This window comes from Micropterus salmoides, unplaced genomic scaffold (genome assembly GCF_014851395.1).
Source record: "Micropterus salmoides isolate LMB-PRFRI ecotype aquatic unplaced genomic scaffold, ASM1485139v1 Ms_hic_scaffold_11, whole genome shotgun sequence".
Classification (NCBI taxonomy): Eukaryota; Metazoa; Chordata; class Actinopteri; order Centrarchiformes; family Centrarchidae; genus Micropterus; species Micropterus salmoides.
In genome coordinates, this window is record NW_024040152.1 from 31,535,539 (window position 1) to 31,607,627 (window position 72,089).

The window sequence follows — 72,089 nt, forward strand, 5'->3', positions numbered from 1 at the left end:
TTACAGAGGCTGTTTCACAGAAAACTGTCTGCACGGCAGCGTTAATATTGGAGCTGATTTGTCAAAGGGAGATATGTCTCTGAATTTTTACTGAGTTTCTTGAGTTACTTGTTTAATACGTATTGTAGACGTATAAAAATGTTGCGCAAATTATTTTGCTCCCAAAAAATGTTGCCTCAAGTGACAGCCCTCCTATTCCTGCCGTATTTTTAAATGTAAACACAGATAAAATGGTTCACTTGCTTCTCTGTCTTCTGTCACGCGTGAATAATGTAGGTCTAACTTGTGTTTGCATCATGTGTTTAATCTACGATGCAACACTTTCTGCCTTTCCCTCTCTTTTGCTTTTCATTTTAATGGAGCAAGATGAATCAATATTTTTCCTCCAGCTCCCCTTATCATTTCAGAGCTGTCAGCCCTCTGCCAGGGAGAGAAATGATTCCCCTGTGTTTGTGTTTCCCCTCACTGCCACTAGAGAGCACTCATATGCAGATGGGGAGATGAGGAGCTTGTGGAAATGTCTTCCGTCTTTTGCGCTAATATCTCCACTCATTTCCAGGTTTTTATTCAATTTGCAGGGAAAGCAGTCGGAAACTGACATGTGACATGAGAGATGTTTCCACAATGCCAATTACCAAAAAAGGGCGTCTGAGGATAGCGAGGAAGAGCAGTGAATGCAGCTCTGGAACAGGGAGTGTTAGATGAACTGAGGATGGGAGGATGTACTTTGCCCCCCCAAATCACCACCACCACTGTTTCCATCCTTAGATCCGGACTCTACATTAACACGGATATTGATCGTAAAAGACATCCTATCTGTTTTTATTCTCTCTGCTCTTTGATCGATGCAGCCGAAATATGCAAGCTCATGTGAAAGTATTTCCAAGTCATACGGAGCCGGTGGGGGCAGTTTTGTCCCACTCAGCTGTTTGGAGAATGATTGAGGTGGGTGTAATGAAGTCTCCTCTTGGTGGTACAGTAGCTGTTGTATAGCCTTGGAAACAGAATGAATCTCATTTATTTCATTAAGGAACTTCATCAAGACTGCATTTGTAAGAATATTACATCATACAAGGTATTGAGAATTTATTTGGAGCCTCAGCTGACTGCTTATATATAAAAATGCATCCCCACCCACTAAGACTGCAAAACTAGAGCCGCCTTTGGTGGTTTATCAGTGGCATTAGTTGGATATCAAGCTATTAACTTGGATCCCACCTCAGGGTACCCACTATAAAGCTACATTAATGCCACCCTTCCTCTGACATGAGACCATTAAACACAACATGGCAGGGTGGGGCCGCTACAGACCTGTGAGTCACTATCTGATTATATCCCACTGATGAATCACAGGATTGATTACTGGAGCTGGAGTTTTCAAGCAATCATCCAGTAACGGTAAAATCAAATGGGAGGTGAATTATTTTCAGAAAAACTAGTCCAAATGAAGGCCACTGATCCTCTGAGGTAGAGAAGAGAGCAAAGCAAAGCGCTGCACTTTCAGTCATTTAGAAATTGTTCGTTTTGCTGTGTCATGGCTTCAAGCTTCTCCAGCAGACTTCTGTAACCATCAGATCTGAGCCCGTCTTGCCTGTTTGCTTTGCTGTGATGTGCTCACAGTGATCCTCCACATGTGAAGAGAGAGCTGATAGTAGCAGGCATGCAGCTTGACCATTTTCTTTCTCAGCTACTCGCACAGTAGGCCAATGAAAACCTCCACCAGTAACCAGATGGACGGGTCAAGAACAGACGTTTCACCAGGGAGATCACTGTTTGTGGTTCGGTCACACTGGATGTGAAAACAAAAGTCAACATCACGTGAATGACTAACTAAACTTACTCATGATCTTTTCCTAAACCTAACCAAGTGGTTTTGGTGCCTAAATCTAACCAAACAGCGACCGCTTCACAACATTAAGCATGTGTTTATTGTTACCATGATGATGGAGGTCTGGTGTAAGCTGTCTGTATGTTCAAACAAGACAGAATAGGGCAGACTGCTACCGGAAAATGATTCTCGAAAACCCTTGACACAACTTATGTCACCGCACTAAAAAAAGCTGAAAAAAAAATAATACTAGTGACTGGAGTAGTGGTTGATGCAGGAAGATGGAAATGGTGGAAACGTCAGTTGGAGAGAGGAATTTGTTGAGTTGGAATAAAGTTAGGAAATAAAGTCAGTCAACAGTCTGAAGGCAAAAAGAAGCAATTTCTGTGGACGGAATTTTGACGGAATTCGTTGCAGCCACTGCAGCTGGTTTGCGGCTGCTGGCTGAAGTCTGCTCCTGCACGGATTCCTACACGAAAACTTTTTGTTCTAGTCATTTCAATCCCAAAATATGAGAAAATAGGGCCCGGGTTTAAAAATATTGAAATTACCCTTTACTGAATGCAAAATAATAATAATAAAAACCATATATTATCAAGTAGATGTTGATATAGATAGATAGATATAAGTAGATGTTCAAGGCAATGAATTATGTTCCACTGTTATGCTGTACGTTGCATGTGTAAAAGATAAACTTCAATCAGTAATTTGGTTTATCAGCCCTTAGAAATATTATTAAAAATCTCCTTTCTTCATTCAGTCTCCTTAGTAGTCCCTCACAGATTAGACCACGGACCACCATTTGATAAGATTTTGGCCCAGGGTCGCCAATCTGATAGGGTGTTTGCTTTTAGATGTTTTCTAACATAGAGTGGATGAAACCTGGATGACTAACATGTTCATACGTTCTGTCATTGTGTTACTTATGGATGGGATCCAGTGAGACTTTGAGAACCACTGCAGTAAACAACCAGGCCTGTTTCCTGTACGTATCTGAGTTGTAAATCTGTGGCACCATTTTACTTCAGAACATGCATCTGCTTCTAAATATACTCGTCTGTAACAATGACTGGGACAGTGATTGTGTCCAGTGCTGATATGACTGAGCGGAGGAGGAGGAGGAGGAGGGGGAGGAAGAAAGGCAGAGGGAGATGGAAGAAGAGGCGGAGGAGAAAGACCTTTACTCTGGAGCACAGACCAGGCCAGACCAGGCTCGTCTTGTCTGGGTTGCTAGGAAACCGGCAAGGCGCCTGATCTAATTTATTAAATTCAGCCTCTCGCCTCCTCTATATCTCTCTCATTCTCTTCCTGTGTCTGTCTCGCTTGCTCACTTTCGGCCTCCATGCTGCTTTCCCTATCTGTCGTTATCTTTCCCACCCTCTAAGGCGCTTATCTCCCTCCCTTCTCCTCTCCTCACTCTTTCTCTGTTCCCCCTATCTCTATCAGGCGCTTCCCAGCTGCCTGTGTGTATGCGTGGATATATCTTTCTCTCCCTCTCTCTCCCTCTCTCTCTCTCTCTCTCTCTCTCTCTCTCCCACCCATCCTCCCTCCATCTCAGACCTCAGACAGTGTATCCTCTCAGGCTGTGCGGCAGTGCCACCCCCATATCTTTCACACCAAGCCGTGAGTACTGCCCCTCAGGCAGGCCAGACCTTCTGTGACTTACCAAGCACACAAAACACACACACGTGTAAACACACACATAAACTGCATTACCATATAGACTGTGACTTTGTCTCGCTTTCCTCTTGGAGTCTGGATTCATAAATGTTGGTGCATCAGCCTTTCACTACAAAGCACTCTGCTGTACTTTTGCCTGAATTATTCAGCATCACTACTGCTATCTTCAACACGATTAATGATCATTCACATTCAAGATAATCGATAAAGGAGGTGGTATTCGTGCATATTTGAGTGCCTTTGCCAGGGAAGATTACTGAAGCACATTGAGCGCACTTCAGTATGTATGCTAGGTTCACCAGGAGTTGCTGCAAAAACTGCAGTAGACAGACGTAGTGGCGTGCTGCGACAGCTGAGGGGCACTGAAAAAAAACAAATTGTACGTGATGCACTAGTTTTTTGTAAATACAATGCTTGGTTTGTCGCAAAGTCCCTCTTAAGCTTTGAGAAACTGCTAGAAGCTACAGCTGCTCTTGGCTGGCGACGATGGTATAATAACGCTGATATATTGTTTAAGGCCCTCTATGATCAGTGGTACGATCTTAGAGGGCCTCAAGGTGGGGCACACAGCACAGTGCAAAAACAAGTTGTAGCATAAATTTACAGCACCAACACGCCCGAGGTGGCAGGAGGTTGCCGTTATTTACTTCATGACAAGTGATGTTGTGTTTGCTAACGATCTGAATCTTTTCAACAGCTCTTCTGTGCAAATGAAAGGAACTACTTTGGGAGAGTTGCTCTTTTTATCCTTGTGCCCATATTTCACTGCTTGCCCTTAATCCACTCCCCTTTACATGAACAGTGTACCAGTACCCTTACCACTCTAGTCACAAACTATCTGTGACTATCAATACTAGGTCCACTTGATAACTATCCCGGCGTACGCTGGTGTCGTGATAGCGAGGTGTAAAATCTTCGACATGAGGTAGCCATGCTGCCAGGTAGTGTTTGGGTGATATTTAGACAACTCTTGGTACCTGTTAGTTTAAATAATTGTTTTGCATTTTGATTTAATCCCTTCACGCCGATTGTTGCGAATTCGCATCATACCTCTTCCTTGCAGACTGCAAGCCAAGATAGCACATGGATTCCCCCAATGCCTGTTGTTGAATATTCATTATGTACCTAGGAACCTTTTGCATGCCCTGGTTTCCCGTTTATGCCTGTTGTCGCTAATTTGCATCATACCTACCTACCTACCTGAATTTATATCTTTTCTATGTTCTATAGACAAATTAACAATCTTCACTTAATTTAACATCAGCTTGAAAGCAAATAAAAACAAATAATTTTTTTTTTGTAAAAGAATTAGGCGTTAAGGGGTTAAAGGTAATTTCTTACTTCTGCTACTGTCGTGACCAGTGTTGGGTAATGTTACTTTTAAAATTACAGCGTTTCTTACAGAGTAAAGTAACTTGTTAGAGTACTTTTGCGTTACCAAAAATCAAAGCCACTTTGCGAAACCTTGTTGGTTTCTCTATCGTTATGCATAGCCTAGTCTACGGCCCATAATCTGTAACAGGCTAATAACAGGAATGACACATGCAATATCCCCCTTACATGTGATTACAAGTCAACATAAGAGGGTACCAGGCTCAATGCATATAGCCTAACAAGTTCATACACGTCATTTTTATTGCAATTCAACTGCAATGAAAAGTGTTGAATTATTTAAAGTACATTAAAGTACACAAAAACTAAGGTTACCTGGTGGCACCTGCTAACGATCTGACAGTGTACCCGGCTGAGGCTTATTACACACAGCTACCTCTATGAAACAATAAAACCTGAAAGGTTTGCAAAACCCGATGCTCAAAAAGCTTGAAATACTTGATATGTTTACAGGTATGAACCCAGTTACTCTGAAGCAACATAACACTCGAACCTCCCAGCACTACTGCAGGGTTGGCATATTTGCTCTAGGAAAACAATGGCTCATGCAGGTACAGTTCAGCCGCTGACCATGTGTAAAGAGCCTGAAGAGCCTAGACACGTCAGCAAACTGACTCAGTAATGTGCAATATACAGGATGTTTATCGAAAGTTTTCTGTAATTACATAACATTGGCCAAAGTAAGCTAGAGGTCATTCTAGAACAAGCAAGACTGTAGCAGCGAAACAAGCTAATTCAAGGTTTGTCCTGTTTGTGTATTTGCAGTTTTTTTTGCTTATGCTTTTTGCAAATGATCTATAAAATGTAGAGTTGATATTGTGTGAATATGTGTGAACGTCAGCAGTAAATTAATATTCCTTTTTTGTTTATTGCGCTTTTCAAGATGGTGGTCACGCAGCAGCTCCCATCACAGGGCATCTCAGGTCACGAGAAATTAAAGGCTGTGTGATGAGGGAACACTTCGAGCAGAACACAGTGACTCATGATAGTCACACACACACACACACACACATAGTGGGTCTCACACACATACACCAGCCTGCCTCCGCCCGTCACACAGAGCCTGGCATGTACATAATAATTGGAATCTACAGTTATAACATGCAAAAGATGTACAAGGCATCACACTGATGTCAGGGTCACAGTCACCCTCCACATCCCGCTTCCAGGAAAGAAGACCGTTGCCCCCTGGGAAATGTGGTTCTTCTCATCATTAAAGGTGTAGTCGATCGTGACCTCAGCAGATTGAGATCAGTGGCACCACCATATGCACGTAACCCTCAGTCATCATTTTGGCAGCCGCAGTGACACAGCAAAGCGGGAGGTAGCCGGTTGCCCAGAGGTGCCATTCCCCACTCCCAGTCTCAGATGAGATGTGAAGCCTCAAAGCATCAAACAGGAATAAAAGACCATAAAAATGCTTGTTAAACCCGACTTTTTAGCTGTCCCATCACCCATGTCATCCCACCCTGGCTTGGGTCTCTATGAATCATCACCAACCCTAGGTGTTCCTGTGTGTATGACAGAATCAGAGGGTGATGGAAAAGAGATTATACCCACCCACTGATGTAATACCCACAGTGAATTGAAGGCTTGAACTAAATTTGAATAAGAAGATGCAGTAGCTTGTGTGGGTGTGCTTACATCTGTGTGTGTGTGTGTGTTTGCTTATGCTTTTTTGTGTGCGTGCATGTGAGTGTTTGGAGATCTGAAAGCCAAAATGTGGGAACTACTACTGACTAAATAGAGGTGAAACCTTTATTACTAATGTTTTTAATGGAATTCTACAGATGGAGCCTACTCATAAGGTGAACTGTCACATGTTAATTAAAGGTGTTTGCAATCAACAAACGGTGACTAGTTAAACGGATTTTAAGTAGTCACTAGTTTCTAAGGACATTTATTCCTCTATTTGAGCTAGAAATAACAGATAAACAGGAATCTGTGTGGAATGGAATTAAAACAGGCATGACACTGAAAGAGGAAGGAACAGCTGTATCTCACAAAAGTGAGTACACCCCTCACATTTCTGTAAATCTCTGATGATATCTTTTCATGTGACAACATTGAAGAAATGACGCTTTGCGACATCACGGAGCTGCTGGATGTTAGAGACCTTGCGCTCCTCCACTTTCCATTTGAGGATGCCCCACAGATGCTCAGTAGGGTTTAGGTCTGGAGACGTGCTTGGCCAGTCCATCACCTTTACCCTCAGCTTCTTTAGCGAGGCAGCAGTCGTCTTGGAGGTGTGTTTGGGGTCATTGTAACACTAAAAAGTCACATGACACCAAGGAGGGAAAATGGCTAATTGGGCTCTATCTGGACATTTTCACTTAGGGGTGTACTCACTTTTGTTGCCAGCGGTTTAGACATTAACAGCTGTGTGATGTGTCATTTTGAGGGTACAGCAAATTTACACTGTTATACAAGCTGCACACTCACTACTTTATATTGAAGCAAAGTTTTGCTGTTTGCCTTGAAATTGTTAAGTTGTGCTTGTAACAAATTACTTTTACATTTAGTGGAGGAAGTTATTGGCTGGGAATGCAGGCGATACCTTGACATTTTCTGTAGTGCCACCAGCAAGTTGACGCATGGTTTAGAGCAGAGGTTTTGAAAGTGGGAGGCAGGCTTCCCTAGTGGGGCTCCAGACAGTTTCACAGGAGGCTTAGTTACTACATTATTATCAAAAGGGGATATAGAATAGCGTAAATGTGTGTGATTAAAGAGATAAAAGTGAAATTATAGTTATAGGCTGTAAAATCAATGAGCTGAAAGAGGACATATATATATATATAATATTTATTAGTACAGCTTTAAGGTGGAAATTCAGATCAGGTTATATTCCAGGAAGAAGAATTTGTGTAGAAATTTCATTGTAATGTAATTCTATTTTTTGTTTAATTAAGATTTGTACAGTCTTCTCTGGTGTTTTGTCTCCACTGTATTCTTGACTCTTCTTTTAGTTTCTTTTCATGTTTGTCTGTCCTCGCTCCCTCCAAAAACAGTCTTGCCATTTAAAAGCCTTTAATGGTGCCGGGGATGTCAGGGGAGCATCACTGCTCTGCCGAACAACGCCTAGTTTGTCTCATTGTAATTCCTCACCACCGACAATACTGCCGAGTTCACAGAGAACTGTCAACCAGATTAATGAATTAGTTCACTGGCCAGACACACACACACACACACACACACACACAAAAACAGAAACCCGTCTCTTGTCTTTGACTTTGTGGAAAGCTACTTTCAGTTCTGTTTAAAAGCATTTAAATTCACATCCAGGAGTTTCTCGTCTCGTCTCTGCATCGACCTGCAGAGGGAAACAGCAGGATGGCTGGTGAGCGCAGTGTCACTTTGTATCAGGTTTCATCCATTTCATGCAGATGAGCTCAGATTCTGTTTGGCGTGTGTGCTGTCAGGGATACAATGTCACAAACTATTGCTTCTCAAACTGTATGCAACCATTATTGGTAACTTTGCAATACACCGCAACTTGTTGCTGTGACAGGTAATCCTCTATTTTATATGATTAGCTAATATTATTAATTATTTTTGGTTTAGGCTGTTGCTTGATGCATAATAATTATTATTGGTATTGTGATCAGGGATGTGTGTAATGTTTCAATACGACATCAAAGAGATTACTTAAATTCATAAATATGAATTAGAACCACAACAATTAAAGTTAAACTTCTCAGTAGCTTAAGTCTTGTTTCAAGATAAATTGGGGGCACTTACTTTTTAGGATTAATTCATCTTGTCGTGTCTCATCTTGTCTCACAGTGGAACAGAGTGTCTCAAAAATGCTAAACCCATTCCTCTTAAAATCCATTCAGGTTAAAGTTAACACATTTGGTTAACAAAGATTTGATTTAGCAACTGACTTGCCAAACTCTAATATATGAGACCTTGGTGGAGGAGCTAATCTCAAACACTCTTGTTAATGTCTATAAAGTCTGTGGAAGGCTATAGCCAGGCCTTTCTTTTATGGCACTGACCAGTCTTTCTTTGAAAGGTAGGCTCTGAGCGCTTTAACAGCTCACTTGACTTCCTGTTCGTGCTGTCCTTTCCTTTTTAGGAGTGAAGCAGGGCATCACTGAGTATGATCTGCTGCTCCCTGGCTATAAAAGCTGGCGGACTTGTGTTTAGTTTCTTTGTTCACGACACTTCACTGTACACACATGCAGACACTCAACACACTACTGATGTTACTGATTTACCTATTTCATATCCCGATTGGTTAAATTTGTTAAATGCATCTTTAGTTAAAAGTCATGTGCTGATCTCTCCTCTTTGTCCTCCCTTTGAACTGGTTAACTTGCACAACAATAAAAAGGTTGGAGAGGTCACGCATGCTGGTTTGGTAGTCTGTTTTTTTGGGTAAATTGTTTGGTATGTGTTTTCCCAATTATTTTGTGGCTTTGTTTTAATTTCTCCTGGTAGGCTTAGCAATACGTTCTGGTTTACAATGAATAAATACCCCAGTAACTGCACAAAGTCTAAGATTGACTGTACTTAATCAGTTAGGTGCATTAGTTAGTTTAGGGAGGAGAGATTACAGTATATTGTGGGCAATAGGGCTGCACAATTTGGAGAAAAGGTCATTTTGCGTTTATTGTGGACAATATTGCGATATGATGAAACAAATGGTGCTGTGAGTCTACTTGCTTGATTAGCAAGGAAAATACACAAAATACTGACATTTTTGAATGTGTATTTCTCAAAAGAAATACAGAAGAAGAAAAACAAATGTTTTTTGGCCACCAGTCCAAAAATACTGATTTTGCCACATTGTAAGGGAGGATCTAGTATAAATTAGAAGTATAGACGGGTTTCTGTGCAACATCAGAAACGTCTCTGTCTTTGCGACATATTAGTTTATACTGACACTGGGGGTGGCAGTAGCTCAGTTGCGGAGTGTAGACTGGAAGCTGGAGAAGTGCCAGTTCACCTCCTGGGCACTCCTGAAGGTGGCCTTAAGCAAAGCCCTGAACCCTTAACTGCTCAGGGCGCCCCACTGAGTGGCAGCCCCCCACATCTCTCCATGTGTTGTTGATATGGGTCCTGTTTGTGCATGTGTTTCAGACCTGTGTGTGAATAATACTAACAATATTAACAGAGTGAAAAAATGTTGAATTTCCCCTTGCGGGATTAATAAAGTATATCTTCTTCTACTATACGGCATATCTAGCTGCAGTGTTGGGCAAATTTCTCAGAAATTGTCATGAGTTACTTTTTACATTACAATTACTTTCAACCACAGCACCCCGTCCTTAAAAATGACAGGAAACCTGTTTAGCAGCGCATTTTAGAAATAAATCCACTTTACTGGAACAATAATAAACCTGAGTCGTCAACAACCAGCCGAACAGACAACACTCGAGCCTCTCAGACCGGGGGATGCTGTATCATATAGGCTATGGATATAGGCGATTTAAAACTAATAAAAAAAAAAACAAAGCAGGTCCCGTATTCACAACAGCATCAATGAGTTTGATTTTTACGAAGCATTATTTTTTTAACAGCACTGTTTGAGAAAAAAAATAAATAAATAAATAAATCAAGCAAGTGTTTCGACTTCAGAACTAACGTTACTGTTGTGCACATGCATTAATAAGAGAAGTATTCAGTGGTTTTACGAAACACAAAATGTTGATTAACGACACTCTTGCCTGCCAAGTGGATGCATCACTGGCAGTAGCAGCCGGAGTTTCTTGCTACAGTTTCACATTGCAGTGCTGCTTTAGCAGATGCTTCAATACAAAATTGTTCACGGTTGTAAACTTTTTGCTGGTCACACAAAGTTTACAACGGCAGACTATGTTCTTTGCATCTTTGCGTGTGACACAACTAGGCCAAATGGCAGCTCTGGAAAGAACGCCTCTCTCCCTTGTTCTTCCATTAGCCTTTTGGCTAGCAGCTGACTTAAACAACATTACGTCCGGCTTCGCTAACCTGCAGTGCGGTCGCACATGCTATATTAATATTCAAAATGAAACAAACAGATCCAACTCTTTAATAGCAGTTTATTATTAACTCAACAAGATTTTCCAAACAATGCGTAATCTACGTTGATCTCTTTGGTTGACTACAGTGTTCTGACCGGCTACCAAAGCATATTTGCCCCCTGGCTGCGTGCGCATCCAGTATTGTTTGGTTTGTATACAAGAAACCAGTCTATAATATAAATTTTCAGTTGATAGTATACTGTACTATTTTACCACTAGTTGAATATTAAATCCACTTACAGCTGTGTCATTTCTGTGGGTTGTTTTTATTCATTAAATCAAGGATCCCTGTGCTACATTGGTCTCTAATTTGTATCATCTAATTTTTGAGTCTCATTGAGATTTAAACCTCTTTTGCAAGACAGACCTGACCTAACTTGTCAATAATCATCTTGTTCAACATTTGAAAGTTTGCTCTGGCAGTCAAACTTTTTTTAATGTCCCGCCCCATCCAGCCTGTGATTGGTTGGTTGACGAAAAGTGACACTGACAAGCACATCGGCTTCATTAAAAGTTGAACAACAACATCGTATAGCCAGCTAGCCAAACCCATACCTTCCTTATATTCTCCCTGTTTAATTCAGCTGCCGACGACGCATCTCTGTCTCTGTCACAGAGCGACCGGCCCACCAGCATTTCTCCCGGTGCTCCAGTCCAACTAAGTTAACGGCAGGCTGGGGAGGGGGTTTATCATACGTTGTTGTTTTTAACGTTACTCGCACACTGCTCATAAATCAATTTTCTGGCTCGCTTGTATCTGTTTTTTGGGGCACATGCGAGAGCTCGGTGTGGGCGAGGATAACGAGCAGACTGCAGCGCACACAGAGACGAGTGTCTCACACACAGCACACTGTTTTATTTTATTATTTTTTTTAAACCTGTCCTGCCCAGCAGCCTGGTATAGAGTATAATGACCTGGATACCATATTGTGCCAGACAGATTTTACTTTAACAAGAGAGTATTAAAATACTGTACTGTTACTGTTTTTGTTTTTAAATCATAACCTTGCTTCCTAACTTTGCGGTTATGTAATTGCACAGGATGACATTGTTATTGCAGTTGCGATTAGATTAATCGTGCAGCCCTAGTGGGCACATGTGATTAGTTTGGAATGGGGCAAAAACGTTTTTGATAGGCTCTAGGAAATAGATATTTTGGTAAATTCCAAACTAAAGTAGGGTAGCATGGCTTCTGTGATTGATTTTTTCCATTCAGGCTCCCTGTGAAACATTGTTGGAACAGTTGTTAAATATTGCTGACCATTTTAACATCAGAAATGGGGTAAATCGTCTGAAAGAAACGGCGAAGAGCATTCTGAAAGCTAATTATTTGGAAAATGGGATTTTGGTAAGTGAAAAACTGTGCAAATATCTGGTGTATCTATGTCTCCAATGACAAATTTAACATTGGAGCAGAAAAAAAGAGCTATTGATAATGCAGCATGAAAAATGTACACAGCAGAGACTTAGATGTTGAAGTAATGAAACAAAAAAACTGGAGCAAGACAAATTTAAGAGAGCAATGTAAACTTGACCTGTCAAGGAAGGCAAAATGTCAGTTCATCTCTGTGTTTGGGGTCCCCAAAATAATTCGGAGTGATCAGGCTATTTGTTTTATGTCAGAGCTCAACTACCTGGTTACTACGCCTAATAAAAGAAAGGTGACTAAAATCTTTCAGACTAGAGAGGAAAATCTTGTTATGGTCGGTGGTGTGACAGCCCCCTTTGACTCTTGTTTGTGCTGTCCTTTCCTTTTTTAAGAGTGAAGCATCACTGATTCTCACCTGCTGCTTTCTAGCTGTATAAGCTGGTGGATTCAGTCACTCGGTGTCTCTCTGGGCGTATGGCTTGTTGTTTGGGTTAGGTTTTCCCTGTGTTTAGTTTCTTTGTTCACTATGCTTTACTGTACACACATGCAGACACTCAACACACTACTGATGTTACTGATTTACATACTTTATATCTCATCTGTTAAATTTTCTTTTTGTTAAAGTGTCCTGTGTTCTCTCCTCTTTGTCCTCCCTTGGAGCCGGGCAGTGTTCTTAAATGATCAGTCCTGTATTCAAACCCTGTTGACTGATCTTGTAGTGTTGCATGTACAGAATGTAGGTCACAGGCCCCTCGTCCACAGAGGGCTAAACTTGTTACCGGTATGATAACTTATGCTGAACCTGTTCCGAAGCAGTAAATGTTGGAGATAAGAGATCAATGCTGTAAAAGCACTGCCTACCGACCAAGCAGTCCCTAGGACATCCCATTGTTTATAGGCTGCTTTTATGTTTGCTGTGAGGAGAAACTTTTGCATAGCAATATCATTCCATAGAGACTGATTGAGGCACTAAAGCACATTGTACTTTAAACATTTGACAGTAGGAAGAATTCAGCAAAATAAAAAGGAAATAATGCACAACCCAAAACCATGACACTACCCCCTGTTAATGAATGGCTCCCGGCGTTCTAAGTCATCAAAAAGAGTACAGTCCGACAGGCCAAAAGTCCCAAGAAGTCCAAAACGAACCAGGCAGACGTGGAAACCCTCTGGAGGCTGGCGGCAAAGGCAGGACCCTTCTGGAGGTCTGTGACAGGGCAGCTCGACTGGAGATTGGCTGAACTCTCTGGGGACCTGGAAAGCAAAGTCTCTGCAACAATGACCAACAAAGTCTCTGGGTAGCTGGTTAGCAGATTCTCTGTGGAGCCGGTCAGCTACGCCTCTGTGGCGCTGGGCAGTGGGACCTCCGCAGCAGTGAGTAATGGCAAGGAGTTGGGTAGTAGAGTGGAACAATGACGGGGAGAACCACACTTCCTTCTGGAGGATTTCTCTGATGGTGGCTCCAGGGCAAGAACTGGAGGGAAACTTGCTGGTACAGCACTAAATGCTGTTGGTGGATAATTTCTGCTTCTTCTTTGATGGATTTCTCCTTGAATATGTTTTCATCGTCCAAAAAAAGGGTGAACCTTAACCAAAAACAGAAGAAATTATGTAGATAGCTCAAACTTGTCCAGTGGGATAGCCCAAAGTGAAGTCACAGAAATCATAAAAGATGTTAAAGAGTTGCTGAATGGATTTTTCCTTTTAACTCCAGTATGCATGGATATATCATACTAGCAAAGGTGTATTCTTGTTGCAGCAAAGAAACTATCCAGAGGACATCCTGGGTGGGATTTTACAGTTTGAAACACATTACAGATGCCTACAACAACCCAAGCACAGACAGGCGAAACAGATAAATTAAGAGCTGCATAAAAGAATCTGGAACAGAGATGTATTTTTAACACAGTCCAAGGGTCTCTCTCTTCTTTACGTTTTCTTACTTTCCCCCACCCCCTCCACATCCAACCTTTATGTGAATGGTAATGTGTTGTAGCAACAGTGGAAAAATACTGTTTGTTGCCCTGTGGATGTTGTTTGTGCCTCCCACCCCAGAGGACTGCTGGTATTATTGTGCACACACACACACACACATATCCAGGTACCCACAGATTCTGCTCATGGCAGGCCTCAGCAGCTGTGACATGGCACAGGGAATAAGAAAGCAGAGGAAGGAGAGAGACAGGCAGAGATGAATAGAAGAAAAGGAAGAGTGCTGAAAAGAACGCAAAGTGCCAGAAGCGAAGAGAATGAATAGAAAGGATGGGGATGGTGGCCGATGGAAAACAGATGGAGGGAAATCTAAGGAAATGAAATGGTCGGGGAACGCTGAAAAGCGGCGGCAAGGGGGGGTGGGGGGTGTAGAAGACAGAGGGAACAGGAGATATCTTGCATGCCAAAATCAATGCAAAGCTGGCTGTGTCAGGTTATGTGTAAGCGGAGAGAAAACAGAAATACACGCCTAAAAATACCCTGCGACTATGATCGACAGCAGGGGAGCAGCGAACAAAAGGGGTGGGGGATTCATAATACATGATGGCGATGATATTATATAGGTGAGGAGGTGCGTAGTCACCCACTGGCGTCTGCCAGGCGAGATAGCGCTCCCCAATACCCACAGCGACAGGTACATGCAGGTCTCCATGGTAATATCTTTACGGTGGTGATAATGATGATGATGAGGAGGAGGATGATGATGATGATGATACACACCTGCCCACAGCATGTCTGTCTGTGTCTGTCTCTGCTCAGGTGGGGCATACCGAGTGGGGTTACCATAGCAACCAGGGAAGTCCCAGCTGAAAGCAGGGATGTTGGCTGGTGACAGAAAGACAGGCAGTTGTGTAGACAGAGAAGCAGGTAAAAAGAAGATAGGTAGGTAATAGCCACAGAGAAAGGAAGACAGAGGGCAGCCTCAGCTTAGAAAGCCCCCCCCCCCATCTCTAACAACTTTGACCGTGATACTTCCGCTGGCCAGGTGATGAGTAGGAGACCACAGGATCTGAGCAGTCCAACAGTTGCTCAGTTGGGTCTTGCAATCAAACAGGGTTGTAGCTACCATAAAGGACAGGTTGTTGGGCTGGGACATAACACAGTGAGGGATTGTTTTAAACACTAATGGAATCAGTTAATGAGAGAAAAGCCCGTCCCTACATTGCGCTGCTGATAATCTAATTGGCTGTCACTCAGGACAGACTGAGCCTCTTCCACTGGTAAATTGTGTTTGAAATGCCGCCATAGATAATCCCTGAGCTGACAGTATGTTGTGTGTGACGCAGGCGTGTGCAACAATACACTAACCTTACTACATGCGTCTTTGTTTTCCGTGGCCTCCTGATTTTGCCAACAATTTGCTCACATTTGGTGGGTGACCAGTGGCTGGTGCCAATTTCAGACCCTGCTGTGACGTTTTTGGTCAAGTCACAGCAAGAATGTTTGACTCTGACAGCCTAATCTGACAGAGTGACCATTTTAAACAGACAAAAGTATCATGTAGTCTCAACCCTGCAATGAAAATGCATTAGGACCGGACAACTTACATTTTCTCATTAGGTTCTCGTCCACTACCGTTATGCGAATATTAGGTGTTCATTAAGATAAACAGTTGGTGGCACTAATTGGTGTCATTTACACGGTGGACATGTCCCCACCAATTTTTGAAATTGCTGATTTTGTCCTCACTTTTCCATTCTGAAATATAGCTTGCAGTTAAATAACAGATGAAAATACTTTGAGAAAGGTTTATTTGCACATTAAGAACACATGAAATGCAATTAAAATATAGAAGAAACAAATGTGCATAGTTCAAAAAAGTAACTTAAAAAAACCCAAAAAACTACTGATTATGAAATTACCCAAAAACGTGCAATCAGTAACAATTTGACAGTTTTTTGGTCAAGTTTTCCATTCTCTCCTTGTGAGACTTAAATCCTCCCTGCGTGTGTGTTGCTTCAGCAGGGATGATATTAAATGAGAATTTAATCTACAGGAGAAACAGATCTGAAAGCAACACAGAGTGACTGGAGAGCTGCACTGACTTAGATTCTATTATATTTATGTTTTGAAATGTAACGTGCTACATGAATTTGTTTCCTTTTACATAAACACATTTCCACCATAAATTGGTGCAGAAACGTTCACTAGAATGCAGGAAACAAAGTGTTTAAAAGATCTTACGTCTCGGAATTGAGGATCTCTTTAAAACACTGTTTAAGGATCTTCTCATTCTCGTGAAACTAATATCGCATTTCGTGATGTCTCGCGAACTAAGTGTCTGAGCGCCTATGTCCCCACCCCTTTTCAACACAAAGTGACGCCCTTGGCTCCAGAGGCAGCTGCAACAATGTCTAACAGTGGGATGAAAAGCTAGTACTAGTGTTAATTTTGTCAGCCATTTAAAAGATGTAGAGTCAATCTTAGTCCTGTTTCAAAGGACATTTGACACAGGACCTAAGTTTGTCATATTTAGTCTGTATACCTTTTTTTTAACACAAGTTTTAGTTGCCGAAAAAGTCAAAGGAAAATCAAAAGTATTTTAGTCATATTCAGTATAAATTTTCATTAGCATTTTGGTCAATCTACTCTAATCAAAAGAGAGATATTTATCATTTATCACATTTAGATAAAATGTTTTGTAAAATTTGAATGTCATCTTTGTTCTTGTTTTTATTGCAAACGAGACATTAGCTTACCTCAAAACCCCCAGCTGGTTAGCCTTGGTATGCCGCTTCAAGTTCGTATTGTTTTTTCCAGAAATCTTATAACCACATTGCTTACCGTCGGATGTAATCAGGCACTCTGTGTTCGCTTCACTGTCTTTGAAATGGGACCAAATATCTAAGCGCCTCTTTCTCCCTAGCATGTTGCATGCATCACGTTTTCCTTGTGCACCAGGTGTCGCCCTCAGTTGCCCAGCATGGCAAGCACAGGAAGATAAAATACCGCTGAATGAACACCGAGTAAAAATTTAGAGGGAGAGGCCTGTAATGTTGTCTCATACTGACAAGAGTTTTTATTTTATGAATTACATTTTAGTGTCGTCATTTTTTGTTAATAAAGTAAGTGTTTAAAGGACATTGTCGCCGTCTCATCTTGTTTGTCAGGGGGAGAAAAAAATAAATAAAAAAATCCCTAGCTAGTACACCACTGTCCCTCCTCAAGTTATTCCACATCAGACATAATGAGCCCGAAGCTCCATGTGGAGCTGCTACGTATTAGTGTTTTGTACTATACGCTGTTTGCTATGGAGGGATGGGCAGTTCTTTCACTGCAGCTGGTTGTCAAAACATCTGAAGCTGAATACTGAGCTTGAGTGCGAGCCTGCACGAGGAGGTGGGCTGCGCAGCATGTGCACAAGTAGTGATTTACGCTGCGTTAGAGACTTCTCCTGGCTCTGATTAGTTGTTTTGATTCGGCGTGGTGGATTCTTGTAAATGGCATTAGGAGCAGGAGCCAGAGGAACCTTATGTTTTACACAGATTATCTGTCTCATGTACTACTGTCAAGATATAGTAACACTTTCAGCAATTATAACCAAAAGTTGTTTTTATTTCCTGCTTTAAACCACTGCAAAAGAAAAGGTAGATAGCATAATTAAAGCAAAGATAGCATAATAAAAGAATGCCAGTCAAATCTCAAGTGAATAAAACCATGCAGAACACATGTAATTATTGTGGGTGGAAGCTTCAGTGGAAGTCACATGCGTCAAAAACATGGTTTGCTAAGTCTGTTTCCATTGCACACAGTCAACTCAGCCAAGAGTAAAAAATTGCAGTAATTTAGCTTTTATTCTCTCTTTCGACTGACAATCTGCCATTATAACTGAAAACAAATCTGCAACTATTCTCATAATCAGTTAATCATTTGTCCATTTTGAAGCAAAGATGCCAAACATCTGCTTCTATACAGTACAGTATGATACAGACTAAATTAGTAAACTTCTGTGTTAACTGACCTACGTTGTCATTTTAACCCAAACCATAATCTTTTTCCTAACCTTAACCAAGTACATCTTGTGCCTAACCAAATTGCAAAGTTTCATGGTGATGTTTTGAAAGTCTAACTGGACAACAGGGTGTTAAAGAGTGGCGCCAAAGGGTCTTGACCAAGTGTCAATGTGACAAGTCGGGAGTGAGAATATGTTGACATGTTGTCCATCTTGTATTTAATATATCATTGTATCTTACAAGCAAATGTCTAATGCTGTGTTGAAAATAGCAACAGGTGAAACCCTTAAAATGATTCATTTAAAGAATTACACACAGATAAGACTTGAAAGGACAAATCCCAGAGATCTTAACTGAATCCTCAACACTTAAACACAAAAGATTCACCTTCATTGAAGCTCGGGAGAAGCCTTGGTATTTATTAAAAAAAGATTGAAAATTCTATCAAATTCTGCACTACAGTGTATCCTGAAGACAGAAAGCCAGCGGTACATTTCATTCCAAGGGAAATACAATGTGCTTTAAAGAGAGTAGTTTAACTGTAAAAGTATTCATGCATAGAGTACTTCAAACAATTAAAACAATCAAATGAAGTTGAACACAACCACGACAACAAAGCTAATTAAGTGGGGAGAAGAAGAAATGCTTTGTGCTTTTAAATGATGCTGATGCAGTCTGGTGGAGTGTTCCAGCATCCAAGACTATAAAAAGCTAAAAACTGCTTTACCAACTTTGTGTTTAGCTCTCATCAACACTCGTTTGAAATCAGGGCAAAGACTACTCATTCAGGCACCACCTCAGTTTGATCCGCAAGGCCGATAAACAGCTGAAAGATCCAATGCTGTTCAGAATAGTGCAGCAGGTGCAACTTAAAGACCCCCCTTGGGTGTATTTTGACATTTCTGATTTCATGTTTTTCCGAGTCATTTCCTTACAATATTGATCACCCACATAGTTCGCTAAATATTTTGACAAGAAGCTTAATTTTGTGCTCAAAGTTGCTTAGTTGATAAAAGGTCCAGTGTGTAATATTTGAGGATCTATTGACAGAAATGCAATATAAGATCTATAACTGTTTTCAGTGGTGTATAAAGGCCTTACATAATGAAACATTATGTTATTACCTTAGAATGAGACATTTATATCTACATAACTGTGGGCACCTGTTTCTGTATTTTGTCATCATTTTCTACCGTAGCTGACAATGAACAAACAGCGCTACAGAGCGGGTTTCATCATCATCATGGCGTTCTTCTGCTTGTTTAAATTCTTGTACTGCTAATGGTGATATACAACGAGATCATGTGCCTAGCAAGTGACCAATAATACTTTCCGAATTTGCATTAAAAAATGTTATTGGAAATTGCTTCCCACTTTGCACACAAATATGTAATTTGTACTTTCACATGCTAAGTGCCCATTAAAACGTTGCACCGTTTTACCACAAACTGAAATTTTGGCTGTCAGTACTACTTTGTGTTTCTGTTGTCTTTCAAAAAATTAACAAAAACATTTTGGTAATATTTGCAGATTGCTTATCTAATTAAGCAAAGCGAGAGGAGCCTTGATCCTCACCAGCCAATGCCTTCATAAACTTTATGTATTATGTGGTTTATAATGGGCTGTGGTGCAGAAAAAGTGAGGCTTACATTGTCCTGTTATCTGTCAGTGGTCATACTGGATGCACTAGATGTGACAGCGTTTGAGAATTTCTTCATTTACTTTGGTATGTCCAGATGAGCCAAAATAATGTATTACAGGAGTATGAGACATCATGTAGCTCTTAATTTCTTTTCTTCATGTGGCTGTTTATGAAAAAGTAACAATATTCAAAAAAACATTTGTTTACATAATTTGTATAATTTCTTTATATCTAAAAGAAACCTAATTTCTTGACTAGGACTCTTATCTCATAGATGACATCTTTGTCCTGTCTCAGGCACTGTAGCTAAACTGCTCGCTTGGGGAGGGGAGGTGCAATTCGCAACCCTCACCATTAGATGTCGCAAGAACTTACACTGAACCTTTAAAACGGGGTTGTGACGTATGACTATAGTAATTCCATAAGTCATTCTCCAAGCTTGCGCAGGCGCGCTGTCACGCCTCGTTAAGTCAGAGCATCAAACCGATAAACATCGCTAACCAATCTATCATGTCATTTACAGTAGGTATGTCTGTGTCTGATTGTCGGTTTGTCTTTCTAGTTTTGTTAGCTAAGTTAAGTTGTAGTTAGCCAACAGAGGGTCTTAATTTTCATTATGGCATCTGTGCGTGCGGTGTTGGAGGACAGATAACAGAAGACGCGTCGTACTCTCACCTGCCACCGTCTCATGAACAGTAAACATGCATTTTACCAAAGCATCGGCGGAGGAAATGGTATCAGAAGTCTTTGGATACAGTTCAACTAAGTAATAGACCCCCGCGGTAAAGTAAGCGCACCATAAAAAGTTATGGTGTGCAGTGTGTGACAGGACCATCGACTGTATGATTGATAACAGCTGATAGGCGCACATTAGTTTCTATCGTGGGTAAGTAATAGCTACTCCTGCCAGACAGTAAAGTGTACTAAACTTTACAGTGTAGTGATGTTAACACAGCATGTCCTTAGTGACCACTCCAGCTGGTTAGTTTTTGGTCGTCATGGTGATTGATTATGTCCGACTATTCACCACACCCCCATTCTCTGTTTGAGAAAGAACGTTAACCAAAAAAAATAAAAAATAAAAAAGTCAAACACAATTCTGACATGACCAGGCCGGCAGGATGTTACTCAACTGCCGCTAATGTTTCACCCATTTACTGTGGGAATATAATAATCTCTTTTAGTGCCAAAATACTCTTAGACAAAAATGTTGATGAATAATTTTCCTAGCTTTGAGCTGTCCCAGACCTAAACTGTAGGGAAAAGGTCGACAAAATGTAATGAGGGTCATAAATACACATGCAAATTAAGACAAATTGAAAAAGAATCTAAAAGTACAAAGCTCACTGTTGTCAGGGGTCAAAGTGATCTTTGATGTCAGGATAAGACTTTCTCATGATTCTCCTGATGGAAGCAGAGGGGTCTGTGCTGATGACATCCACTGCAACTCCTGCCTGCAGACCAGACCGTCCAGCAGTCTACGACTCCCCGCTGACGCCACAGCAGGTGAACTGGACGGCTTCTGCAGAAAATAAGTATTGTCTACTTTTGCATTAGAATGGACAGTAATGAAACAATGTGGCAGATTGAGACATATGCTATAAAAACACTGAACGATTTGATCTACTTTCAGTTTTAGAGTGCAACAGGTGGTTCGCAACTCCTTCTTGCGCCGTGAGGTCGGTGACTCCGTGGACGCGGTCGTCCGCTCGGCATTCCCGATCAGTGGAAGCCGGTGTGGTGAGCGGCGGGTGACCTCCATGTGTGCTTCCCCAGTGCGGTGGGAGCCGTGGAGACTGTGTGGCCTATTGTGTTGCATCCCATGTTATTTACTTTATATAAAAGTCGCATCATCTCTTGTGTGGGCATGATAGCTTTTCATTGATTAACCACCATTATTTTTGATTAAGAATAAATACACACTAACTTGATGTGTGTTTTGAGTCCTCCCTGGTTTTTCCACCCGGTTATTTATCTTTGTTCGTCCCACACCCCTAGACAAGCCAGGGACGTAACAACTGTCAGTGTTTAAATCATGTCAGCCACAGCTGTTGTGATCAGAAATCAATGGGAAGTATGTGTTGACTGGACACCCAGGAAATACACAAGCCTCAACCATTATTGCTTTGCTTTCAGGCAATGTTTATCTGCATTACTGTTCATCAAAAAGGAGATGATGTCTTAGGTTGTTTACTAGCAACCATACCAACACGTACAGGATAGAAATGTTGACTTAATCACACTGCTCTTTTTCTATATTTAGTTTGGCTCTAACCTATGTGAATTAGCAGGCTGCTAAAACAATGTGCACTAGGGCACAGAAGTTTCCATGGTTATTTTCCAACAGCCTCCTTCTGGTTGCACAAGATTTAATCAAGGTCACCACAGTGGATCTGGCAGGCGTAAATGATTTGACAATGTGTCATTCATTAGAAGCTGCAGATGGAACACGTACCTGCCTCCTTTGGATGGCTGAACAGAGAGTTAATCAGCTGAAAAGGAAAGTCCTTTATATATGGGTGCAACATGCTGGAAAGAGTCAGACATTAATCTTTACTCTGCCTTCGTAGCATCACTGTCAAAATCAGGAAGAATTGCCTGCTGGCTGGGGAGGGTGTACTGAATCTGAAAGAGACAAACAAAACAATCTCACTAAATTGTGGTTCACCACCACATGCATAGGCAAGAGGAAAAAATGGCTAAAAGGTGACCAAGTCAGCTATAAGACACGGATTGTTCCATAGTTCACCCTCAAAGACCTTTAGGTGTAAAGGCAACTACTTTAGCACCAATGAAAAAAAAAAAAAAAATCAATCATCTGATTCACTTGTGACAAGCCTTTTATTTTAGGTACAACAAATCCAGAATTGTCACAATTTGTGGTGTGGAGAGGGTAGGGCAGGTTGGAGGACTCAAACACAGGACGCAAAGCAGAGGAGGTACAGTTCAAAAGTGATTTAGTCCAACAAACAAAAGGCAAGTACACTTACTGGCAGAGCAACTGATTAACAGAGTCCAAAAAACAAGGTAATCCACAGAAGCAGGGGAGACGGGATGCTGCAACATGGGACAGAGCATAAACACACTACAATGACCAGACAAAGACTGCACAGAAACACCAGGTATATATACACACAGGGACTAACGAGCAGGGCGGGAACAACACGGGTGACAGGGATCAAGGTTAACGAGGCAGGCAGAGAGACAGCAGGGAAAACAGAGAGACAGGCAGGCAGGCAGAGACAGCAAAGGGGAACAGAGAGGCAGGCCGGCAGATTACTGAGGGGGGAAAAGACGAAACACAAGACTAAACATCAGAGTAATATAAATAAACTAATACAAGCAGACAGATCACAAATAAACTAACACCAACAAGGAACACCGACTGAAGCTAAGGTTAAACAAAACTCAGAGCAGACATGGGCAAAACAACACAGACAGGACAGATACTAAGTAACTTAAAGATGTGGATGAATAGTAATAATAAAGGCTACACAGAGACTAGAGCAGAATGAACAAAATCAGATTAATTAATGAAACTGGCAGAGAACATAAATAGACAAGCAGACAGAACTCAAGCATGATGGTACAGAAACTAATACATGAGACTGGAACAGAACTGAAAACTCAGGAAAATACCAAAACACCACTAAACACCAGCTGACAGATAATAACCAGGGAAACAGTAACATCAGGATGCACACTAAAGGTAGCAAGCAAACTAAAACTAAGTCTAAACTAACAGCACAGTAAAAGGGATTCTAACTAAGAAGAAGTGGCTAAGGGAGACAAGAAAACAGAACAACACAGATCACGAAGACTGGATACAAGACCACAGACTATATAACAGATACCAAGCTGATAAATGAATAACCTCAGAACTAAACGGAACAGATGACAGATACAAAACCAAACCCTCAGAATCAAAACCCAAAAACACAGCACTCAGGACAGGATCGTGACAAGAATAAAGCGCAGTGGCACTGGGGCTGATAATGTGCAATGAATGAAATTATTTACAGTTAATCTTGCACTGCAGCTAAGGGAGCCGTCTCAAGTAACAAGCTACAGTAATGTCATAATGTCACAAATACCGCATATGAAGATGGATCAAACATAGCTAATCTTAAATGTTTAATGGGGTACAGATGAACCTAGTATTTATTTTCATTCTTTACCCACACTACACAAGACTAAAACACTATGCAGACAGTTCTCCACTTGTTCTCCTGTAAGTACACAGTATTATTAGGGGTGTGGGCTCTATTAAAAGTATCCACTGTTCTCCCATGCTCTATAATCACACAGTAATGATGGGGTATGTGCTGTTCTCTCATTCTTCTTCTGTATCGACACATAAACAACAAGGCATGTAAGGGGAAAAGTAAAAGGTTTATTCTATTGTTTTTGGGTTTATTTTCTGTGTTGCTCTCCTACTTCTCCTTCTTCTTCTTTTTATCCTCCTTTGACCAAGATGCCAGTGATGGTCCCTTCTTACTACCTCCTCTGTCTTCTGTGCTTTCTGGCAATAAAAGAAATAAACAACACATAAAATAATTGTTACTGGTTAAGTGCAGTAAAGTTATCTTTAAATTGACTCCACTACACACATAAAACACGGCTTAATAACAATCACATTTAACATTAGCATAAAATTCAGCTTTTTTCTTTTCTTTATTCGTTATTAGCTTAGCCTATAGCATTTTACACAGCATAAATTAGCCTAGTGGCTAGCAGACTTTTCCTCTCCTTATAGCTTCACAAATGACATGCATTATCTATACAATGTCTTACTCACCACCGGTTAAGTCACTGCATCTCGCAACACAACACCACGGTTGAATGTTCAGCCTGAACGTACGTTTTAAAACCTGAGAGCGATCTGGGCGATTTTCAACCAGACTAAAATCTCCCCACATGGGCGGGACCCCACGGAACACGACTTGACGCTGATTGGAAAACGGCATTCAGAGGCAAACTGTTGGCAAAAAGAGGCAAAAAGTATGGTGCTTCGCCTGATCGTCCAAATGAACAAACTGCCCCTGCTTTATGGGGCCAAATTACCTTAATGTGCAGAGTTTTTATGTGATATATTTTTGAATCGAAAATCGAAAATGTCTAATTTTAAGTGGCTTTAAAACTGTAACTGTACCAATATTTTATTTGAACAACTGACTGTGTGTAATATATAAGTGCATCTTGTAGTGACTCCCCTTGGGTCAGCTTTTTAGCCTCTTTGAGCTCATTGCTTAGGTTTTGCGGCCCTCAATTTGACTTCTTCCAGCTTTTCAAACATTTTGATAAACCCACTGTATGCTAACCCCTCCAAATTAGCAACTAGTGAACATAGTAAAGCCTGGCAGTATTCGGGTGAAACACAATGCTCTTCACTGTCACTTTTTACCCAGCCGTCCAATCCCAGTGCAGGAGGAGCAGAACAAACACCACACCGAGTCTCAATCTCAGTTCTTGAACGAAACGGCCTACCCTACTTTGTGGTGACATTTTTACATTCAGTAAAATTGAGTATCAATTTTGCTTGCAATACATCACCTCCACGGATATTATGTATCATAGAAAACAAAGCCGAGATAACCCCTGCACATCCAAAGCATTTTCAGCAGAGCAGCTGTTTTTTTTCAGCTGCCAAAAACACTGTGGTGGACACAAGCCCTCAGGAGCTAAGAATTTTCCTCAGAAGTTGATGGAGAGCAAAAGGAGAGTGACTATTTGACTTACATTCAACAGGGGTCCTGAAACAGAACTCCTAATTATTGCCGATGTTGCTCAGCTGCATATGTAAGTAGGAAATAGTTTGCTTACACATTTGCCATATCTACTTTTAAAGCCCACATTGTGTCATTATGCTTGTTGTGGAGTTCTCCCCCTAAGATGCCAAAAAACAACTTATAAACGGAGCTTTAAAATATGAACCCTAATCCTTTTGGACTCATGATTTTGAAGTGAACAATCTGAAAATGCATCATAGACATCAAGCAGGATTGTTTGTATGTGCTTAGGCTTTATCTTTATAACGAAGATGTCACTGTCCAGAGCAGCTCTGTCTCTGAGAAACATCTTACTACAATTCCAGACTGCTGGTTGCACTACAGGCAGCGCACGTGACTACTCAAATGTGCAGCAAGGCAATGAGGAGGAAAGTGTGCATGCGCAATTAACCTTACCACAGACAGATACACAGAATGACAGCAGACTTGTTGCCAGAGTTTCTTTAAAGCCAAAACCTGGAAATGCTGTCACTCGAAAAATGTTTCATCAACTGGAAGTGAAATTGCAGCTCTAGACATCAATGCCTGAGCACCCTCAGCTGTGTGTGTGTGTGCTCCAGACTTTATTAATTTGCTGTGCCAGTGAGTCAGTGTCCATATTTAATAGTTGTGTGGTTTTCTATGTCGCAACCCCTGCAACACAGCAAGTACTGAGCTGTGATTCAGACAAGGGGTGACAATCCACCAACAGTGTGAGAGAAAAATACTCACCCACCCACACCAGTACATACACACACACACACACACAAGTTCAGACACTAGGCACATGCGCTAACACACACCAGCACACAGCACAGAAACAGATGATTCATTCCTTAAACTGCAGCAAGGAGTCTGGTATCTGGGGAGGTGCTTACTGGTCTGTGAGAATTTCCAGTCTAAACAAACCATGAGACATGAAGATGCTGCTCAACACTTTGCCTCCCAGCACATTCACACACACTGAGAGACATTTCCATCTAGCGTTTATAATAATATGCATTTAATATGGACCCCAGGAACAGTAGTTGTTGCTATGGTAACTACAAATGAGGATACCCCAATAAACAACAATTTGGGAAAAAAAGGGTTATAGTAACAATGTTTATTGAAATCTATTTAAAGCTGGGAGAGGCATTTGATTTATTGATTGCTATTCAGATGTAAACAGAATTTAAACAAATAAAAAGATGCTACTGAAATCCATGACACAATTTGACATTTTAAGGCATCATTAAATTTATATTGCTAACATGTTAGCAAACAGTTGCCTATTTGCACAACCAGCAGTTTAGCTGCCAAATGTTCCACTGTGTTCACTAGCTAGTTTCCAACCTTGTCATTCTGGAGTTTGGTGCTGAGCTGCTTGCTGCTCTTACTAGTATGTATTGTCAGTTGTAGATCTCGTGCTGTATTTGATGCTTTGTTGATGCTTGTATGTTTTTCCTCAAATGTAAGTCGCTTTGGATAAAAGCGTCTGCAAAATGAGTAAATCTAAACTGATGCTTATTGTTGACCCCTTTCTCTCTGTCTCTCTCGCCTGCCATTCACTTGTGCAGAGTTTTGCGTGCATGCCGTGCTGCCAACAACTGCAGCGTCGCAGTTCCTCGCTGGTCTATTTCAAGTAGTCAGCTATTTAAAGACTATTATAAAATATTGTGGTGCAGTCTTTTTAAATTGAATTTTTTTAGAAACAAAGAGAAAAGGTTGGTGGTACATTTCATCAACACACATCCCTCGTCCTGTCATAGACATCACAAGACATAAAAAATAAGAAAAATAAAAATATGATAAAGGTAGAAAAAGAAACAAGCATTATGTAGCCTGTAATAAATAAAACAAGACTAGGAAGCAGGAAATTCAGTCTGCAGTGGGAGGGGACAGGAAGTGCACCACAATCAATGAAGTTTCTTGGTTTTTCTTGTTCTCAATGATCTCTGTTGATCTTTATGTGAGTATCTTCCACGTTGCCTTTTAACCTGTTAAGCATAGACTCATAGGAAGCAATCTCAACCATTACATTTACCCACTCCTTCAAGTCCAGGGATTTTGCTGTTTTCCAATGTCTCAAGATAATTCTGGAAGCTGTGATCAGACAGCATTATAACAGAAAATACACCCTTTGATACATTTGGTACTTGAGATGTCGCAAACATAAAGCAGGGATCGGGGGGACTGCTGATCCAGGCCACAACCTTAACCCAGAATGGTGAAACTAATGTGCACTCCCAGATAGAGTGTAGGAAAGTTCCTACCTCCGTTTTAGATCTGTGCAGCTTTAGGCCCCATCCACACTACTGCGTTTTCAAATTAAAACGGAGCCATTTTTTCTACGTTTGCACCTCCCGTCCAGACGAAAACAAAGACCTAAAATGGAGATGTTTGGAAAAGCTGCCGACCCCGTTTTGCGTTTCAAAACTCTGGAGGGCGTTTTAGTGAAGACGGGCCAAAACAGAGGACTTTAAGGTCTTTTCACACGGGAAGCGAAACTCCGCCTGCGTAGTCGCCTGGCCCCGCGGGGTCATGACTGCGCTTCTCATGTGAACAGACACGGAGACAAGCGCTCTGCGAGTAAATGGAAGGCGCTCTGTAGATAGTAACCACGGCAATGGCTTCTGTGCGGTGCTGTATTCCTTCACAGCCTAGCTTAAAGTAAAACTATGATAGTCTACATTATTATATTGTATATATTATTCATATAGTTGATAAATCTAGTCCTGTTAATGATAACTGTTCACTGAACAGTTATAGCTATATTTCAGGGAAGTCACAGACAGCGAGTCTCTCATCCATCTTGTTTTTGTGCTGCGCGTCACGTAGAGAAAGTTCAAGTCAATTCAACTTTGGCATGGGCCAATGAGACGAGCACGACAGCGACAGTTTCACGGGAACACACCCGCGTATCGCCACGCCTGTCGCAATGTCTGCGCCTCCCTTCCTGAACGCTCGCCTCTCGTTGAAAATGAATTACGAGAGACATAAATCGCTTCCCGTGTGAAAAGGCCTTTAGAAGCGATGACGCAGCCGCTCACGCTCGACTCTCTGATTGGGTCTTGCAAAGCAGAAACACGATGTTACTGACCGGGTTTTTGACATCGTGTTTTTATTAAAATATTCTGTACTGTGCAAATAACACTTATATGCCTACACTTGTACTGTGCATGTCGCCGTTTCCTTTGCAACGACTCCCAGTCTGTTTTCCGCCGCCACGCCCCCGTGATACATTCAGTAACAGTCCCAGTTCGTTATTGGTGCATGCAACAACAAAAAAAAACTGGTCTGATGCTTCATCTGGATCTCTTTATTCTTTCGCCAAATCTTCTGTAACTTTGGAATAGACCATCTGCTTCATGTTTACACCAGCACGTGCATGCCCAGTGGACCTGAACGGGCCCTAGCTGTGCGTTTTCAGTCGTTTTAATTTAGACGGAGATCAACTCCAAAACGCAGCTAAAACGCTGGTGTGGACGGAGATTGTATTTGTTTTAATTCTCCGTTTGTAAACTAAAACGGAGTATTGTGGATGGGGCCTTACTGTTCTGCACCTCATGGAAGTGCAAACAACCTAGACCAGACCTACCTTAAATCCATACTTAGGAAAAGGAAAATGGAATTCAGTAGATAAAACCATGAATTTGTGGTATTGAAATAACTTGATTAATGAACTGTATTAATGGTAGTTGTGTAACCCCCCCCCCCCCACACACACACACACACACCCACACACCCTATATATCAGGCTCTGAAAATAATTAACTTTTATTTTAGCTATACTTTATTCATACATCTGATATTGCTTTGGCGAGTTGTTTTAGGAGTCATCTAATCGTATTTTCTTCTTGAAAGATATTTTATTAAATTACTTTGGACACAGTGTTGCCAGTTTGTAAGTCTTTCTTCCTAATTTGAAAAATGCCCTGTTGTCTCATGAGGTCTGCCAACAATATTAACCTCACTTTTCTCATGGCAACTTTTTGGCAACTGTGTGTTAGATTGTGAGGACCATCTTATTGGAACAAATGACCAGAAAAATTTAACAGTCTTAACTGAATCAAAATGCAATCTACAGATTTTTTTCAACAAAGCCATTTAACGCAATTCCCAGGAGTAAAGTCCTTCTGGTCTGTGTCTCACAGGGCCTGCTCTGTCTGTTTGCTGGGGAGGTTGGGGTATTGTTTCACTCGTGGTTTCGTACTGTTGTATGTCAACATTTGTTTTAACTATGATCTCAAGATTATTGTAATAAGAAAGAAGAAAAAAAGAGAACCTAGTACATTTTTATACTTGTGTATTGCCTAAAAAGATTAAATAATATTACGAAGAAGAACAAGAAGTGCTCACAGGTCAGAGAAATATAATGCAGTACTTGACAAGTGGTTGTTAGTTGACTTCATTTCAAAGCTAAAAATGTTTGGAAAAACTGGAATTTTGAATGTTGCTCTCTGGGTAGTTCTGCAAAACATGTAAACACACATCTACAGTAGAAATACACTTTTGCTTGTGTCGAGCTCAGCACACACCCATTCCCCCACACACAGCATCTGCTGTCAAGCACGAGTTAATTGCAAGGTGGAAGAAGAATGGAGTTTGCTGTTTTTTTTTCTGGAAACACACACCTTCAAACACTGTCATGCACACACACCGGCACATCCTATACGTGACAGAGACACACACACAAACACATGGGCAGATTCACTTGTCTGTTTTTTAATTCTGCGCCCAATGACAAAAAGTAAGACTCCCTACGAGCACACACACATTCGCATAATACACAACTACATCTCACTCCCTGCTGTGAGTCTTAACCCTGCAGATGTAGGTCTAGTCTGGTGTGCTGGGCTTTGGCCTAATTGGTTTGTCTGCATGTCACTGACCGCCAACACATCTATGTACACACAGACGTGTGGGCGCTAACACAACACAACAAGGATAAAAACATGTTGCAAGTGTATTTTTGACCAAATGGCTCCTCTGCATCTTCAAATAATGTGAATGCATCAGTGTGTGTGCATCACAGATAGGCAAAGTGTGTCTGTGTGTGTCTGTGTGTGTGTGTGTGTGTGTGTGTGTGTGTGTGTGTGTGCTGCATCAGTGTATGTGTGTGTTCCTGCCAGGCCTGCACTAATAGTCTTAATGCTTCCTGAGGAGTTGCCCAGAGCTGCATTAGCCTCTGGATGGACCATTGATTTGACGCAAAGAGCCTCAGCCCTCCACCCTCCCTATCCCAACACACACACATACACACAGACACACAGACACACACACACACACACTCCACCCATTCCGCCCCTTAAAGCTCTATATGGCCAAGGCTTCCTGTCTCGCGCCCTCAGGGTTATCTTCCCAATGCAATTAAGGTGCTTTAAAAGTGCATTTTCAGGAAGAAGAAGCATGGGGGTAATGAGGGAGAGTGCTGGCTGGACAGCACCGCCGCTGAGTGCGATGGGAAGCCCCCGCTACTCGCCAAGAGCCTGGCCAGACGCTGAGATGGATGGACACACCCCGACTAAGAGGAGAGCGAATGGCGGGAGAGGAAATGGATACATTACTAGAGGGTGGAAATGTGTGTGTATCTGTAATATTAGACGGGTGGTTGGGATATGCTGGGGGGGCTTATAGTGCAATAATCCTTAAAGGAAAATAGGTTTTACTATCATCTTTTCTCTGCTACAATAGATGCACCTTGATGATTGTTGATGTGCCAATCAATACTCAATTCAAAGCTGATTATATCATTCAACTAATAGTTACATTACTCCATCAAATGTCATATTTCATCTATTTCAGGCCAAAGCTTGTCAACTTGTCTTTTCTCTGCAGCGAAAAAGCCTCGTTGTTCTTTTCAGCCAATAACTATGAGAACAGCTTGAAGGGTCATGCAGTAGAAGCATTGAAGTGAGAGACACAGTGAGTTTTCACTGACAAGCTACATAGTAAAAACTTAATAAAGTGCAATGACAAACCTTCCCCTAAAGGAACTTTTACTCAGCTTTTAGCTTTCTAACTTTCTAGAACTTTTTTTTACAAAAGACATTTAGACATGTCACAGCAGGAAAACTATAGGTGTAATAAATAATAAAATAATATAATGAACGATGGCTGAATTCCATTCAGTTTTTCGGGGTCTTGGAATTGCAAACCCTGTATGCAGTAAGAAAAAAGGGAGTTTTCAAACCTGGCAATATTCTATGTATATTTGTTATGGTCAACATATGAAAAGACTCAAACCAACCAAATATTGTGTGTATCTGATGTATCTTCTTTCTCTCAACCATAGATCTCCATCGTTTGGAAACACGTCACTGAGCTGCACTGTTACACCAGGTGACATGTTCCTTTACCATGAACACACACACTGTAGTTTATTTTGTCTCAGTCCCACATACACCGTCCTGCTGCCCCAAATACTCAGTAGAGCACCAAATGCGAATTTTTCTGCATCTAACAAATGCACCATTTCCTCCTGTTTGAGTTTGCTAAAAACTACAGTGACCGTCTCCTTTAGGAAAGTACTATGACAGTTTTTAAAAATGAAACTACATATTTGTGAGCCCTTTTTTTAAAGATGTACATCTTCAGCGGTATCCTTTAACTGATTAAACAATTATCAAATGTATTTTTCTTGTCTTTTTTATTAATCTACCAATAAATGACTCAACTTATTACACTAGTGAATGCAGAAAATTTTTAATTGAAATTCACATAAAGAAAAGATGGGTTTATGTCTGTTCGTCTGTTATTATGTTGGTTTTCAGGTTGAAGCAGGCCCAGTAAAGTGGTGCGCCTGCTTGTGCTCTACAGTAAGCCATTTCCCTGTCCAGATGATTTAGACACATTAGGGTTAATGGGCTAATTACTGCGGCTGCTTCAGCTCTCTCGCTGCATGTTATGCAATATCTGGGAGGATACAGACAATTGGGTTTCAGCATCTGACACTGACGGAGAATGTCTGTCTGACTGCTTCCCTGCTGCCCTAAGCAGTCTTCCAGCCCATCGCAGAAAACACCACATACTGTTTCTCAAAAATATGGGAGCAATAAACTCTACTGTTTGGTCTTCATCAGTGTGTGTGTGTCTGCGATGGAGCCTACCTTGAGGCGTGATGCAAAATTGTCTTCCTTGACAAAAGAAAGAAAGAGAAATTGAAAAGAGGCTGAATTCAATCAGATAACCTTTTCGGAATGATGCTCAAATTACAGCTTTAAAGTTTCGAGTAAAAGAGGAGAGATAAAGACAAGGGAAGAAAAGGAGGGAGAGGTGAGAGCAACAGAGAGGGAAATGAGACAGACACAGCTGATGTCCCCGGGCTCAAATGAATCATAATGGCTTTTCAAGGTAAAAAAAAAAATGAAAGAAAGAAAAGGAGATGTTTTAGCAAATGAAGGCAAGAATAATGCTACTGTGAAACTTGATGTGCGGTCAGGCAAAAAAAATGAGAGGTAGGAGGAGACAAATAGAAAAAAGAAACGATGAGGAAAGAAGAGAGTAGGCTTCGGATGAGGAGGAATGGGCGGTATAGCTAACACACTATCAGCTAATAAAGTGGGAGTACTCTCCTCTCCCAGCCTGCTTCTGGTCCTGCTCTGCTGCTCTCAGTAAAACTGCTCTCTTTCTGCAATCAATAGCCCCATAATTTCACCCAAATAGCTGCCCCGGCTGCTGTGAAATGGCGACAAATCACGGGCACAGCAGCGGCGGTGGCAGCAGCACTGCCGCAGCTCGCTCGGCCCCACAGCTTTGACGAAGAGCCAAATATTCTATTTATCTTGCATCAGATCACTGAATACAAACTGTGAATAAGATTTGTGAGAAAGAGAGGAGATCCGTGAAATGGAAAGGGGGGGGAAATGAGGAGTGTGTGTGGCAGCACATATTTACACAGGACTTACAGGCATGGAGGCAATGAGGCATTTTATACCAGCTGGCTTTGAAGCAAGCAATGGTGTTTTGATTGCATTGTTAGGGCTTTGTTTGAGGTCCAGGCACATCTCTTCAGCGAGGAACGGTGACGTGGTGGCCTATTTTGCGCTTTTGAAAAGGTGGAGTATTTCTTGCGTTATGAGCCACACAGAGTACTTCAGTCAAGCTGTGCACACCATGCATCACAATGATAATGAACAAAGAAAAAGACAGGAGAGGATTTCTCTTCTTCTACGCTGGGATGTTGGTTGCGGACTGCTGGCTCTGAGCCTTAATAGAAGAGAAAAAGAAAAAGAACGATCCTTTTTTCTAAAGTAGGGCCTGTAATGTCAAGTTTTTGTCTCTACCCCTGGGAATACTAACCCCATCTTAATAGCTCCGAGATCACATTTAGAGCTGTTACAGTGACCATAACATGAAGCAGGAAACAGGCCAAAGTGTCTGCAGTGGTGCTGGTGCTTTAAAGAGGAGAGGAAGTGTTGGTCTGGGGGTCATTACGGAGCGTAAACCTAATATGGCTGTAGGAAGCCAGACACACCTTATAGGATTAGACATAAAAGCTTGCACACAAGCACAAATGCAGACATGCAAGTACCAGCACATGTAACATACAAACGCAAAGATGTGATTGCCGCAAAATAATGTGAAGCATCCAGAGCCCTTGGAGCCTGAGCAGCTTACAGGATTCGCTGTCTGACAGACTGCCTATTCTCTAAAATGAGTCTTGTCATTTACAGCGCTGTGCCCTGCAAGCCTCTCTGCACGCTGCCCCGCCTGTCCCCAGACATTAACATGATGATTACAATCTTTCATTTCAAACTAGTTGATCATTACTGAGTTGGAAACGGCTAGATACAAGCTGTATTTATGTTGAGCACCATCACATCAGCTTGACATACACTCGGCTGCGATGGTTAGAATGCCAGATTAAATATAAGACAGCAGAAATGTGATTACAAATAGATCAGTTGTTTTCTAAAAATATTATGTTTTGTTTTTCATTTGTGTTTTAATTTCACAGGGCCAACATCCCTTTACATAAATAGTCATCTTGATACTACTACTAATACTGCACTATACAATAAGAATATTTTGATGGTCGAAATTAGTTGCAATGAAAAGTGTTGAAAGTGCATTTTGACACCACATGTTGGCAAAATATTTTTGTATATTGAGGAACAGGGTTTAGTTATATGGTGCATTATTAGTGATGAATAGTGTAAGGGGCTGCAATTTGAAAGTAAATAATTACATCAAAGTTAGTGAAATGCTTCTGAAACCAGTGCACCTCTGAACTATGTCTTCTGTCTGTTAGGGGGTGTTACTGAAGGCCCAACACCCTGTTTAATCCCTCCATCCTTCCACCTCTCTAACCTCCATTTGTCTTCTCTGACTTTGTGCATTGCAAAAGGTAATGTACGCAGGATATTTTTTAAATAATAATAACAGTAATAATAATAATATTCATATATGCAAGTGGACCTGCGCTGCGGCGTTTTACACCTACACACAGCACTGTGATGGGCAGACAGCCTGTTACACAATGAGTGGCTTCTCCCTGGAGAGGTCTACTAAAGACTGGGAGTTAAATCTGAAATGGCTCACGGTTAAGGAGGAAGGCTTGTTTTTGTTACAGCTGCAGATGAGGAGAAAGTGATTGAAGGTTGCAGAGAGGAGGGGTAGAGAGGGGAGTGAGGGGAGAGGAGAGGAGGGAAGGGAGGGGAGGTTGGAGGATGATGTATACAACAAAGATGCTGTGGTTTAGGTTATGATGAAATGCACAATAACCTGAGGATTATTCACTCTCTCCAGGATACAACATGCAGCGTCAGCCAATGAATTTTAAATTATCAACATTGGAAATGTTCCTGCTCTTATTTTTTTGTGTCATAGTTAAAATGTAAAACAGCATCTGAATGGAGTGCAGCGGACATGGATTGGAGGTGGGAGCTGGGAACTCTGGGCCGTGACCAGGTTTCATCACAGATTCCAACTGCACAATTTGTTGATTGACCAATTGAAAATGTTTACATGCTAACTGTGCTAACATAGCTATAAATATAAGAATATATAATGATATATGGTTTGTGTGCAGCACAGTGCAAATACCCAGTTATCACATACCTGAGGATTTCTTTGTACAGAAAATTACTTCTACCTAAATTATATAAAACAATATTTACCGTGTCAAATATACAGTGTACATATGAAATGACAAAAATGAAATATTTTTTTAAACATGTTTCCTAGGACTTTGCATAAATATTTTAGTGAATCATCTTCAACAAGATTTCCCTCCCTGATTTGTATATAAAAGTACATACTTGGAAAACTATATATATATATATATATATATATATATATATATATGTATATAACTTTTGAAAATAAAGTATAAAACTTAAAATAACATCACATCAAAGTTAAATGATCTTAATTCTAATTCTACACACAGATTGAGTCTCAATGGAAAGAAAAGTAAAGAATCATTTGCAACAAGGCAGAATTTGAGAAAAGTGTCCAGACAATTAATTTGAAGTGAACCAGTTGAAGAGATGTATTATAACTGAAGATAGTGTATTATAAAACCAGATAAAATATGATGTCTGCGGTTTTAACTTGCAACTTACACAGACATCTGCAAAGCAGACTGACTATCTGCACTGAGAATCACTATCCAGCCCCATGGAGCATTAAAGATAAAGAAATAATGTACCTGCTGGCTTTAATGTTATAATAGTAAAATAGTAGGTGCCGGCAGAGGAGAGGGGGCAATTCAGTGGTTAGTACTGTTGCCTCACAGCAAGAAAGTTTTGGGTTGGAACCTTGTGGGATCTTTGTGTGCGGGGTTTGCATATTCTTTGCATGTTGGTGTACTCCAGGTGCTCTAGTTAAATGAATTAAAGAATTAATTGGGGACCCGTATGTGTGATTTTGGATGTGAATGGTTGTTTGTCTATATGTCTCAGTTGGCAACCTCTCCAGGTGCATCCCATCCAATGTGAACTGGGATAGGCTCCAGCCCCTTAAGACCCAGCGGAGGATAAGTGGGTATAGATAATGTATGGATGGTTATGGAGACAAAACTTGTTTGCCATATCTTGTAAATGTGGTCACACCCATGATCATCAACAGTGAAACTGGATCAGTCTGTACGCAACTAGTGTAAAGAATCTGTAGATAGAAATCACGCACAGAAATGACCAAACGATTTCTGGATAGATAAAGGTTAGACTGCACACTGAACTGGTAGATGTTGGTGGTGCACCGTTTGATTTGAAAGTGTGTACTGCATATCCAGCACTAAATTGTAATTTTAACAAAAATTTAAATTTCTCGTTCATGAGTGCTGCGTTAATGTTAAGCTTACAGTAACGTGCATTTTCCTCTGTTTACCTCAATGTGACAAAATACATACACAGTGCACAGAAAGAGTGTGGTGGCATCAATAAGAGCCCACCTCAGGTCCCCCAAGTGGGTTAATCCGGCCATTACTCTGAGAGGTCTGTTGCCTGATACAGTACATCTCTTATCTCTTATTTTTCACTGTGTTTTTGTTCCTATTGACTGTTCTATAAAGCAGAAATGCAGCAAAATAATCTCTTAGAGAGAACTGTCTCTTCAATACTGTTGGGAATTAGGGTTTTTTAATGGTTTCAAAAGTTACATTAAATAATATAATAATTATTCGTAGTAGTATTATTTAACAATTAATAATAGGATTTAACTAGTGTTCATTCATCTTGTGCCAGGTTAAAAGGAGTTAGTTTGCATGCAAAGTCTCTCTGTCTGTTTGGAGCCTAACATTACTAACATTAATTTAGCGGTGGCTGAGAACTATGGTTACAATAATAAAACAAACAGGATGAGAGACTGAACACAGAGCAGTTTAAATGAACCCTGTCTACATGTTTACCCTACTAATACCTTCTCATCTCAACGCGTCATAACTGACGCTTTCAGACAGCGTGACAAAGCGAAACGCCACGTCTTGCCACGTCCCAGCAACACAAAGGAGGCTAACCCTACCTGCCAGCACATCGGCTGTGAGGCATGTGAAGTCAGCTGGCAGACTTTGTTTCGCAGCTGCTGGTCAACTGAACTTGTTTGCAGACATTTACACTGATTTGCACTCGCGTTGCAGCTGTGATGGCAGTGGCTCAAATGTTTAGGAGACACAATTGAAATAGTTCATCTGTGAAGCACCCAAGGTCCCAACAATACTCACAAGAGTCTGGATGCGGGAAGAGCTCTCCGCTAGGTAGAAATTCTCGATATCTTCTTTTAAAATATTATTTTTGTGTGAAAAGTACAGCATTCATCACTGGACAGAAAATGTTGTATTCTAGCATTTCTGACCTCTCGCTGTTAGTGAATTATAATCCAATCTAAACATTAAAGCTCTAATATGGCTTACAAGACAACTAACTAGGGTTGGTTTCTACCTTGTTCCATGAGTTGATTTTTATTTATTTTGAGATGAAGGGGCAACTATAGGTGGAAAAGCATGTCTGCTGTATATGTTAGGAATCAAACAAAAGATCCACACACTGTACTGATAGCTCCCAGCTTTTTTAATTGCAACAACCACAGTCTAACTGTTATTAAGTGTGACAAAAAATCTCATTATAATATTCAGTCTAGCTCACATTGTAATGTTAGTTACTGAAAAGCTGCAGGTGAGCTAACACCGATGTATCATGTCGGCTAAATGCAGTAAATGTAACGTTATCGTGTAACGAGCATGGATTAGTTCAACGTCAAGTTGTTATGTTGCAGCGGGAGTTTACCTGAGTTTCCAGCATGTTGTGTGAAGCTGTCTCCTGTGTCTGTATATAGCTGCTTTCACTCTGCTTTATTTTCCAGGAGCATTGTGCCAATATGCCAGCTCGCTGCGCTATATGAAAGGCCACGTTACAGAGCCGAAAAGGGGTTTGATTTGATCTGCCTCTGAGCCGGAACGTTAAAGAAACAGAGCTTGAACATGTCTGTGTGAAAAGCCACAGCTGCATGCCGGTGTTTCAGCTTTTATAGTGATATCTCTGAATGAAAGCCGTCGTGTTTCAGGTAATGGTCGCTGATGAGTTCGAGCCAAGCACATGTACAAGCACACACCTGGTTGCAATCTTCAAACCGCACCACTAGTGGCCGCTGAAAACTCCATATTACCCCTTTAAGCTGGTAGGTGACGTTAAGGCTAACGTCTCTTAGAAAAGAGGGTATTCAGTACTAATGTACCACACAAAATGTTTTGGGGGCAGTTGGAGTGAATGGTCACAGGACAAATGGCATCCGGGTTGAGTCCTGGAAACTGTCTTGTCTCACCTTTGATTTGTTATTTTCAAAATGTGTTTTAATAGTATGTAAAGTAAGTGTAATTTTTAGGAGACAGCGTTAAGGTGGCACAGTAGTGAAAATAAAATAAAAAATCTATCATGGTGAAATGAAAAGAATGACAGTTGCCGCTGCACTAGGCTCTTCCTTCCCTTCCCTTTGAGGATCTCTATAAATAGTTCTGTGTGCTATTTTAAAAGCAGGACTCATATTACAAACAAAGGTAAATTTGTACTTTTTTGGGATTAAAGGTTGTTGATTTCCATCATGTAATCTTGAATTGTCACTGAACACCAATGTAAGCTGTTGATAAATGGTGAGATATGTAGACCAGTTTTTAATAGCCTAGTGATGATAAAATACTGTTTTAAAAGCCCTGTTGACAGGTTATATTAACATTATAGCTCAACATCAATTAATTAACATTATCAATGTTGATGTGCCATTTATCTGAAAATCTGATTCCTTTCTGACAGCATTTTTGGTCCACAGAGAGCCAAGAGATGGAGGATAAAAAGAAACACAAAATTCAACATGAAATTCAGATCTGCAGATCGGTCTGCAACTGTAGCCAGACAGTTCAGCGCTGATGGTAAGCGATCTCCACCACAGAGCCCTGTGCTCATTGTGCCGCCTTGATTAAAGCATTCAGCATCCACTGGCTCAGTTAACATGCAGGGGAGTGGGAGCGAGGGAGGGAGGGAAGGGAGGGTGGATGGTAGGGGTGGCAACTTGAGGAGGAGACAAGAGATGGAAAGAAAAAGAACTGAATGCATGTGTGTAAATGTGCATCCATCTTTGCGTGCGTGTGTGTGTGTGCAGAGTTAGGAGAGCGAGGAGGGCACCTGAAGGAGACTTTAAGTTGATTCAGACAGGAGAGGAAGCAACCAGCTCCGTTGCATAACGGCTGCTCTCAGCCAGGCAGCAGCCTCCTCACTAAACAGCCCAAACTTGTCAGAGCTTCTCAAACCCCCAGCTGCTTAATGCCGGGTCCACACACACACGGATACCATATGTGTGTGCATGTGTGTTTGCCTGTATGGAAAGATACAATCCTCAGCAAGAAAATATGACCCTTTTGACTTTCCATAAATGTACACATGAACCTGTGTGTAAAAGTAAAAGTCTGTGCATGTATGTGTGGATTAGTGGACACATGTAAGTAGGTTAATGTGTGTGTGTGTGTGTGTGTGTGTGTGTCAGGGGACTGGCGGTGAGGAGGAGGAGGAGAAGAGGCTAACAGCATATTAACAACGCTAAGAGTAGGTGGGAAGAGAAGCTTACTGCCTATTTTACAGCAATTAAACACCGCAGTCAGTTTTAGCCTATAGTCTGCTGCACCTCCCCCATCTGTCTTTGTGTCTCCCTCTTTCTTTATCTCTGTGGCTTCCACCTCTCGCTTCCCTCCATCTTTATTTTCCTGAAATGTTCTCTCTATGGATGTACCATGGTCTCTTCTCTCTCTGCCTCTCTCTGTGTAAACGGATCCTGATCGTCCTCTTTTACTTGTGATGATTGCACTTTTGATTTCCTGCCTCATGATGATGGCAGGGGATGCTTTTGTAGGATGTTGCCATACATCTGTCACACAAATGACTTTGTGACTGCAGCTCATCAAAGTTTATTTTAATCATATATGTCGGAAAGAGTAAGAAAGACGTTTCGCTTTTGTTTGCTTGCTGGTTTATTGATTTGTGATAAAAAATAAAAGTTGATTAAATATTGCGGCTGCGATGGACTGGCGACCTGTCCAGGGTGTACCCCACCTTTCGCCCGCTGGCAGCTGGGATTGGCTCCAGTCCCCCCCCCCTGTACACAGGTTAAGCAGTTAGTGATGGATGGATGGATGGAAATATTGCAGCTTCTTAATCAACTAGTAATCAATTAGTGTCTATTACTGATATTGATATTGACATTTATAGAAAAAACATATATATATAAACACATACACATGGAAAGCAGTCAATATAATTACGTGAGTAGTGAGATAATCTAGTGACTGGTCTAGGATGTGCTCCAGTCCCCCTGGGACCATTGGAAGAAGGAGGTATAGATACTGCATGGACTAATGGATGAACCTTCTCGCTATATCTCATCCCAAACATGAAATAAAACTGTTTATCTTGAGATAATATTGATATGTATAATGTATCAATAATATATTGAGACTGGAAACAGGGGGTGTAACAGCTCGCCTGGCTCTGCACTGACTTCTTGAAGTCTTGTTGACACACAGCCAGCGGAGACTCCGGGAGAGTGACCCCCTGTAAGCCACAACTTTGTTTCATTTTTATACTTTGTATTTTGTATTCATCCTGAAGTAAAGCCTTGTCTTTAGCGCACAGATGTCAACCTTGTTATCAATTGTCCTTTCCAATTAAGGCTACAATGTTCCCTCTTTAGGCGGTGACTGGATCCTTTTCTTATTAAAACGACAGGTGTTGTTATAACAATATACAAATGTATCATCTTATAATGAGAAAAGATTCTTGTCTAATTGAGATAAGTTAATGGATTGTGACATCAAGCTACAGCATCTTCAATGAGATGCTAATTTTGTGCAATAACGAGAATGTTGAGTTACGTAAGTTGTTATAATGTTTGTGTCGCAACAAAACTGAATAATTTGGTATCAAGTGATAGAAAATAAATAAAACATGTCTGTATAAAATCTAAAATATATTTTTACAACCTGAAAACATTAAAAAGAGAAACTGACTAAATTGTAATTTGTCATTCTCGCAATAATACATTGCCTCAGAACACAGTGAAAGTAATTAAGATGATAGAAAACATAATCCTCTTGAAGATTATTCCTTATATTCTGTTTTGAAACAAAACCTAAATTTGTTTTCTTTAATTCTCTGACACCTTTGCATCATCAAAAAAAAATCTCCCAGGGGCTGGTGTTTCAAGGTTTTCATTATAAAAAGCTAAAAAAATGCTTACTTTGTGTTTGAGAGTGAGGGAGAGAGCTAGATAGTGTGTGTGTGTGTGTGTGTGTGTGTGTGTGTGTGTGTGTGCGTGTGTTTTCCAGCACGTGTTTGGCCCACGGACACGCTCCAGTGATTCAGCTATTTCTCAGTGCCAGCCAGTCAGACCCGCACTGCTCCAACGTTCCTGTCTCTCAAAAATCACACTGAAACCTCCCACTTACAAACAGATGAAACACAACACCAAGGGAAATACCTTAATAAAATGTACATGCGGTATTCCTTTCATATGGTATCTTATATTACAGAACAAAATAGATTCAATCTGTGCAATGACTCTGCAGATGAACTCTTGCCTCTCTGTTAAATCAGTTTCCCGTGCAGTGTCAATTAAGCAGTTTCAGAAAATCAGTAATTTCCTAGATTATTGTACAGTCTGACTTCTGTTTTTTTTTTGTGACAACTTGTGAGTACCATAACGTTAACATTAAAACCTAATAAAAGGAATCTACCCTGCAACCAGACATGCTGTCTCTCTCAAATGAACTGACAGTTTAGATCATGAAAAATACAGATGCAGTCAAACCCTGTGTGCTTCACAGTGGGGTAATTTGCAGCCCTATGTGTTGCCAGACTTGATTGATTGTTTCCATGGTGTTCCTTGATGTACATTCAGGCACGAAACAGGGAAACGCACAATATCTCGAGTCGCTGAATAACATTGATTGCTGCAACTGTTTAATGCAACAAAATAACATGTCACGAAGGCATGTAGTTCCTACTTCATGATGACTTTTCAATTCACAACTACCTGTGGACGGCAACACATTATACTGATGTTTATGTTTTAAAAACGTAAATAATTTATTTCATTGATTATGTCCACAAGTATTACAGAAGGAGTGTGGCTGGTGGAATTAATAAGTACCTCCTTACACTTAAATATTTATAAAACTTGTAAAATACAGTAGACGGAGTACTTACAACATTAGAGATCTGTGTAAATGCAAGATGTGCATGTGTAGTATGTTATTCTGTTGACCCTCCGATATGCTTGCTTTCAACGACAAATTCACATTATCCTGCGTTACATCAGAGCGTTGGTTGTGCATGTCCTCAAAAATTAAAGCTACACTAAAACTTGAGAACACTGGGGGCAGTGTATCAGGATGTGGCGTGAGGTCAACAGCAAACATCAGTGTTTTCAAAAGAGACTAATCTATAATGGCGCTGCTGCCACTCTTTCTGATTTCCACTTTAAAACTGCATTAAATGGATTTTTGGCTGCTTGGGGGGCTGCAGATCCAAACTGTAAACACAACACTGAAAACCCCTTTTAAGTTATGGTGAACCTATTAGCCAAATAGAACATTTGTGGGCTGTAAGAAATTGATGAGCTCTGATGAGAACTGCAGAGTCGAGGGATTGTTTTCTGTTGGTTTGTCGCATTGAAAGATCCATTTCACGTTACACATACACATTTGAGGATTTTAATTGGAGCAGCTTTAAGATATTGGCATGATCTGCCCCTTAGTGGGTATACTTTTCAATCCCACAGGTACACACAAAGAGAACAAGCATGTGAACAATGCCACTAACATTGCAGCTGCTTGTCTAATAATATACTGAGAGGACAACTAGCTTTAAAAGACTGTTTCTGTTGTTGGTGATGATGATACTGATTATTATGATAATGATGATAGTGACAATGCTGATGTTTATCTTACTGATCTCTTCATATTTCTTATGACTTTTCTTATGACAATTACACTGATCACCTCCTTCAGACAGAATCACACTGTATGATAAAGATAAAATATGCAGAATGGTGTGTTAAGACACAGAAAGAAAGAAAGAGAGAAAGAAAGAAAGAAAGAAGAAAGATCCAGGCATGAGGGGAGGCTGACTCACCGGTAGGTAAGAAGGTAAAGGAGATGACAAGTGGACAGCTGGTGGTTGGTGTCTGGTGGCTGTCATATTAAAGACGATGGATACTCAGAGATACAGGAAAGTTCCACCTGCAGTCTTCATGGAGGGGTGTTTGGAAAAAACAAGTGGCCACAAGCAGTTTCACTTTTGCAATGATGGCTAGTGCAACACACACGGAGGGTTGCAAACACTGGTAATATTAATAGAAAGTAATGAGTCCTTGTTAAGGGCAAGGTCAGTTTAGACCAATGACTAAATTTGAAACACCCCCAGCTGATGTAGTTCTCTGTTTCACTCTCAACTTTTTGACAATGCTAACACAATTCTACAAATGATACAACAAAGTGCTTCTCATTTCTTTATCATCTGTTAAACTACAATGTTATGAATAATTATAATGCAGTGAAAATATTTTATGTTAACCTTGAAGAGAAATTATTCACTTATGTGACTTAGAGACTTTAATGTTTCCACTAAGCCCTTGTTGAAAAGTGTTTGAAACGCCTGTGGCAGTAATGTGATGACCCTGCTGGGGCTACTTTGCAGCACATAAATCACATGTATATTTTCTACATCTTAACATTTTATCTGTTTCATCTGTTGGCCAGACAACAAATATCTATATACATATATTATATCTATCTATCTATCTATCTATCTATCTATCTATCTATCTATCTATCTATCTATCTATCTATCTATCTATCTATCTATCTATATACTGTATAAACTTCTATAAATCCGCTTTGCTGTATTTCAAGTTACTGAGTGAAACTTGGATTATATTTTTGTGCATTTTTTTTTCTTTTGGTTTATTTTTGAAGAGAGTATGAAGAACCCCCTGCTGTCTCACCAGCACTTCCTCTTTGCTGGTGTCAGCAAGAACATCAACTAGCAATCCATACTATCCAGCAGCATAGTGTCTTGGTTTCTTATGTTAGCATTTCTGTTACCTCATGGACGATCGCCTGAATTCAATGAATCGGAGGGGCGTCCCAATACGTTTGGCAATATAGTGTATGTGAGACCTGGATAAATAATCATATGTGTACTTACAGACCTTTGATTCTGGCAATGTGTATTCATGGGTGTACGTGTGTGCACTAAGTTGACTGACATACTCTTTTTACTTTTAACAGCTGACTGTACTGTGGTGATGCCCTAATCTAATCTAATCTAATCTAATCTAATCTCAGCCAAACTCTCTCAGTCATTCTGCCACCATCAACTGACGTCATAACTACGTGAGTGGATGGTGAAAATAAACAAGTTTGCTACAGCTTGCTACAGTGAAACAGAGAACATGTTGTATTCGGTCGTATTGTGAACATAACCGACACTGTGACATATGCGTAGATATGATGTTTAAATGAGCAATGTGTCACCTGATGTTATGGTAATGAGGTATTACTGGTGATTTGTCTTGACCACTTTCACAGCTGGCCTGCATTTAATTTTCAAACTGCACAGGTTGTTGAGATCAAGGGTGACTTTTAAGATTACTTTTTGTCACGGGTTATGCTGTTATGCAGGTTATTCATCAACAATTGAGCTCTAAGTGTAGGTTCAGGCCGTAACAAGAGGTCATTAATGCCTCCCAGACTGGCTAATCTCCCTGAGGAACAACTACACACCTACACACACATTGGTGAAACACAGCTGTCCATTTAAACATCAGTAATTGTTTCAGCGCCTGCAGGCTGACTCTATCTGCTTGCACACAGCACCCACCACCCAGCCTTGACACACATGTTGGTTTATTGTGTAGCTGCCGCAAAATGTTTGCTGTTGCTAACTACTCCCTCAAAGATACATGATACCTTAGCTATTTTAATATATATTTTAGCGTCTATTATTTTTCCAAATGTGCACAAACAGCACTAAATAACATCAATACATTCACAGTATTGGTAGTGGTGGTGTTGGTGACGGTAAACTATGACGAGAATCTGCCTGACTGAGAATACAACAAAATACACTCACACCTTATCTACCTTGCACAAAAAAAAAGTAATTGAGGTTCTTTGTTTGCCTACTGCCTGTAGCCCTGTTGGATATGAGACCATCAGAAAGTATGTAGATGAAGACATCCACGTCATGCTGCTACAATTTATCTCTCCTCATCTTTAATTGGCATGCCAGTGGCCTCGCCTTTCTAAAAGCCCCTACTGTAGCTATTACAAGCCTTCCTCCAGTGTGCTCTGTATGACTCAGCCAGTATGTGGATACTTTGTGGAGAGCTTCTTATAGGTTCATACGTGATGAAAAGCAGTGATGAGGTTTTATTTCTGCCTGTCTTTTCAACTTCTTTATGTCCAAAAGAATATATGAGCAGATTTGCTGTTAAATTAATATTAATAGTGTAGTGTAGTGTAATAGTGTATTAATAATGTATAATTGTGTACAGTATTCCTATGTTGGAAATGTATGGATGGGGAGTTTGAGGTTTATGAGTTGGACACCCGCTTTGCCTGGTTGTTTGAAAATTCATGTTCTCCTTGTATTTGCATATTAATGAGCAATTTTTTTAAATCAATTTTAATATATCACCATAATAGTAAAATATAAGGCAGCTGAAGTATATCATTTTCACATTCTTGAAAATAGAAAATGAAAATGTACCAAAGTAGAAACTGCAGCAGGCTTTCGTGGTTTCTAAAAGGCAGACATTTTGTTTGGCTTCAGTAAACCTGTTGACCATCTTCAATGCAAGAAATGACTCATTTCAATAAAAGAAAGCCTTTTAGACTGTAAACACAATAAAGGCAAGGTAACCAGTTTAACAACACACTTATTTTTACTTTAAAACCACATTTTATAAATATGAGAAAGGCACCCAGACAGCCCATCATCAGGTGGTCCGTTATTACAGTGTTAGCGGAACGTTTCCGCGTCTCGCTGCTCTTTTCTCTGTCCCATTAGCATTGTTGGGTATGTTAATATAGTGGCTATCTTATGTAATCATAACACAGGCAGAGGAGTGGGATTACAGCCTCCTAATGGCCTCTTCAATGTAAATCTCCTGGATAATAATAAGATGAAATGTGGGTATATACACTAATGCTGCACACTAAGAACAAAATGATTGACACACATAACCTGCTTTAGACTTCGGAGTTTGCTAACATGGACATGCGGTTTACATCCATGCCTGTCCAGAAACATGTAATACTATATGTAGTGAATACTTGGAAGGATTTGAATTATAGGTATCACTATATTGATGATATATAATATGATTCCAATGAATGATTGAACTGATTAATGAGGGATTATCATAGATATATTGGCTAAACAGGTACATATGTACTTGATTACAATTTAAAGATGGATTCTTATAAAGTAAATGTGGTACTTTTGTTTTTTTTTAGCATTTTTAGAATCAAAACCTCTCCGTGAGCTGTAGGTGAAACTCACTCACTAACTCATGGGATTATGATTAGCTAGGTGTTGTTTGGTCTTGTTTGCAGTCACATGATTCTGATGCCGCTCAAAATTCTGAACAAGGCAGCAAGTGAAAGGTTCAATGGGCGAGATAGAGGAAGTACCACGCTATGCTAGTTATTTACTCATGTTTACTCATTGTGTCGTACCAGTCAACACACGTTTGAAATCTGGAATTGTTAGGGCTAAGAAGCTATTTTGAGGTCTACCAATCCAACCAGCTGTAAAATATGGTCACAATTTCCCCTTCTGTTCCTGAGTTGTGCTGAATAAGTGTGAAATTTTGTCATGAATTATGACCAATAACGTGTTTTGCATGTAACCTTGACCTTTGAGCTTTGACAACCAAAGTCTAATGAGTTCATCCTTGAGTCCAAATGGACGTTTGTGCCAAATTTGAAGAAATACGCTCAATGGGTTCTGGAGTTTTGACAAATCTTATCACCGGAGAGGAAGCATAAAACCATTGAGCAATTTTAATGTCTGCTTACTGAGCAAATGCCTCCTGGTGGCTCTGTATCATCGATTATGTTAAACTTCCAAAATCACTGTTTGTGTCCATCTAAGGTTTATTTTTGCTACTGTACTTCCTGTGGTTAGCAGGCATTTACCTTGTAAAGACTCAGTTAAACTGCTTTGTAGTGTACTTTACAACTGATAATTACATATACAAAATTGACTATGATTTTTAAAATCCTCATGTCAAATTTACAGTAAATATTCTGTGAGAACAGAAGAAAACAGCTGATAGTTGAGTACTATGTGCTTGTATTGATACAGACAGATAGAGAGAAGCTCTGTTGAGTGCTTAGGTGAATCAATCAACACCCCTCTTTCTCTCTCTCCTTTTCCCCTTCTCAGAGCCTCTTCAACTTCAATTGCTCTCAACACAACACAAATGCCATTGTAAGGTACACTGCACAACTATCACTAATGATGATCATTTGATTGTCCAGATTTTGTTTTACTTGAAATATTTATTTAAATTATGTATTGCATTGAGATTTCTTATTTTTTTCTTAGATTTTTTTGTTTGTATTCTTTTGTCTGTTATTCTTAAAGGATAATTTGGGTATTTTTAAACCTATTTTCACATATTTTAGTGTCGAAGTGACTAGTAGGTAATAAACATTTTCGAATATGTACAGTAGATGCTTCAGCCGCCACCAGCAGACTCAGACTGTTATACCAGGTGTCTAACAACATCATAGAAAGGATCCCTACAAGTAATACCTGGTAACACCCTTTGTTTTTAACCAGGAAGCCTTGGCTAGGGGCAATTCTCGCTCTGAATCTCGTGAGAGGCGAGTTGTTGCAGGAAGATGCCAGTGGAAACGGGAGTCAGAGTTGGAGAGAAGATTCACTAGAAAACTTTGGTGTGCTTCAAAGTGTCACTGTGACACTTTCTAACATAAGACTGTCAAATGTTGAGGTCCAATTAAATTTTAAATTCTTCTTTTCTGCTTATTTGCCATCACCACATCTGGACGCATGAGAGAAAGACAGCTAACGACAGCTAAGCGAACGCACCCTCCTTACTCCCTGCAATGCATGCTCTGAGCGTGCATAAGCAGCTACTGGCTGAGAAATAATGCATGAAAATTTAAGTTTCATAGGAATCAGTGCTAATTTTAAGGTTATATTCTTAACACCCTAACCCTAACAAACAAAGGTGCTCTGATGCTAGCAGGGCTATTTTGCTAACCAGTCTTGTTATCCTCCAGTCCTGTATTGTTAATGATTGATAAAAACAAAATCCATTTTTGCTGCGGTAGGGGGGCATGAACTATTTTTGGCTTCTGAAGTGGGGCATGACAGAAAAAATTTGAGAACCACTGCTGTAAAGGGAGACTTAAAACACTAAGGGGGGGGGGGGGGGACACCTTGCATCATTCTTTAAAAGTCAGCCCAGTCAGTAGCATAAAATTCCAGTTCTCAATTCTCAATATAACCCTTATAATCCAAATCAAATATTTCTTTCATCTTAATATCATGTGATGTATATCATGTCAACAATTTTCCACATTTCTTTGCCCGTGTTAGGAGAGTATTAGGCTACGTTCAGACTGCAGGCCTTAATGCTCAATTCCGATTTTTTTGCCAGAACCGATTTTTTTGTTTGAGAGTTCACATTATTGTTTAAATGTGGCCCACATCAGATAGTCCGCGGCATTAAAGTGACCCACATGCTGTCATACAGAAGTAAACAGAGTCACAGAGATTTTCACAGGAGACTCACGTTTTTCATTGTCGTCTCACAGGTTACATTTCTCCCGAATCATGACAGTGTTCACAACTTTTTATCCTTTTCATTATAACTCGCTTAACTATAAGCTTGTGGTCCGGAGGATTTCAGGTGAAAGTAAGGGAATTTGTGAACAGATGATAGTAAGGTAGAGAAGAAGGAGAGCCACATGTTTAATTATGGCTTTTTGTGGAGTTTTTTCGTTCACTGCGGCTCCATCTGGCAGGGGAACAGCTGCTCTAGAGTGACGTCAAAGTCGCATCAATTTCCGACCAGAGTGTCCAGACTCAGGTCGCATTTAAAAAGATTTGTTCTGTATCGTATGAAAGTGGCCCAAATCCAAATTGGAAGAGATCAGATTCCATGTGACTTGGCCTGTTCACACTGTCATAAAAAAAGATCAGATCTGAGTTACATGTGAGCAAAAAAATCAGATTTGGGTCACTTTGGCCTGCAGTCTGAACGTAGCCTTAAAGTGTGTTCATGATACACTCACATACACATTACCTGGTGTGTATGTGTGTTTCGGAACATGGTCCCTGCACACAGAAAAACATGGAACCGGTTGACGGTACACCACCACCGCAGATTCACTGTTTGCACAACTCTCTTACAAAGACGAAGTTTACCTCTGTGTGGATGTGTCGATCTATGTGCACATAAGACTGTAGTATTGAAGCAAGAGCAGTACATTAATAAGGTGCAGTTTCTAAAATGCCATCTTTTAAAATAGTCTTATGTGGGAAATATAATATTTTGATTATCTGAGAAACACTGTGTCATTGTTGTTTGTTGGTGATTATAAAATAGTATGAAGCGTAGGCTGTATTTTGCAGTACAATACAGTAGGCCTACTGAAAGGGACAAACGGTATTTACAGATTTGTGATTATTCTGCACATTATATCAAAATTTTTATGTGATGTTTTCACCAATCAAACAAATGCATGTGTGTTTCTGTATGCAGTCACTTCAGTTGGAGGCAACAACCACACAAACACACACCACATCACATCTGTAAGCTCTCTAAACCCCCCTCACCGTGCTTAATGTGCAAATGTTCTCAGCCATGCTCATTTCACAGCCTCAAACAGACATACAGTATACATCCACACCTGGATAGATATACAAAAACATGGACACACACACATGCTGAAACATGTAAAACATACGGTATGCTGTCCAGGAGCTGATTTGAAGATGAAGGATCAGGCAGGGAGTGCCTCATCTCGCTGCTCTCACCCACACTGACTCACTCAGACTAAGACAAAGGCTGGGAAGCAGCAGCAGAGGCAGGAAGCACACTCTCAACAGATGCACTCTTGGCACAGCTACTTACAAACACACATGGATGATAATGTGTGCGCGCACATTCCCACACCTGTGATGTACACATTTCCTCACACGCTCTTAAAAAATGCACACAGCCTGCTGCATAGCACTGTCAAATGTACCTGAGCTGTGGTGCTGCATTTGCACCAGAACACCCCCAGCAATGCTGTGTAAATTACTTTAATGCTTCAGGAAACGCTTTGCATTTTTGAGTGGCATCCAAAAATCATCTCCGTCAAGGAGAACTACTTAGCTTACCATGCTGCTCATGAAGCTAAAATAGGTTAATGATACAATTTGTTACACAAGCATAGCGCTAAAAATTTGTTTCCAAGCTGCACATTACTCCACATGGTGGCATGTAAATGGAACCACATAGAATATGGCTGCAGCGAGCTCAGCTTTGACTGCAGGGCTTCTTTGTGCATCTGTCAATCATGCAGCCTGTCGATATGTGCCCCGCGCCCATTAGCCTCACTGTATGGTGCTAGAAGCTGCAGAAATCTACTGTACGCATACTTGTGTGTTGAGTAATGCACTGACATACATCACAGGTTTAAAAAGGAAATTAAGCTAGCTTTCTAGCTTTTTGACTCTGATTAAGACACAGACGTTTTGATACGTTAGTCTGTTTGTACAATTAATCTAGAGCTGAAAACATTAATCAGTGACTGACTGAAAATGAATGAACAATTTTGATAATTAATCAGTTATGTCATGAATCATGCAAAATTCCACACACTGGTTCTGTGCCGCCTTTCCATTTTTCTTTGTTGTAAATTGGACATAATAGCGTTTTGGATTCTTGTCCTCTGAAAACTGAGATGACACTATTATTTTTCCTTATTATAAACTAAACGATTGAAACAGAAAATCTACAGCTGAATCAATAATGAAAATAGAATACAGCATATTTGACTATGGCCAAAACATGTCAGCAATATTTTCATTAAAAGTGAAGCTTTACATGCTCTCTGATGTTGTGCCACCTTTTTCCACTTTTGAAGGGAAAGTAGCAAGTTATTTGCAACTCTACACAAATCTATAGTGTATTAATAAAAACAAATGCATATATAAATATCAGTCTCTTACAGGAATAAAAATCGCTTTATTTAGTTAATTATATCTAAACCTTAAGAATATAGAGAGAAATTATAGTCTCAGTACTGAAAACAAACTGAATGATAGTGTGACCAGATGCTGATGGGGTTGGAGAAATATGTCATTCCATGAGGGAAATTTTACATGAAGGTGCTGAAAGGCAAGACACCCAGGTTTTCCACCAGCACCTAAGTGCAAAATGCATTTGTGGATTGGAAGACATGAATAGAGTCTCAAAACTCCCCAAACAAACCCAGACCACAGGTTATCTGTGTAAATAAATGCAACAAAATTGCATAAATAATTGTACATGCCCAGGATGCATTTTATGAGCAAATGTTATTCGATTAAGAAGCTTGAAGTTGTAAATATATGTATGTTTTGATCTTATGCTTTTCAGCATGCTTTTGTCTTTTAACTTCCTGTCTACATCAGAAGCAGGAATGTGTTGCATTGTGTGTGAAATGACATCTGCTACTTTTGGACACCTTGCGACTGCATAGTATAATTTTATTTAATATAAAGTACAGCAGAAAGGACTGACAGATCTGGAAGAAAATTATACACTTTTTTCTACAGCAGTCTGGCAAACATCCACACACTAAGCACTGAGATCAGCTGATCATCTTACTCTCACAATAGTCATGGTGACTGGTCAGAATATGTTGGTATACATGGTCCAGTTTTCCATGACATGGGCTCGAATATGATATACATTATATTACATTAGGTGCAAAGATTTTTAGACTTTTAATTCATGTTGATAAATCAGCTTCCAGACCAACAAAGTGTTTGTGAAGAATGCACATAATATTAATCTCTTAATCTCATCTACATCTGTAATTTCACAGTCCATTGGGACAGCCCATGTTAGAAAGGTAATCAATACCTCATCTCAAAGGCATGGCTAACCTATACTTCAACAATAGCTGTGAATTTGCTTCAATCCATATGTGGCACATAGGTTTGATGAGTGATACGTCTAAGGTAAGAAAAAAGGTTTAATGGAAGCATCAAAGAAAAAACCTTCTCTCATCTGCTCCAAACTCTGCCATCATTACTAAAATCTGTTCACACTGGAGGATATTTTTCTCCAATGCTTATCTTTCATCCACCACAAAAGGGGCTGCTATCATTTTTGCTTGTATGTTCTCAGCACCACACAGTACCTACATCCATCCATGGTAACTGCTTTTATGCTTTCTATTTTTCAGACATAAATGCCTTTATTTGCTGCCCATTTCTTTGCTGCCACATCTTAGTGCCACAAAGACAAATTTGAATAATTATTTATTATAATAATAATAATAATAATAATAATACATTTAATAGCACTTTTTAGGACACTCAAAAACACTTTACAGTAAAAGCAGAAGGTATGGACATTTAATACATATGTACATCAAACAGTAGCAGGTGCAATATAACATTATTTGATGTTAAAAGCTAGTCTAAAATGGTGGGTTTTGATAAGTGATTTGAAAGAGTCCATGTCGCTGCAATCTCGGATGTGTATGGGTAAGGATTTCCAGAGGGAGGGGGTGCGATGGTGAAAGCTCTGTCACCCCAGAGAAGGTTAGTGTCAGAGGAGCGGAGGTTGCGGGAGGGATTGTGGTGGTGGAGCAGGTCTGTGAGGTAGGAAGGGGCCTTGTTATGGAGGGCTTTATGTGTGAGGAGGAGGATTTTGTACTGAATGCGTTGGGGAACAGGGAGCCAGTGAAGATTCTGGAGGACGGGGGTGATGTGGTCACGGGTGCATGTGTGGGTGAGGAGGCGGGCGGCAGAGTTTTGGATATATTGAAGTTTATTTAGGGCTTTGGCAGGTTAACCATAGAGGATGCTATTGCAGTCAATTCTGGATGTAATGAAGGCGTGGATCAGGGTTTCGGCAGAAGAGAAGGTGAGTGATGGGCGGAGAGGCAGGATGTAAATGATGAACAGGAGAGGACCAAGCACCAAACCTTGGCGGACGCCTTGTGACAAAGGAGTGGAGGAGGTGCAGTTAGTGATGTTGATGAACTGTTGTCTGTTGGTGAGTTGTCTGTTGGTGAGGTAGGAGCGGAGCCAGGAGAGTGAGGTGTCAGTAATATTGGAATAAGTTTCCTGTCGGGAGAGAAGAGTGGAGTGGTTTATGGTGTTGAAGGCTGCAGTGAGGTCGCGCATGATTAGGATGGTGAGGTGACCGGAGTCGGCGGAGAGGAGCAGCTACAACACGTTCCAGGATTTTTGATAGGAAGGGGAGATTGGAGATGGGCCGGAAATTGGACATGATGTCGGGGTTGAGACCAGGTTTCTTGAGGATGGGGGTGACAGCTGCTGAGTGTTGTGGGGACTGATGGATGGAAGGCAGGTCTTGATTAGGGATGATGGGATGGGGTCTAAACTGCAGGTGGAGTTATTCTTTTTTGTGGTGAATTGTAACAGTTCTAAAGGGGACAGAGGTGAGAAACAAGACAGTGATTGTGAGTGTTTAGGGGTGGGGGCGGGTGGGGGTGTTGAGGGGACAGGGGAAGTAGTGAAATTGCTGTAGATAGTGTCAATTTTAGATTGAAAGAAAGACTGGAAGGAGATGCATTTGTCCACTGTGAAGTTTGTAGACATGTTGTCGGGGGGTTGAGGAGTTTATTTATTCTAGAGAAAAGGAACTTGGGGCTGCTAGAGCTGGAATGTATGAGGTGTGAGTGAAAGGTGGACCAGCGTTTTTGTATTGGTGAAGGTAGTCTGAGTATGCGTGAAGATGAACTGTTAAGCCAGTTTTGTTGTAGAGTCTTTCCATTTGACACTTTCGGGATTTCATTTTGTGAAGTGTACCAGGGAGCTGAGTGTGTGAAGGAGACGGTTTTGGAGATGTTGTACTGGTGAGTGAAGCTGAGAGAGCCAAGAGACTGATGAGCTTGAGGTTTCTGAATGAGATTTTGAGCTGCACTTTTGGGGTGGGAATGGGGATATTAATGTCCATTATGATTGCAAGATGGTCTGAGATGTGGAGGTTAATGCTAGAAATATGATTTAATGTGATACCAGTGGAGCAGACCAGATCGAGGATGTGACCATGGGAATGGGTGGGGAAGTTGATGTGCAGTGTGTAGTTGAAGCAGTGTAACAGTTCCATAAATTCAGTGGCGGATTTGCAGTTAGTGTCGTCAATGTGGAAGCTAAAGTCTCCAAGGAGGAGGACAGTGGGTGATATGGCAGAGAGCTGGGTCGGGAAATGAGAAAAGTTGGAGAGAAAGGTGGGGTTTGGCTTGGGGGGGGGGGGGGGCAATAGATGATGGATGTGTGGGGAGTGGGACCAGAGAGTTTGAAGGTGAGATGTTCAAAAGACAGAACAACAAGGGTGGAGATGGTGGTTATTTTGATGCCCTTTCTGTAGATCGTGGCCACACCACCTCCCCGTCCCTCCGTGCGAGGCTTGTCTGCGTAGGTAAGTCCTGTAGGTGTGATCTGGTTTAGTGAGAAGTAATCCAGGGGTTGGTGCCAGGTTTCTGTGATGCAGAGGAAGTCCAGTTTATTGTCAGGGATGACTTCGTTCAAGATGAGAGTTTTATGACTTAATGATCGAGTATTGAACAGGGCCATTTTCAGGTGACGTTGTTTTGGGATTTGTTGGGAGGACTGGTGTTAGAGGACGGAGGTAGAAGCTGTGAATTTTTGTGATGAGGGCAATGAATGAGGCGATGGAGTTTGGCGCTAGGGGGAGCTGGTGAGGGTAATTGAACCGGGAGCAGCTGCGGTGGGCGGAGAAGAAGACTTCAGGGAAACGATGTGTGGTGTAAATAATCATGCACGTGAGGCAGACTGTACAGCATGTTGTAGGTTGGCTGCTAAAAATGAGCTACCTAGTCTGTTGGGGTGCACTCCATTGGTCCTATAAAATAAACCAATAAAACCAAAGTTGTGAGCATGGCAGGTGGACTGGAGCCAGGTGTTGACGCTGAGGCGCTCTGAGTCATGGGATAGAGTTGGTAAGGGACCACTGATAAATCCTTTGCCGGGCAGAGGAGATTGAGGTTGAGGAGGAACGCCGCTGGGTTTGTTCTCTGGTGAGATCCTGAGCCACCAGTTCTCAGCTTGGAAGACGGTGTGGATGGGACTTGGCCTGGGGCAGGGGGATGCACAGGGGGATCTGGATGGTGCGGGTTGGAAACAGCCAGTGGAGCATACTGGTTGGAGAGGTTCAAGCAAGGGAGAGAGTCGGACCTTTCCGTGCTTTTCTTACGGCCCCTGATCACGGTGTCCTGATTGGTTGAGCTCAGCTGTTTTTTTGAGTGCTCTGCTATCATGAAGCTGGAAATGATCACCACCTCACCTCAGAAATGTGTAAAACTACGGTGTAAGCTAAGTTAAAATCACTTTGGGAGAGGAGTAGTCAGTGCACAAACAAAACGCTGTGTCATGTTATGCTATGTATTTTAGCTTAATAGTTGAAAATATCAATAAAACACGTATTTTAGGAACCAATACAGAAAAAACACTCATGTGGTATTGATAACTGTACATGTACACCATCCATCCAGCGTACAGGGTCGCGGGGGGCTGGAGCCAATCCTTACATCGGGCGAAAGGTGGGGTACAACCTGGACAGGTCACCAGTCCATTGCAGGGCCACACATAGACTAAAAACCATGCACACACGCACATCTAAGGACAATTTAGAGCCACCAATTAACCTAGTCCACATGTCTTTGAATGGTGGGAGGAAGCCGGGGCAACCGGGGTTCAAACCCATGACCTTCTTGCTGTGAAGCGAAAGTGCTAACCACTTCACCACCGCGCCGCCCTGTATGTTTATACGTCTGCGTAAATCAATTAGCATATTTTATATATACTTATATATATACTTATCTAACTTCATGTTGAATCATCTCAGTTTTAACATTTCAACATCCAACGTGTAACAGATCAGATAGTTGTAGTTAAAACTGATTTCTTTACATTATGTGAGTACAATACTTGTCTTCTTCTTGTACAGGCCACAAAGCAGTCAAAAGTTGCCAGTTAATGCTGTAATATGCACTTTTGCATCGTTATTTATGTTCATCCACCCATTGTCAACTGCTTATCTAATTATCCTCCGTACAGGGTCGCGTGGGGCTGGAGCCCTACTATTTCTTTTTATCTTGATTGACCTCCTTGAATACAGGTTTTTCACAGATATGCCAGAGGCATTAAGCACATGCTCATCACCGGCCATCTTGGATTGATGAGGGCATCAAGCAATAAATATTTGGAAAAAAATAGAGTAACGTGTTGCATCATTAGTAATGAATGATTAGTCATTGAAAATAAATATATTAGAAAAAGATAAAGAAAAGAAAAAGATATAGATCTGATGCATATGTGTCTTCACTCTATATTAATATCTTGGAGCAAATCCAAAATTTCAATAGCACAGAAAAATGTGTCTTAGTTTTTCATTGATTGAAGGTACAAAAAGGTGAAAACAGAGACATAGATTGTTATGATAAATCTGTGCATATTTTCTTCCTTTTGAAAAGAACCGAACACTCAACCAGGCAGACTGCTCAAGACTTTTTACACACACACACACACACACACACACACACTTACACAACTCCGGCCTCACCTTCCTTCATGGTTCAGGGGTTACTCATTCAATCACGCTAACTTCACTCTTTCAAACACACATACACATACACACATTGACAAAGTCACATTAGCATATCCCACTCCAGCATTTAGAAGCAGCCTACTGTAACATATAGGTAAAGCTCAGTCAATTACAGCAGATTAAAATGTGCTTACATGTATTAACATGTGCAGTTATGTGTAGCTCAGTTGGCTAGGACCCCATTCTCCCTGCTGCCATATAGCATATAGAGAAAGGCATGAAATTACAACAGTGTAAGTTTTTCAAAGACGGATAAAAAAAAAATCAGGATAAAGCTGTTTTTAATGCCATATAATCATTAGTCTGTATTATGTAGAGAAGAAGAATGAGAGCATTGAGTCCAAAATCCAAGAGGCACATTTGAAACATTGTAGATTGTATGAACATCTATGTCATTGAAACTGTACTGACCGCCACCTCATGTAAAGCAGTAAAGTGCACATTTTATGTCCATGTATAACTACAGTATACCTATCATTTTATACATTTTTGCCTGAATGAAGTGGACTGCTCAGAACGTCAGCCTGTCCAAAATTAGAGATCAATGAAGGATAAAGGTGTCAGTGCCTAAAACAAAGTGTGGCTCATTAGACAGCAAAGGAAACCCTCCCCCCACACCTCTCTTACATCTGGGGACTGTCTCACCATTTTGTCTTTTCAAAACTGGCAATTTGACAATTGTGACTAGTTGCGCAGAGGTGAGAAAGAAGCCAGGATTTGAAGCTTTCTCTCAAACTCTTTATTTATTTATTTATTTTTTAAGTCTTCACACACTCCTACACTATGAATGCCTTAGAGGATAGACAGTTCTAAAGTATGCATCATTATCCCCATTCATAAAACGGGTAGCTCAAATCAAGCAATCTGATTGGTTCATAGTAGTGGTATCATGAGCGTGTCCAACGGCTATGACGTGGAATTCCTTCGCGTGGATCTGTGTCACTCCACGACAAAGTAACGTTAGGAAGTAACGTCTTGGGCACCGGAGAAAATGGAGTAATATCCTCGCTGCAACACACACATCTCCACCTCTCAAAAAATGCAAGCCAAGTTTAAGTAACCAAAGTCAATCTACTGTCGCAGGACAGTTTTTTAGCGGCTGCACAATAAACGCGCAATGTTTATCACAGTTAAGGACAACACCCCTTAACTGTGATATTATAAGCGTAGGCTACATCACAGCCTGTCGAGAGCTATTGCTTAACTGAACACTTAGGCCTACTGTGTCTTTAGAGTGAAGTGTGACCATTCAGACTAGCTATAAACATGAACCCAAACCATAACCAAGCATTTTAGTTGCCTAACCTAAACCTTGCTTTAACCATTTACCCTATAGCCAGACAAAAATATCAATATTAGACGATTCTGCATAGCCACAGATTACAAGTAAGTTACTTTTGTTATTTGTTTTTTTTTACGTCCAGTGCAATTAGTAAGGGAAAGATTGTGGTTACAGCAAATAAACTACAGTTAAAACACCTTAAGGGTCAAGGGTTTGGGAAAGATCATGGCTCCAGTTAACACTAATTTGAAAGATTCAAGGATTTATTTGTCATTAGTGTGCAATTATAATAACAATTACAATAATTACAATAGAGTCGACTTGGCAAGTTGGCCGCACTTCTCAGCCTGTTGGACGACACCTCGTCCATATCTCCAGTTGTGAGTCCCTAGCTGTAAGCATCAGGATGTAAATTCAGAGCAGCAAGGATGGATCCATCAACCCATGGTGTCTGGTTTGGGAAACAACAGTACAGTCATCGTAGGGATGATATCACTGGCCAGTGTTGAAGCTTGTCACTAATTCCCCAGACACAATGATGTTGTCAGAGCTGTACTGGAACTTAATCATCCTAATCAGTGTCACTCAGCTTGGCCTCTGACAGTCCATCACCTCACCGCTCTTATCGCCACAGCTTTCTATACCATCCTTTGTTTATATACCAGTAGGCTGATTGAAGTTGACTGAAGGTCTGTGACAATTTCTATCTCCCACATGCAAGTCTGATGTGTTACACAGACCATCCGCCAGCCCAACCTCCACACCCTCCCATAAAGGACACACTACTTCCTATATTCAATTGTAAAAATAAATGGGAAATAATGTGCGTTTCCAGAAACTTTCTCTGTGTCCAGTGGGTGTGGCGCATGCACAATAACTAAAATATATCAGAGTCATTGTTTTGAGATACCTCATTCTTATTGGCTCAACGTAAACTAGTTTAATTCATCAGAATATTCTTTAATTTACCTACAGCAAGCAAAATATTTTACGAACAGAAACACAATACATTTACTGGATGCAAAACATATCTTTTTCCTTAACATTAACCATACCATAGTTAGCTACACAACGGATCATTACAGGAAGTTGACTCTTAAGCAGTCCAAGGTTTTGCATGTTTTTTCAGTATCAACATTTTGTCTTGCTTTTACATTCACATACATTTTGACTGTTGAGAACATCTTCTTGAGCTGACTGAAGTGAAAGTGAGGATGAATGGACGGCAATTTGAACATCTGTGGGAGAGATGACAGCTCACAGTGAGGCAGGCAGCCGGTCAGTCACCCTGAGACCTAACCTCCATCGTTTCCTGTCTTTCAGCAGCTTTCAGTCTGCCTCTGCTAGTCTGTCTGTTTTAGGCACACTCTCTCACACAATCAGTGGCGCCATCTGTACAGCTGGGTTGTAACCCTAAGCTTACAGCATCACAGATTCATAACTCTTTTTTTTCATACATTTTATTCATATAATTGCTGTAAAAATATTTCCTGAGCTGAGAGGCTTCACTGATTCAGTCTGAAACCCTTCGAGTCACCTCCCCCCCCCAAACCATCCTCTATTCATCCTTTTATTCTCATCCCTCCCTTTTCCTTTCCTCTCAAACCTCCTTTCATTCTCACACATTCCCATTCTCTCTCATCCTTCCTTATTTCCTTCCCTGCTCATTCCTAAATCCTCAACGCGCGGAGAGGATGTAGCAAGGCGAGACCTCCCGTCGTCGGTGGGAAAAAAGGGAGAGACCATCAGCTCGCAGACAGAGGGATGCAGCAAAGGTATAGCTTAGAAGGTAGTAGTATAGGCCTGCTCAGTCCTCCCTCACCCTCCCCTCCCTCCTTGCATCCTATCAGCCCCCCGCCCCCTTTCCTGTACCAGGGTGGTATGACCTGCTGGATTACAAAACAGCCCTCCCATGTGTCTGCTTGTTCTCTGTGCCAGCCGAGAGACAGCGATACCAAGCTCCTGGAGCGCTGGTGAGGGCGACAGAGAGAAGGGGAAGAAAAGGATGAGAGAGAGACAGAGAGAGAGAGAGGGAGGGAGAGAGGGAGGGAGGGAGGGAGGGAGGGAGAAGGAGAGGGGGAGATGAGTGGAGAAGAAAGAAAGAGGGAGAAAGTGGCAAAAGAGTATTAGATGCAGAGCAAGGGAAGTAAGAGAGTAAGAAAAGAAGACACAAAGAAGAAGAAGGAGGTGAAAGAGGAAGGATGTAGAAGGAGAAAAGCGAAAGAAAGGAGGATTAAGAGAGTATAAGAAGACAGGAACAGGAGAAGGAAAGAGAGAGTGTGTCTGGGAAAAAAGGAAGGAGTTTTGAGTGATAGCGAACATACTGTAGATGAAAGCTTTTCAGAGGAGCAGGATGCTGAGAAGCATCAGCGCTGTCAGAGTGCGTTCAACCCTCAGGGACTGCCGGGGGTAAGTCACACACTACTCTGCTACACATTCAAGTGCATCTGATACACACACATTCACCACTTAACACACACTCATTCATGCATTTACACACTGCAGCATCTTAATTTATGTCACACTCCTTTCTGCAAGGCCTCGGGGCAAAATTTCACACACAGTGGACACTTGAATGTGCAATCTGTGGTGTAGAAAATGTGTATTTCTAGTGGTTGGTTTTCCACTGGTGAGGAGGGCGGCTCTGATCTGGCCGAACCTGCAGGTCAAAAAGTCCATGGTGCTTTTAACAAAGGAAGACCTGAAAGGTATCACATTCATAGCTGGATTTCCACTTCGCAAGTGTTCCTGGCAATGTTTTCTGCAGTTTTACATCCTGCATTTGTGTCTGTACTTCTCTTTCTCTTTGTTGGCCCAGGATAGTACGAGATGGGCCTTTTTATAACATGATCAGAGATAAGAGAGGCTGATCAGGAGTAGAGTCATCAGGGGATACGGATAATGGCGTAGAGAGGGAGAGGGGAGCTTTGGCTGCGTGGAATCAATTTCATATGATGTCTGACAGGCTGTCATGGAATCATTATGCAACCCTGTGAGACAAAGAGATGCTTTAAGAAGCTCTGTGTGTGTGTGTGTGTGTGTGTTTTTGTGTGTGTGTGTTCTTCTATTGGAATACACACTTAAGTGCACGCACATTCCTGTAGCACACAATCGTCCTCTCATTTGTGAGCACAAACAGCTCAACTGCAAAATAACCAAGCTATTGGGCCCTAAACCGGGTTACAGCAGACATTCAAGGAATTTTCTAGCTGCCTCTAAGCCCGAAGAGTCTGCTGATGAGTTTTCTCCGGGCTACAAGAGAGAGAGAAGCTACAGTTCCAGGGAGTTCTTTAGCAGCACTGTGGATCCAATTGATTCCTGTGCCGGGAGGCAAAGGGCAGCTTCACCCGCTGGATTCATGAGGATAGAGTGGGTTTTATTGTCGGAATGAGAGGCACTTCCTCAGATTTAGTTGCTTTAACCCCCTGAGGTGGAGGAATTACAGGAAAGAAGAGGAGAGGAGGCGAAGAGGGTGGTGGTCTCAGTCTCACCGGGGCTCCGCGAAAGCCATATTAGCTCCATTACAGGCCTCAGGAGGACAGCTGGGTGACAGAGGTCGTCATGGTGAGGCAGGTCGTCATGGTAGGTGGTTGTCATGGAGATTGTGGATGTGGTGGTGATGGAGCTGAGTGGGTGGGGACCCCTGTGGACGGGCCTCACCTGGTCTGAAGAGGCCATTATGCTTATTTTCTACGGGCAGCGGCTTGTTTTTTCTTCTCTGTGGAATTATGTAATTCAGCATCATAAGACAAAACCAAACTGGTGAAAATGCACAGTCGGGTGCCAAAAAAGGCGGAGTCAGTGCTAATTCTTTCTAAAATTTTCCTTGTCTGAGGTTTGTGCTCTAACAAAAATCTTTCTGCCTGTGTTGATTTTTGTTATCGACAAAGTATTAACACTGCTCTGTGCATTTCATTAATTAATCCATAATTAAGCTAAATTATGATCACGCTCAAGGTTGCTTTTCTTTCATTAACTTCGGCTGCATTTAGACTGAAGGAGAAAGCTATTCTGAACCGTTTATGGACATCGGGGCTCTGTTTAAGCATCTGAGAGAGGAAAGAGTGCTGATTGTACCCCAAAGATTTAGAAAATCAGATCTCTTTGGATTGTTTGAATCCGAGTCTCTGTGTGCTGAGATGCATCTGGGAAAGTGAAATCTCAAACATAATTTTCATCTTTTGTTGGGCTCACTATCTCTTTATTTGCGTGGAATGGCACAGACAGGAGGAAGTGTGTGTTTGTGTCTGAGTAGCCATTGCCGACAGTTGGGTAGCTCATTAGTAGGCCAGGAGAGAGCAGGTACTGTACATGTACCACCAACTCCCCTCCCCCCCAGGGCCCCTCTATCTGGGTTGATATTTCTGGACTAACACACACACACACACACACACACACACACACACACACACACACACACACACACACACACGCACACACATTTTCTCTCTTTTCTTGTTTTCTTTCCAGCCTTTATCTTATTGGTGATCAGAATATTCCCCCTTCCTTCATTTAACAGCTTCTTTTATGTGCTAATAATTGCCCAAAGCATTGACACTGATTGCATATGAGTTTGTGTATTTGGCCAGTTTTCATGCCCTGAAGCCTCTGCGTTCTCACATGCCAGCAAGTGAGCGATAATTTGAATATCTGAACGCACAAAGCAGTTACTGAATGCAACCGTGTAATGCAACAAACCCCCCTCGGCTGTGACTCATTATCAACACATACAAACTGTAAAACGTAAGAATATCTCTCAATAGTTCATCTAATCAAGATCTGCTTAGCGTGTGAAACCAAACCCAGGCTCCGAGTTGGTTGAAATGCTGTAAAAATCTCCAAAAAAAAGTGTAATTTTACAAAAAAGGCACATATCAAAGTAGGCGTTTTACAAAAAATAGACGCCCCCAATATAATTTGTTTTCTTTGATTTGATCAGCAGTAATTCAATCTGGTTTTCTTGCTGAATGCTTGGTCATCCTTTCCTGTCTCCAAGAGGCTGCGAGGCTGCGAGGCGCCAGCCGCGTTAGCTGGGCTGTGGTTTTGCTCTGCCGAGAATACAGTGAGGATAAAGCAGTATCATCACACACGGAGCTGGTTCTTGAGTTTCACATAGGAGCACTGGCCACTGACCCCGACGCCGTGTGTGAGGTGGCCACTGAAGGGCAGGAGTGTGGTCTCTGGATCGTGAGCATGAGTAAGGGCCCTTGGGTGTGGCTTTTGCTCAGAAAACCTTAATACACAGCAACATATTTGTGTCAAATACAGATGGATTTAATCAGCCAATCTGTCTGAGCTCTAATCACATTTGGTGTAGTTGCATTTGTTTGATTACTTATTTGTTACACCAATTGCAAAAGAAGACATTAAGTCTACATTGTTACTGATAATGGATTTATAATTATGCATCCATTCATGTGATGTGTAAATAGTGAAAGGTGCTACAGCCAATACCATATTTGTATTATCCATACACTGTAAAACCAGTATTTTCAGCGATGGTCCGGAAAGACTGGCTTAGGTAGGTCAAAACATCTCTGCAGAAATACTCTAATACATTATTTTTGTCATTTTATTCTAAGAAGGAGTGTTAATGTGAATTTGTACATTAAGGTATTAATCGGGTTTCAAAGTAGATTTACATTTGCAAAGTTTTGATGGCGCACAGTCAAAGAATGACAGATATTATTTATCTTTAGATTATATTTATCTGTTAATATTTTTACCATTAATGCACAAAAAAATACAGTTCATATGACAATCGTATTTATACACAGAAATGAGTTGTAATGGAAAATAAGTGATTTTAATGTGTATATTCACACTAAATTCAAGACAGCAGATACATGCCTCTGCACTGCTCTCTACAGGTGAAACCACCTCACCAAAGAGTTACTTTCCAAGAATTTACAATTTAACACTTTACTACAAGTAATCTAATAGTGTTTCATAAACACTAGTAAGTGCACCTTGAGTTTTATCAAACTATTGTTTCCTCAGTCAAGAATGAAAGTTTCATGCTCAACATACCTCAATATAAGCTAAAGGAAATTAACAATATGATTGTATTTTATTTTAATGATTGAGGTGGAAACAACATTTGTCATGTTTCTATAAAAAATCCTAACATTTCTCCTGGGGTGAGCATTAAATGTGCTATAAATAGGCTGCACAATGTGAAATTTATATGAACTGTGTGGAAATGACTACAAATACAAATAGTGAGAACATAATTTCCTTCCCATTAAACTTATTCTTGTATTTAGCTATGCACTCTACGGTCACATGACCATTCCAGATATAACTGCATAGATACTGCATACTAATGTGTCTATTTGTCAACATTTAATTCTGAACTATGCAGTATGCCAGTTGTTCAGGGTTTTTGCCTATGGAGACATGACAAAATAGCGACTGGGCTATTATTTTAAATATAAATTGATTATAAGCATGTATGGCAAAAAGGGTGGCAGAAGCAACGGTAATGACGGTCTATTGTTTAATTCATCTTTTAATCATTTTACCACCCTGCTGCATTACATTCATATAAGTTAAATTACTGTAATAAAATAGCAATAAAATAACAAGCAAGAAATTGTGTATTTGTTTACTATTCAAGCGACAAAGAGAGTAACATAAGGCTCACATCAGACCATGTGTCACATGTGTGCGTATGTTCATGATTGCATATGTGTGTATGTCACTTAGAGGACGTTGAAATCCTTTGTTCTCCATCACAGAGTCGATAACACAGACAGTTACCAACAAATGGAATTAGATTTTTAATGAGTGTTTTTATTACATCTGTTCTCTCTGTTTTGTTGAGCAAATAGCTTTAGTGAACAATGAAACATGTTGTAAAATTGTTTAAATTTCATTTCATTGCGGTGTTAATAATTGCAAAATGTGAATTTAATTACATATTTTTTTTTAAACTATTAAGGAAAAGCTGTTATCAAAGCATATCAGACGGAAGTTTAATTAATTTGGTCTTTTAATTTAAAAATAAAATTAGAACGGTCTAACTGTTAGCCATGTTTGTTATGTATAAGACTGCTTTCAATGCGTTTTTTCATTGCAAATGAAAGTGATATGAGTAGATCAAACAAACGTGCAAATTAACAAATAAACTAAATGTAAAGAAGCATTTTTTTTCCAAAGATCAATGCCCTAGTTAAATAAAATCTTATGGTAATGCACTATGTGTGCTTTGTGCAGAGACTACAGAGAAAATGTCCATGCAAGCACACCACTTATCTGTGTGTGTGTTATATATTCTTAATTAGTTGTACAGATTGTAAATATTGCTCCAATAGAAGCCTGAACCTACAACCTTTCCTGTTTTTACAGACACACACACACACACACACACACACACTGGCACAGACACAGCAGGTATGCAGCAGTCACACACACGAACACACACTTACATTTTCACCATCGCACACTAAAAGGTAGCAGTCCACTGTTTTTAAGATTTACGTCCGTCCATGCTGCTTTGAGATTTACACCAAGCCTGCACAGTCAGAAAATGCAGACAGCTAAGTTGGTGACTTGGCTCCACTCAAACACCTACAGTCAGCAGAAAATAACCCAGATCCAGCCTGGTTCAGGCCAGCACAACTTCTACAGTTTGATTGCCCTTCTATCTTTTTATATTCCCATACTAAAACATTTATCAGCTTCCTATCTTGTGTAATGGAGTAATCAGTATAAAGTAGCCTGGCTCAGTATGGGTTTGGCCCACCAAAGCCACACTGGACCTAATAGTGTCCTTCATTCGCTGTTAAAACACCTCCCTCTGCCTCCCCTAGCCTCCCTTTTTAAAGAGCAGAAATTGACCAAGCCTGGCCCAGTGGACTTTAGTTCCTCATGCGTCCTCATCAGCCCTGTGTTAAAACATCCACCAGCTTGCTATCCTGTTGTAATGGCACCATTATCAGCCATCAATAATGCAGAGGGGGTAAGTACATGTAGCCATACTGCCCCTCGGGACTAATAGAATGGACGTGTGAGCTGTTTCCTCCCCGATGGCCGTGCAGAACGAGGCGTTGTAAAGGTGCCTGTTTGTTTATCAACACCTAACCCCTTTGCCAAAAAAACACACACATGCTCACATATGTGTGAGTATACACACACAGGGACAGAGCTGGGGCATTCTTATAGTGTGTAGTGATGCCCACATGCACGGATAGAAAAAAATCACACACAATCACAGCATGGTGCACAAATGCATACAGTCCGAAATACCAAAATAGCTGAGAAGGAACAGACAGTGGAAAGACACCACATGCTCTCACATGCATGCATGCGTCGCACATCACATGATCACACGGTCTGTGAGTGGGAGTCTTTGTGTGCTGTAAGCATATAGGAGTGGAGGATGAGGGTGTGTGTGTGTGTGTGTTGGAATTTCTGGAGAGGAGGGAGGCTGCATCGAAGTAGACTGTTGATGCTGCATGTTTTTTAGCCAGACACTGTGAGGATATGTGTGTGTGTGTGTGTTAGAGCATGCGTGTGTGTGTGTGTGTGTGTGTGTGTGTGTGTTAGAGCATGTGTGTGTGTGTGTGTGTGACAGAGAGTGCTACTCCTACATGTTTCCATCCAGACAGAGCTTCGCATCTGTGTGGGAGGGGTTATGAGAACAATGATGTTTCTCCTTCCACGCACAGTGTGTGCAAGCGCATGGGAGCGCATGTGTGATGACTGTGTGAACAGCAGTGGACTCTCACATGTGGCTGTGGAATTGAAAGGTAAGCCGTTTTCTTTTTCTTTGTCTTTGTGTTCCTGGATTCCTTCAGTGATTGGCTGCATTTGACCATGACATGGATTTAAAAAAATTTCAACATTTAGATTTCTTCTTCCCCTGTTTCTTCATAAAAGCGATGGATGTTAACTGTACTCTCACATTTCTTTGTTCCCATTGGCTGACTTACTGTTAGTGCCCGCTAACCTTTCTCTACTTTGAGCAATTAGGTACTTAGTGTGGCTAAGCAGGTTTGAATACATTAAAGAGCTTATTGGCTCATAGTAACTCCATCATCCACACCTACTATTTGTCATGTGTCAGTTTCATGTTTGTGTATATTAGCTTTGGGCTGCGACAAACCCTTAGAGACAACGTACCCTCAGTCCCAATTTGTCGAAGCGGTTTACGAAAGGGTTCCCTGAGGATACACCCTCCATTTTTCATTATCTTCCCACGCTCAGCTCACACACAGACACAGAAGTGTACAGAATCAGATGTGGCGCATATGCATGCATCCTACACAGCAGCGGCAGCATTTACACATCAAAGATTGTTCCCCACCAAAGGAGCTGTAATGGGCGGTAAACTTTCCATTCTAATTTGTTGCAGGCTAATACTAGTGCATGGTTGTGTGTTGGATGCCATCTGAGGGACAGAGAGGAAAGAGCAGGAAAATGTGCGTGTATGTGTGTGTGTGGAAGGTTGGGGGTGGGGGGGTTGCATGGAAGGGGGAGAAAGCTAAAGGGTCGTGGAGATGTGGTGTACACATGAAAATGAAGTAGAGCACAAAGGAGTCAGGATGACGGAGAAGGAAGGAGGAGGTGAGAGTCAGTGTGGAGTATTTTCACACGCCTGGTAGCCTCCATCTTCACCAAAACACACACACACACACACACACACACACACACACACACACACACACACACACACACACACACACAACTCTATCCTCCCGCCCCCCAGCCCGGGTGTATGGACAGCAGGCGGGCAGGCGTAGCGGCCCTTTGTTTGACATAGAGCCGCACACAAAGGCATCTGGACCTGAAATAGCGTTGGAGAGCAGAGGCACGGCACACATAGGCTCTCATCAGGACCACTTCTGATTGGCTTAAACTGGGCTTCATGATGCCGGACAATACTACAACCATCGAACAATGCTTTAGTTAAATAGGAAATTTGTCACTTATGTTTCTGATTAGAAAGAGAATTTATAGACTCTATTGACATTACTCATAATAATGCCTCTTTCAATAGCAGCTGTAGGAGACTTTTGTTTCTCCTCAGACAAAAGACATAGTATTGACTCTAGAGAGCAAAACCAGCTCGCTTTGAAACCATTCTTCCTGAAGCGATGTGACTTGACTGTCATACAGGATTCTCGTGGAGACACGACATGAGTCATTAGGCTGAATACACGGTTTTCAGCGATCAATTTTTTGATTCTAGTTTTGTATTCAGAAACCAGAGCCGGAGCGTCTGCTGTGGGTGGAAAAAAAAAATCTTTGATATCTATAGATTCAGAGTAAACGCAGCATTTCACGATGCATGTGGTGCAGTCTGCAGACCTGAACAATGCAGAAAGTCAGAATGTGTGCAGAATTTGGTAACAATGAGACCAGAGTAATGTGATTCATGCAGAAGTGTGTGTTTTTGATCAAATCAGTCATAGGTTAAATGCTGGGTGCATTGCCAGGGTCTGACGGCAACAGCAGCTACTCACGCTGAAATAAAAGAAATGATAAACTCGCCTGTTAGTGTTCCTGTGCCTCAGGGACCGGGACTGTTTAAAGTCTCCTGAAAGCTTTTATGAAAGGTTAACCCCACCAGGATCCACTTTTTTCTCCCAGAAAATTAAACAAAAAACAAAGAAACAGACTGATAGACAAAGAGGGAGAGCGATATGACAAGAGAAGAATATCATCCTTTTTTTTTTTCTACAGCAAAGGCTTCTTCCCTATTTCAGGGGGATCTTTTCAATGAGATGACAAGCTTCTGCAGGAATCTGTAGTAAATGGATTTCACACCACACTCCTCGCAACAGGGGATTTAGGGCGCTGGCGGGCAAGAGAGCAATATCTGCCACCAGAATGTCAGCAGTTTCCAATCTGCCATTTGAACTGCAAACCACTGTAGAAAACACTGTACAAGACAGTTCATGGCATTAGCCCCGCTTGGCATCATGGAATCCCAAAAAAAACCCCTCTGCAGCAGAAAAATTAGAAATGAAAACAGCATGCACCATTTTAACGTGATAAAAGTGGAAATAAAACCAAAAAAGACAGACATGGTTTAAGTCTGGAGGTATATACGGAATGTAAAGCAATTCTATTTATAAAAGCTCAAGTCTTTGTGAACATGAGGAAGCCCAATCTTGCATTTTTCAATATGGAAGTTATTACCACAGCGCCTAATCCCACACACTGCTTAGCTACTTAGAGGGAAAAAAGTGTGTGTGTTGGTGGGGGGGCGGAGGGTGAGGCTCTAATTCCAGCTGAGGATGGCAGGTATGTTAAAACCAGATAAAACGAGACATTAATTGAGTGACAGAGTTTGCTAGTGGGTTTTATCAGTGTGTGTGTGTGCGCACAGGTTTGTGAGAGAGAGGATTTATGTGTGTGGTCTTAGCGAGGCCTCCTCTCCTTCTCTGTCTCTTTAATTCTGCTTCTCTGACGGTTTTCGCCCTGCATTGGTCGAGCCGCGTGTCTCGTGGGAGGCTGGAGGGTGAGGTGAAGTGAACCAGGTGCGCGATTACATCGAGAACATCGGCATAAATGGCTGTCTGAAAAGCCTCTTGATCCCAGCAGAAACTTGAAATCAGAGGGCTTTGAACAGCCACTCAGGGGCTTTATAAGACGTACAGGCCCTTGTTTGTCACTTTTCTAAAGACTTGAATTATTTCTGCCAAGATCCTCAGACTCTCGCACAGTTCAAATCACCTCAGAAAAGAAGAACAAAATCAATCTTTTCAGCAATTCTTCATAGAAGAATGTATGTGATGCCCAGATCGAGTGGTAACTAGTTTGTAAGTCAATACTCAAATGTTCCTGTCACTTCAAAGCGATGCGGTTGAAAGCTAATGCACTGTGCTATTCAAGGCCTTGTGTGTGTGTGTGTGTGTGTGTGTGTGTCAGCCAGCAGCCTCTGTCTGGTGCTTTTAGCAGGAGGACACATTTGCTTTCACTTGAGGAGCAGACTGAGGTAATTTTGACCAGACCCTGGAGCCTCCGCGCTTATCTTTCTATTCCAATCTCTTTTTTAGGCTGCCCTAATTCCATATCCTCATTTCTTGTGGAGGAGGTGAGGGGTTTGCAACACAAAGTACAGCATTCTCTAAAGATACATTTGAACATAATGGACCTCAAAGTGCTGCATATTAGGCTTCATTATAGTTCACGGATTGAATATAACTCAGTAACTTTCACTAAGTTTAAAGGGTCGGTCCATACAAACATACACATTTAAAAAAAAAATTAGTTGTGTGCTGTGAAAACCATATCAAAAATCCATTCACTGCCTTTGTAAATCTCTGAGACAAATATCTCAAACTAAAAGCTGCCTCATGATAGCACTAGATGGAAGTGAAAAATATGTAGTTGTAATTTGGGGTGAATTGGCCCTTTAAATTTTTTTTAACATTGTGGCAATCTTGAAGTATTTTCAGTTAAGTTATACAGAAATTCTGTGTATGTCGTTAGTAATATGTAAAGCTTCTGTAAACCATTTAAATAGTTCACTGTGCATGCGTGTATCGCCTTTTTGTAAATACAATATTTAGTGTGAGTGTGTGTGTCTGCATGTGTGATCAGTCAGATGATCTCTGTATGACTTTGGGGACAACAGTGCACGTCACTGGCACTGGCTGAAAAGTAAGGCCATTCCTTGTCATTTTTTCAAGCCAAAGTATTAAAAAATATTTTAATTAAAGCAAAATATATAGGAAGTATAGACTAATATGTTATTACATTCAAATCCTATGCACTTAAATAGCAATTATTCTGCCTTTGCCTTATTTGAATATTGTATTCAGTTTGTTAATGCTGCTCAAATTATGTGATTGTGGCAGCTCTTGACCATTTCAATTATTGCAACCTATTTACAAATGTATTGTTATACAACAGAATAACTGTAATCAGTGGTTTTATAATGTGTCAAAAATAATGATTAACTACATGGGAAAACCTTTTACGTTGAACTCCAACAACCCAGAGACATCTTTTTTTTTAGTGATGGAATATGACATAACAAAAGACATACTGTAGACTTAAAACTGTTAGATAGGACAGAGGGTACAGAGAATAAGACCAAAAAGCTGTTTATGAAATCAACGCAATGTAGCGCCAGCACAGTGAGGTCAGAATTCATAAAATGCAAGATAAATTGTGTTGATGTGTGTATGTGGTGTTATGTGTAATGTGTGTGGGTGAAGAGATGATTGTTACAGAGAACACAAACACAGAACACAATAAAGAACATTATTAACATTAGCTACTGTGCTGGTATAGCATTTACATGTCTCTCCATAAATCTTTCTGTTTTCAGCTGACATGAGCCAACTTT

At 40.9% G+C, this 72,089-nt stretch overlaps 1 long non-coding RNA gene across 5 annotated transcripts; it reads right to left on the bottom strand.

The window, feature by feature from the left end:
- Window positions 1-13,165: 13,165 nt before the first annotated feature.
- Window positions 13,166-22,953, bottom strand: LOC119898119. Of its 5 annotated transcripts, XR_005443490.1 has the most exons (6): window positions 22,855-22,953; window positions 22,320-22,489; window positions 21,792-21,858; window positions 21,492-21,669; window positions 21,212-21,406; window positions 13,166-13,863 (listed from the first exon to the last, which is right to left on the bottom strand). It is a non-coding gene; the product is annotated as an uncharacterized LOC119898119 (long non-coding RNA). The 5 variants fall into 5 exon arrangements; XR_005443489.1 differs by having other exon boundaries at window positions 21,492-21,858; XR_005443488.1 differs by lacking the exons at window positions 21,492-21,669; window positions 21,792-21,858 and having other exon boundaries at window positions 21,212-21,386.
- Window positions 22,954-72,089: the final 49,136 nt, after the last annotated feature.